This window comes from Lactuca virosa, chromosome 7 (assembly GCF_052849685.1).
Source record: "Lactuca virosa cultivar CGN04683 chromosome 7, Lactuca_virosa_CGN04683_v6, whole genome shotgun sequence".
Taxonomy (NCBI): domain Eukaryota; kingdom Viridiplantae; phylum Streptophyta; class Magnoliopsida; order Asterales; family Asteraceae; genus Lactuca; species Lactuca virosa.
In genome coordinates, this window is record NC_136432.1 from 71,510,052 (window position 1) to 71,582,140 (window position 72,089).

Below are 72,089 nucleotides of genomic sequence, written 5' to 3' on the forward strand. Positions count from 1 at the left end.
TTGACATTTGATGATAAATAAAAGTTGTTATTTATTTATGAGTAAGGTGTTACTATCTTGTGTTGATTGTTTACTATGTTTCAATTTTGCATGTTTTTACTTCCAGAATAATTATGTTATTATTCAAACCATCCACAGTCAGTCAAACTTTAGAAGTAAGTATTGATTTAAGACTGTCATGAATTTGGCTTGTATGATTTGTCTAAAAGTGCTTTGGACAATACAATGGTTGCTACAACATTCATGAGTACTCATAAGGGCTGAGTATTGGATCCAACCCACGCTCACTTGCATCACTTCATGGAATTTATCTCGAGTGATCGTGCGATGGTAATATCATATAAATCTTCAAACCTAGAGATATGAGTTGTTGACTATGAGTTGGTTATTCATTGATTGTACGAAAACGCATTGGTAACTCGATGTTATAAAACGTGCCTTTGTGAATAATTCAACAAGTAGTTAGTACAAGCATATCAGTCGAAGTTTATCTGTTCCTTCTAGAAATAGAAGCGATATCTGGGCCCCTCGATGATTTGGTTTTGACCTATGTACCGGGCCCGGTCAGAACCTAATTGATGTGTTCAATTTAGTTCTATGTCGAAACAAATCAGAGATCGAGAAACAAATGCTGGACAATAAGTAAGACCATGTTCCATGTGTTTGTCCGGCTGATATCATGAGAACAGAGGATTATATGATCACTTATCTTAAATGGCGTATCATCATCATCTCAGTTCCGAGAGACTTTGAAAGAGCTACGATTGCTAGTCGGATTTTGAAGTCATATTTGCAAATATAGTTATTAGACTTATCCAAGTGGGAGACTGTTGGATATAGTGTCTAAGTCCATAACTTTATTTGGTATGTACTTGACCCGACCCGGCATGGTCCATTTGGGTTGCATGGCATTGCAATACTTGGATAGACTAAATGAGAGAATAAGGCACTTATGATTATTAATATATTAGAAGTTCTAATATATTAATAATACTATTATTTAATTAGTATTGATCAAGTATTAATCTAGTATTAATTTGGTGATCAAAGTGAGACTAATTAAATATATAGGGTTGATTATGACAATCATCAATTCTTTTATGGTGGATTAATGATCCATGGTTTATGGGTTTGGTTATAACCATATGGAGCTCCATGGATAGTCCATGGGAGTTACAAACCCATGGGTCATGAGAAATCAAGAGTCATGACAATTAAGGGCATTCATGTGTAAACCCTAATTGTGACAACACTATAAAAGGAACCCTATGGCTAGCAAAATCGTGACCTAGTGGACCTAGTGTTACTAGAGAGGGCATAACCGATTTTGAGTGCTAGAAGTATTCTCTCAAGTTATTCCAAGTCTTGTGGTGTTGTGTGAAGCATTTGAGGCACAACATTTGGGGTGCTAGGCTCACAAAGTCTTGAAAGAATCCAAGCAACAACAAGGTATGTATTTCTACTAGTTTTATGTTCTATGTAATCCCCAAGCCATGCTAGTTAGGAAATAACCTTGAAAAGAAATTTGCATGTATATAGAGAAAACATAGATTCAAGGTTATTAGGGTTGCATGTACACTTAGGAAGTGTTAGAATGCTCAAAACCCATCAATCCCATGATACCGCAGCCCTCTACTCCTATGATTACGATCCCGTAACAAGTCTCCACCAATCCTTTAGCCCGGATCTCAGGAGGTTCAGAGCGCACCTGACCTTCTGGTCAGCAGGGCATGAACACGTGAGGAAACACCCCTCCACATCAGATATCCACCTCATGGCTATGATCGGGTCCTAGACTCCATCGAAAGTCGGGGGCTTTGTATTATCGAAGTCTCGATACTGAAAAACCCGTCCTGTCCCAACACCTGCAGCCGCTACGGCTGCGGAGGCTGCAACGGCAGCCGTCTCAGCAATGGATGCGGTGATCATCAAAGAACTCCATCATCGCGGTCTTGAGAGACCCAAACAGCTTCGGAATCTGACCCCAGATAATAGCAACCACCTCCTTACGAATTATATCCCTGACACGGTCCTTTGTCAATGCTGGCCCACCCTGACTGCCAGCTCCCAATCCCGACCCAGATTCGATCTCAAATCGTCTCGTAGTCACCATACTAAAAATACACCAGGAAGATATCAGATAATCCACATAAATAACGGGGAACCAAATCCCAACGAACCCCTAGGGGTTGTGATTTCCTTTCTACACATACGGGTCATGTGCTTTCAGTAGTGCAGGCCCATACTACCTTCCACACCTACCCGTGTTTGTCTCAAGGATCATCACAACACCCTAACAATACTCATAAGCATAAACGAACGCACAATCCTCACTCCTATAGGAAAAGCTAAACATCTCACTACTGGTCGACTGACCCTTCACGACTCATCCATGAAACTTCCACTAACCCTACAACACTCGTGTATGCTAGCCATACATAACACTAGACCCTATAGACACTCGAATATCTGATCCTACCCTAAGCCCTTCATCAAACAAGAACAGGAAATAAGGCCAAACCAAACTTTCTCAGGCTATAAGATCTTAGTTATATATAACCATGATGCATACACTAAGCAACTACAGTAATGATGTCGATTTCATAAAAGAAAAGGCCCTAGGCTATCAGGCATCATATAATCAGGCAATTCTATCATGCGATTCCTGAAGATCCCTAGCCTATTACTAGCATGATGTTCTAGCATATCATAATATCAAATAATAGCACGGTATTTTGGGGTCTACTTACTGGCTCCGGCTGATCGTATACATTGCATCCTCCTTTAGTATTTTGAAAACCATTTGAAAATCATTTTGAAAATATTTTCCTTAGTTTGAGACTGGATTCACACGAGTGTTCCTCCAACTCACTCAAACCAAGGCTCTGATACCAACTTGTAACATCCATAAAATTTGAAAATTTTAAAACTTTTAAATAACTCAAAAAACCATCATTCATTACAAATTGTTTTCAAAATAGTTCAATATCAGGGAAATCCCAGAAATCATAAAACAAATATGAAGAGGTGCATGATCACGCCTTCGCCTTCCCGCTTAGTGAGTTTTCCTCAAAATACCAATCATAATACCAAAACTAGAATAATATCAAAATCCACATGCATTCAGAGCCTTCAGCCTGACTGGAACCCCCCCACCGGCCTACAGTCTATTGGGTACGCTCACAGAACCTATAGCATGACTGGTACGCCACCTTGGGCCTTTAGCCTATCTAGAACGTTCTTTGGGCCTTCGGCCTGACCGGTATGTTCCACTGGACTTCAGTCTATCCGCGACGCCTTGGGTCTGTTGGGCTTCAGCACAAAGCAGGTCCGCCTCAACCCACCCACACATAACATGTCAACATATACATAACAATTAAACATATAACCAGACAATCATGTAAACAGACAGATCTTACAGATCACTAAGTATAGCATCATCCTATTATCAGGATAGAGATCTAACAGTTCACTACAATACTCACACATACAATAATCGAGATAACAATCCAAAGGGGCCGACCTTGGTGCCTTCGACCCGACAAGTATAGTGAGGAACACTCACCTCACAAGCAGTTGAACTGATAAGATCTAACTGTTGGATTTTATGTACTCTAACATCATATGGTACACATACAACCCTAATGCTTTGGATCTAAGTTTTATCTAGTTATACATGCAACAAAATTATCCAAAGCATGAAACCTATAACTAACATACGACATAGATATTTGAAACACAAAACTAATTAGAAGAATACCTCTTAGTTGTAGCATGTGGAATTTGGCCTTTCAAGAGCTTAGCACCTCAAGTGAGATGCCTCAAACAAGTCATAAACACCATGAACAAGTGGAGGATAATGAGAGAGAGGCTAGGACCACACTAAATCGGCTAGGATTCTACTTGGAACTGTTGGGGTGCCAATTTTGGAGCTAAGAGGTTACACTTATAGTGTGGAATTCCTAGAGTTTAAACTTGTAAACCCTAATCCACTCCCTTGGGCCTTTAATCCAATAATCCATATGATAAGCCCTTTGGACTAACTCTTAGTCTATTCTAATCAACATGGATCATTAGCCCAAACTATAAGTATCACTGATTTACTTAATCAGTCCCCGTTAATTTAATTAGTCTCTTTTGGTCACAAAATTAATTTCAAATTAATTTTTGATCAATACTAATTAAATAATATGATTTTTTCTCAATTAATATACTATACTTATAATATATTAATAAATCACAAATAACCTCTTTCTCAGTTATCCATCGTATCAGATTGTTCTGGTGAAGGCAACCCGAAATGGCTCATGCTACTCTCGGGTCAAGTACATACCAATTATAGTTATGGGCTTAGACACATAATCCAACAGTCTCTCACTTGGATAAGTCTAATAACTATTATTGCAAGTACGACTCCAAAACCCGACTAGGAATCGTAGCTCTCAAAAGCCGGTATTGAACTCTGATATTATCATAAACGAGTCCATTAGCTAAGGGATCATATATTCCTCCATTATAGATATCGTATGAGCTGAGACATGGATTATAATCATTCTCTCTGTCCATGTGTTGTTTCCCGATTTTCGATTTATGACGACTGACTAATTGAACAAATCAATTCAGTCCAGGCTTGACCAAAGGCTTAGGGTTGTCATGACTAAATCATCGAGGGGCCCACCCACGTTTCTACAATAAGATGATTTTGGGATTATACTCTGATAACTGTTTTATTATGAAATACTTTGAATGTTTTTGAGGAAAGATAATTGGTGTTTCAATTGAATTAAAAATGAAATGTTTACCTCTTAATTTTTGGGACGTTACAAGTTGGTATCAGAACCTTGGTTTGAGGGATTCGGGCATACTCTTGGGTGTGTCTGAACTCAAAATGAGGGTTTGATAAATTTTTCATACAATAAATGTTTTAGTAAAGGATTTTCTAATAAAAGAAAGTGGTGGTGCGTGCAATCAGCCGAGTTTAAGTAAGTGATTCCCAAAATACCCATACATGTTGATATGTTATATGATATGAATGTTTACATGCTAGGATAAGGCTAGGGATACTTTCAGGAATTGCATGATAGATTGGCCTGATATGTGATGCCTTGTAGCCTAGGAAACATTGGATGCTATGATAGATTGGGAATATGTACTGGTATCAGTAATTACTAAGTGTATGCTTTAAAAATTGTATATGGTTAGGATCATATAGACATAGAATGATTGATCGGGCCTTATTTCCTATTCCTCGTCTGGTTGTGGTCCTAGGGTAGAGTCTTTTATTCGACAGTCTATTTGATCTTTTATTGTGTATAATTTGCATGTACAAGGCAACCGGCAGTGAGAGTGGAAGTTCCTAGCATGAGTTGTAGTAAGAGAGTTGTGAAAATTCATTTTGTTTGTTTGTTCCATGACTCGGAGTGTTACTGCTCGAATGCTTCTTGCTTTGTGCTTTGTGGAACTCTTTAGTGATGTGGGTTAACTATTAAGTGAATATGATTGTATTTGTAAAATCCTGAAAATCACGCCATAAAAGTTTTTGTTTTTAGATTAATAAATCGTTATTACAAATCTTTCCCATAAAACCAAGGTAACCAAGATTCAACAAAACATCATCAAATAAGAGTAATTCACAGAATACGAAAACATGTGGTGTGTGCTTGATGTGCACAAAAGTACCCACTAATTTCATAATTTATAACCTAACTAACTTAACTAACTAAAATGCACCTAGGCAATGTACCTAGTCGAATTATAGAATAGTTGGGTAAGTCAGGTGTCGATCACAGGGAACGGTGTTAACTAATTAATCTACTTACTACTAAATTAACCTAATTATTAACAACTTAAAAGGGTTTTATCTGATTTTACAAGATCAGACGAACTTTACTCAAATTCAATCAATTACTAAAAACACTCATGTTTAGTTCGAATCTAATTCTTCCTTATGGTTAGTTAACAATTATGGATTATCAAGTTGGTCACCAAATAATATATTATTAGCAATTTAAGTACAAATTTACTAATATTTGACTAATTCATGTAAAACTATGCATGGTCACACACAATCAAACACAGAACCAGTTATAGATTATGGGTATGCTATGTAAGATTTATTATGCAAACATAATTATGGTCATAATTTATGTTCTCTAGCACAGCTAAATTTATTTACTTTAATTACTATCTAAGATTTTGGTCGATCCTAGCTCTAGCAATTTAGTGTTCACTAAATCACTAGGTTAACAAGTTCATGTAGTTTAATGTTCACTAACTACACAGAACATGAATTCAAGCAACTAAAGAAACAATTATTAACATGCTAGGTAGTAACAAATCGAACACAGGCAAATTACCAACTAACAATCCATGATAAATTAAACTAAACCATATGTCATACGCTTCATCTAGCTAAACAGGAGTAGCTGGATTCAGCTACTCATAGCAGCAATCAAACAAGTATAAGTCATATTCAAAGTAATAAACATGTCAAAGTACCAAACAATCGAATGAATTATGTACTCTCTCTTCCTTTGGTGTGAACTCTATTCCAGAACTTTTTCTCCTCTGAAAATCGTCTCCAAGTCTTCCTTCTATCAGCCAAAAAGTTCCCAATTCGTAATGGCCAAGAGTTTATATACTTTCTGGATTTCCCGGATTCACGTCGTGAGTCGATAAGTATCACGTCGTGAATATGACAATTTCGTGTTCGACAAGGATTCTTCCACCCGAATGCATATCTTCTAGAATTCTCCACTCACGTCGTGAGTACGTCATTTGCTGAATTTTCCATTCTTTTTTCCTTCAAGCCTCCAAAGTTCCATGTTTTGTCAATTTCAGTCCCTATCTTCGAAAATGCTTCTATTTGGCTGCAAAATATAATTTTAGCTTATAAGTACCATTATTCTATGCAAATAACCAAACTATTAGTAAAAATGTAAATAATTATCGCCTAAAAATATGTATAAATATGGCAATATCAAAATACCCCACACTTGTGCTTTGCTTGCCCTCAAGCAAATTTAACTATTTTTAAACTTAAACCTTCATCACCAACATCACATAGAACGATCCAACTCAAACTCAGCCATTATGCCAAGACCTCAACGCGTGCATTTGTGTCTAAAATTTTTCCTAAGTAAACCCCCTCAATTCTAAATACTCACAATCCTCATAAACACTCGCCCACTTCTTTTGAACAATGCTCATTTTATGCATCTCTCCGAATCCATCCGCATAAAATCTTTTTAACCTCAATGTATTTTTGTAAAGCTACCCACGCATACATAAACTAGAGAATTACAACTTTAAGATACCACAATGGAGCTCTTGAATTCTTCTTCCTTTGACATTTGATCTTCAATTTTGTACTTTGGATTCATCACCTTTTTGTGTGATTTTTGGTATCTTCAACTTTTAATTTTTCAGAATTTTTGATCTTTGATCTTCAAACTTTGATACTTCTATAGCTCCAAAAATTCTTCAACTTTTCAGTAATTTCTCTCTTTTTTCTTTTATAAATATCTCACTTTTTCCACTCAAAACCTACATGCTTAAGCAGGGGCGCTTAACTTCAACCTTTACTGGTTAAGGTTTAAGTTTTCCTGGATACATTTCAAGTACACGATGCTAAACATATTGCATCCCTCAAACTAAGCGAGGTTATGTTTTTGTCCCATGATTTCACTAGAATAAAGGATGCCACAAATGCACTATAACGTGTATCGGCTCAACTAAACATTTGAGCCCTCATCAGATCATCCCACACAACAGTAGCAACTTAAGTTCAAATTATTATTATTACTAGAAATTTTTATTTAGATTATTATTTCAAATCTATTTCTAACTTTTATTTTTAAATTTACTAAGTTCTAGCAATTTACTTTTAGCAATCTAAGCAATTACTTTTTCGACCTCCTACCCCACACTTATTACATACAATGCCCTCATTGTATGCATAAACTAAATAAAAGTAATAAAAAGGGAGAAAAAGGAACAGACTCCCCTGGGATAGTGGCGTGATCGAACTCCATAAGTGTGGACAAAATGCGCATCACGAATGTGGAACTTTTTTCGAAATATGAACTTGAATCTTGATCATTGCGAGATATAATAAGCGTCAATAAAATATGGAATCGAGACTCCAAACTTCAACAAAGGTGGTGTAAATCTCCAAGAAAGAAGAATAATGTGGGAAAGCATATGCCACATTAAATGGTAAAGAAACCGAGCCAAAGTAATCTTCATAACAATCCCAAGAAGAAAAGTGGTGACCCGTGTAGTAAAATGCATCAATGGGCTTCATCTTTGTGGAACAACATGATTCATGTCGTGAATTGTAAGAAGGACCACGACGTGAAATCGAGAAAACGTGGAAAGTAGAAACCCATGAAAACTTGACTCACGACGTGAATTTTAGGGAGTCACGACGTGAGTACTGGACATACAGAAAACTGTTCTGTCTTCACCTCTTAACTTCAAACAAATGTCTTAATTGATTAAGACGTTGCTAGTATATGATTTTATGACTCTTCCCTACACTTATCCTCTCTCTTGACTCACCCACACTTATTTAAAATTGTGGGTCTTGACTTGTGACTCTAAACTCTAACGATGCTCGTATACGCTCTCATCTAAACCGACCTCTCCCGAAACTCCATAAGCAAATCTGGAAAATTCCCACCACAGAAAATAAAGAAGTAACATAATAACTTAAATTGTCTTACAAACCAAATCAAGTTTAAAACTAAACAAATCCAAACCAAACGAAATTAAAAATAAAAACGAAATAAGATATCAATCATCATCTTCTTCATCGTGATGTGCTCCACTTGTGCCCGCTTCGTCTCCCCTTGACTGTTGATAGCTCCATGTAGGACAAATGGGGTATTGATTCCCCAAGTGTGGTGGTTGCTCAATACCGAAATGTCGAACCATATTCTCCATTGTACCACCAATCCAATTAGTACTCAAAGACAGCTGATCAAAATAACCGGCCATATCACCCCCAAAATGTGGTCCTCCAAAGGGTGCATTTTGATGCACCGGCTGCCCTCTCTCTCCTCTACCTCTCACATTCCTCCTCCGAGGCCTCGACTGTGGTTGCTGCTCAGTCTGTCCACCAGTGTGCTCATCACCATCACCTTCCTCATCAGTATGCACAATTCCCCAATGACATCCAAAATTCTGAACAACCCGCATTGTCTCCAAGTATCCCATGGTAAACTCGCTCTCCTCCTTGCAAGTCAAAGAACGGGTAATGCCGGGAACAATTAAGCCATAAGAATGGGCCAGTCGAGTGATGAAATGTCCCCCACAGATAGGGCTTCCGGGGCGGGAACTTGTAGCAGAATCCGCTAAGTAGCGGGCCAGAAAATAAGGAATGTTGCAACACACTCCCGGCTGCAAAATACACCACAAAAAGAATAAATTTTTCTTCATGACCTTATCCCCATGGCGTTTATGATTGATGGAGAAAGTGATAAATTGGTGTATCAAGCGATAAATGGGGGATCTTATGCTGCTTTCGGGTGACACTCCGGAATTAAATATTCCGGATGCAATGTTGTTCCACAATTCAATCCCCGAGGCCCCATTTTCATAGTATCGAGCCGCCTCCCTCAAAAACATAGTAAATCCTAGAGTCATAGCTTCCTGGGCCGTGTATAACCCCATCCTCCAGGAAAATTCAATCAAACTGCACTCACGATATTCACCCCCGAGTCTAAAAACTAAGGCTTGCAGGAATGTAGGGTCTTGGACATTCTCATGGAATGCCATCGTTGCAAAGAATTCCACACACAATTCCTTATACACCCTTTCTTGGATACCGAATAGATTAAGCCAGCCCTTGCAAGTGAACGAAAACCCATTTCCCAAAAATACTTTTGTGAGAAATGGAGACAGCCTATCAAAGATTCCGACCTCCCTCAACCTTGCCCAATTAATTGTAAGGGAAACAACAAATTCCCTGTTGTATAACCACCCTAGCCTGTTGTTGCAGCGTGTTAAAACATCCTGTGGCATGGTAGTTGGGAAAACGTAGAATGGGTGCAAACTCGACACCCCTATCGGAATTTATCTCCTGGGAGCCATTGCTGCAAAAATAAACAGAAAACAAGACCAACAAAAAATCCCAAAAGATTAATATTAAACAGAAAATGAAACTGTAATTGGCCAGGATTCACGTTGTGAATCCCTAAGCAGAGTGTAGAATCGGTCAAGGCAGAAATCAAATCGGGCCAACAATGTCAATGGGGTTTACTCCTAGGGCGATTTCAAACTTATTACAAACACATGCAACAAGAAATTCACAGATTTAGGGTATCGATTTTTATAATCAAGTGGAATGCAAACCCTAACCCCTAAATCTAGTAAATAAATTAACAATAAACAATGTAAAGATGATCAAATTACCTAGAATGGTGAATCACATAAGCACAAGAAGAAAATGGGAGGAATGTCGGCCGCAATTGCGAAGATGGGGACCAGAGGGAACACGTTCACTTCGTGGGAGATAAGGAAATGAACTAGGTCAAATGGGTTCTGTCTTTAAGTTGTGGTCCCGTGCTGTTCAAAATTCACGTCGTGAATTGCTACCTGTTCACGTCGTGAAGCCGATCTGGGCTATACAAATGGGCCATTCAATTTAAAGATTAAGTGGGCTGGACTACTATCAGGCTAATGAATTGGGTAATAAATCGGCCTAAAAAGGAATCCGTAAGTCATACTAGACTCACGTCGTGAACCATAATGATTCACGCCGTGAGTTCGTCTGTTTCTTAAAAATTAAAATTGTAGTAATTATTACCACTTAATTAAACTAACCCCACTCTAAATGTTTCATTATGCACAAAGTGAATTAAATGATACGACTGATTACTCAAAAACAAAAAAAGACTAAAAACTAAAAGAAAGAAAATGCAAACCAAGCTCGGGTTGCACCCGAGTAGCGCTTCTTTTTTGATGGAGTCGTGAGCCGGACTTCGTGCCTCCTACGTTGAATCTTCAGATGAGTTCATCACCAGCTGGATTTTCTGCTCTTTCCATCGCCTCTTATAAGCTTGAACTTGTCTAATGTACGCCTTCTTCGAGTTTTCCTTTTTAGCTTTCGCCTCGTCTATGTCAAGCTTTCTTTTGGTCCCTTTATTCTCCAAGTTCTCTTTATTCTTCAACTCCATAGGAATCTTTTCTTCCTTCACCATTGGACTTGTCTCCTTGGAATTTACCTCATCTTTGTCATCATCACTCGATATTTCATCACTTTCCTCACTTATCAAAGATGTTGGTTTTGTGTAGGCAATGACTTTAACGAAAAATGGAACGGATGCTCTTGGTTTAGTGCGTTTGACTTGATTAATTGTCTTGATTTCTTCCTCCATGAGTTTTTCTAATTCTTCAAGTTCATTATCTTCATCAATATTGAACACTTCACCTTTAACATCATATCCTTGAAATCCATCTTGTACTTCAAAATCTTCCTTATCATCACCAACCCTCAATGTAAGCTTAGATTCACGAACATCAACTAAAGCGCCAGCAGTATTTAGCAAAGGGTGACCAAGAATGATTGGGACATTAACATCCTCCTTTATATCCATAATCACAAAGTCGATTGGGAAAAAAAATTTCCCAATTTTAACAAGGATGTCTTCAACAATTCCCCTCGGGTGAGTCACCGAACGATTAGCCATGTGGATGGTCATTTTTGTTTCCTTCATTTTCTGAATATTTAGCTTTTGATAGAATGAATTGGGCATCAAATTTATGCTAGCCCCGGAATCGGCTAAAGCATAAGTCTTCAAATTGTTACCAAACTCACATGGAAGAGTGAGGCGTCCAGGATCTCCCATCTTCTTAGGTATCTCTCCCAATACAGCTCTTGAGCTTTGCTCACTACGAACGACCTTAGAATTTTTCTTTAGTTGCTGACGAGCGTTTACAAGATCTTGTAGAAACTTCGCGTATTCTGGAATTTTTGAAAGCGAATCGATAAACGGGGTATTAATAGGAATATCCTTTATTTGCTGAATAAACTCCAGATGTTCCCTTTCTAGTGGACTAAGATTAGCTCGGGACGGGAATGGCAAAGGCGGTTGATAAGCAGGAACGGATTTTGACTTTTTGTTCAGACCGGGCCCACGACGTGAGCATGGAGGACTCACGACGTGAGTCTGGTGTTTCAGCAATGTCTTCATTTTCGAGCTTCGGCTTCTTCGGCTTTGGATCGGGCTGCTTTGGTTCCACTTCTGGTGCCTCCAAAAACTCAGAGATTGCCTCTTCTTCAGTATCAATAGCCATAACATGAGGTTGAGCTTTCTTTTCGGGAAGTTGTGAAGATAATTTGTTATTCACCAAAGTAGTCAGTTGACCAACTTGGACTTCTAAACTATGAATCGATGCTTGATGATTTCTTAAGGAAACTTGTTGGTCAATCATCATTTTGTGCTGTTCTTTCATCATATTCATGTGTTCCTTTAGCACTGCATCGGTATCATCATGCCTTTTCTCGGATGCTTCCATAAATCGGGTCAAAATATTTTCCAAGTTTACTTTGTTTCGGCTGGTGGTTGCTCTTTTTGATAGAAGCCTCGGCTTGTCTGCTTAAATTTCTCTTCCTTTTGCTTCTTGTATTCATCATATGGAAGCCACTCTTTCTTTGGTTTTCTCCAATCCTCATCATACTTATCCCCACTCGAGTAGCAAACTTGAGCCCTTTTGTTCCCATACTTATCCAAGTTGCAATCTTTAGTCAAGTGTGGTCCATTGCATCGTTCACACCCAACTTTAATTGCATGAATTGATTGGTCCATTTGTGTCAATCTCCAGTCCATAGTATTAAGCATTGCCATCATAGCAGCCATTTCTTCAGAATGTGTACCCCCACTACCTTTTGCTCCATCTTGTCTTGGGTTGTGGTACTCACGAGAGTATCTTGCAAATTCTTCAACTAACTCCTTGACCTCCCTTGGATTCTTCTTTGTCAATGGCCCTTGAGAGTCAAGGAGTTGTCTTGTCATAACATTCACCCCATCGTAGAAAATAGACATCTCTTGCTGAACATTTAGATCATGTTGAGGACAATTCCTTAACAACCCCTTGTAGCGCTCCCAAGCTTCGTATAATGACTCCCCCGGTTGTTGCTCAAAGTTGGCTATTGCATTCTTAAGTTTAGTTATCTTGGAAGGTGGGCAAAACTGATCTAGAAATCGCTCACGCATTTGAGCCCAAGTAGTGATTGTACCCGGAGGAAGTGCTTTCAACCAGTCTTTTGCAGCTCCCTTAAGAGTAACGGGAAGCATCCTTAATAAGATGGTATCTCTATTCACATTCGGAACATTAGAATAATCCGCAATGTCATTAACTTCATCTAGGTGCTTAAAAGCATCCTCATGATCTTTTCCATAGAATGAAATATCCTTCAGTGCAGTAAGGATGTGGCCCTTCAACTCGAATGTGACAGTGGCAGGAATCGCGGGTTGTACCAAACCTGGACCAACATCATCTCTGATACGTTTCTTGTAAGCTCCCATGGACATCTCGTCAATATTTGCCATTTCGTTGCTTGGCTCGTCTTCTGGTTCGCTCGTATATAGTCCAAACTTGGCTTCAGATTCGTATTCTGATTCGTTTAGGTTAGGAGTTGGTTCTAGGTTTTCAACTTTGCTCTTGTCCTTTAAAGATGAACTTGATTCTCCCGTTTTCTTCCCCGACTTCTTTGAGAACACTGACTTGAGTTCTTGTAAGGGTGTCTTTTTTGGTGTTTGATCTTCTTTCACGTTCTTATCTTTCTTTTTGTGAAGGGCAGACTCTGGATCTTCAAGAGGTGGCACCAAAGGTGTGTTGAACCCTCTGGTCATGTACTTCTACAAGATAAACAAAATAAACAAAAACGTAAAACTGAACTAAGAAATACAAACTAAAAACTAAGAAAACGAGGATCACAAGATTCACGTCGTAAGCCTGTAACGCTCACGTCGTGAGTTATGTAATGCAGAAAAAAAATTGAAACTGAAAAAAATAACTCTTTGTAGGTTTTACCCCACAAAAAGGATCGATTAATTTAATGCAAATAAATTAGAAATTACTAAGCCGTTCCCCGGCAACGGTGCCAAAAACTTGATGTGCACAAAAGTACCCACTAGTTTTATAATTTATAACCTAACTAACTTAACTAACTAAAATTCACCTAGGCAGTGTACCTAGTCAAATTATAGAATAGTTGGGTAAGTCGGGTGTCGATCACAGGGAACGGTGTTAACTAATTAATCTACTTACTACTAAATTAACCTAATTATTAACAGCTTACAAGGGTTTTATCTGATTTTACAAGATCAGACGAACTTTACTCAAATTCAATCAATTAGTAAAAACACTCTTGTTTAGTTCGAATCCACTTCTTTCTTATGGTTAGTTAACAATTATGGATTATCAAGTTGGTCACCAAATATTATATTATTAGCATTTTAAGTCCAAATTTACTAATATTTGACTAATTCATGTAAAACTATGCATGGTCACACACAATCAAACACAGAACCAGTTATAGATTATGGGTATGCTATGTAAGATTTATTATGCAAACACAATTATGGTCATAATTTATGTTCTCTAGCACAGCTAAATTTATTTACTTTAATTACTATCTAAGATTTTGGTCGATCCTAGCTCTAGCAATTTAGTGTTCACTAAATCACTAGGTTAACAAGTTCATGCAGTTTAATGTTCACTAACTACACAGAACATTAATTCAAGCAACTAAAGAAACAATTATTAACATGCTAGGTAGTAACAAATCGAACACAAGCAAATTACCAACTAACAATCCATGATAAATTAAACTAAACCATATGTCATAAGCTTCATCTAGCTAAACAGGAGTAGCTGGATTCAGCTACTCATAGCAGCAATCAAACAAGTATAAGTCATATTCAAAGTAATAAACATGTCAAAGTACCAAACAATCGAATGAATTATGTACTCTCTCTTCATTTGGTTTGAAATCTATTCCAGAACGTTTTCTCCTCTGAAAATCGTCTCCAAGTCTTCCTTCTATCAGCCAAAAAGTTCCCAATTCGTAATGGCCAAGAGTTTATATACTTTCTTTATTTGTCGGATTCACGTCGTGAGTCGATAAGTATCACGTCGTAAATATGACAATTTCGTGTTCGACAAGGATTCTTCCACCCGGATGCATATCTTCTAGAATTCTCCACTCACGTCGTGAGTCATGAACTATTCACGTCGTGAGTATGCCATTTGCTGAATTTTCCATTCTTTTTTCCTTCAAGCCTCCAAAGTTCCATGTTTTGTCAATTTCAGTCCCTATCTTCGAAAATGCTTCTATTTGGCTGCAAAATATAATTTTAGCTTATAAGTACCATTATTCTATGCAAATAACCAAATTATTAGTAAACATGTAAATAATTATCGCCTAAAAATATGTATAAATATGGCAATATCAGTACTCTACAATCATCTCGAGCTCTTCCAACTGAAAACTGGAGTACCTAAAACATAAATTGAAAACCATAATGTAACACCCATAAAAATCATGCCAAATTTAAACTTTTTAAAATATTTCAAAACCAATAGCTATAACAAAACTTGTTTTCAAAATGGTTTAGTGTCAGAGTATCCCAAAATCAAATCATAAAAATATAAGGAGGTGCACGATCACGCCTTCGCCTTCCCGCGATCATCAGAAGTACCTGAAACAATAATCAATAAATGTAAGCTCAAAGGGTTAGTGAGTTACCCCCAAAACACCAACGCCATAAAACATATCAATAACATATAAGCAAACAACATGCATAATGAGCCTTCAACGTGACTAGACCGCCTCGCAGGCCTTCAACCTATCTGGACCGCTCTCCGAGCCTTCGACACGTCTGGACCGCCTCGTAGGGCCTACAGCCTATCCGGACAACTCGTCGGGCCTTCGGCCTGATTGGTCCGCCCTGCAGGGCCATTAGTCTATCCGGACCGCCCTGGGTATGTTGGCCTTCAACACAAAGCAGGACCGCCTCAACCCAACCCCCAATCAAACAATCATGTGCACATAAATATCATACGCTAGCATATATAACAGTCAAACCGATCTAACAAATCACTAATCATAGCAACATCCTATAACCAGGATACAAACCTAACCGATCACTAACATAGCATCATCCTATATACCAGGATACCGACCTAACCAGTTCACTAAGCATATCACCATCCTAACTACCATGATGTAAATCAATAAGCATATCATGCAATAACCCGGATACAAATCCGAAAAGGGCCGACATTGGTGCCTTAGACCCTGTTGATATAGTGAGGAGAACTCACGTCACAATGTTGATCGGAACTGAAATATCAAACTCCCACAACATGGATCCAAACACCAACCCCTACAACCACCAACAATCCACTCCCATAAATTCCAGATTTACTATAATTCCCTCGGAAGCCAAACTGGTCAACCCTGGGTCAAAGTCAAAGTCAATGGTCAACTTTCCTCATTATTCCATCCCCACGTTGTGACCTTCCTTGGCTCACGTTGTGAGAGTCAAATTGTCTTGGGTCAACACATCGAGTCAACTCAATTCACTCATTTCAGGGTTCCAGATCGGGGCAAAGCCGTGCTCACGTCGTGAGACCATACATCTCACGTCGTGATAACTGTCGTGGGACTTTCCAGGATACCCAATTTACTATAATTCCCTCGGAAGCCAAACTTGTCAACCCTTGGTCAAAGTCAAAGTCAATGGTCAACTTTCCTCGTTATTCCATCCTCACGTCGTGACCTTCCCTGGCTCACTTCGTGAGATTCAACTCGTCCTGGGTCGCCACAGCGAGTCGACTTAGTTCACTTATTTTAGGGTTTCAGATCGCGGCAAAGCCGTGCTCACGTCATGAGACCATACATCTCACGTCGTGAGAACTGTTTTGTGAGTATTAAGCTGTTAATCCTTTTTGATGAACGTTGGGACTTTCCAGGATACCATATCTAGCCTAAAGGATCATAAAAATCATATATTTTTAGTCATGCATGACCCATGCATGGCTTAAATGCTAGTTAGGTCAAAAGTTGGGTATAAGTATCAAGATTCAAACTTGGAGTCCAAAACTTGCACCAAAATCCAGATCCAAAGGTCCTACCATGGCAAATGACTTAATGGTCCATAAAGTTGCTAAATTTATGAACCTCAAGCATGATAACTCAAGATCCCATTCAAAGAAGGTAACCACAACCTAGATCTAGCAAGATTAGAAGAGAAAGGTGGAATCTTTGAGACTTATAGAGGCTTATGAGCTTAGAAATGACACTAGGAGGAGCTTATATCGTCTAAGGGAACCTCCACAAGAGCTTCTTCTTCTTATCCAAGGAAATCCACCACTATAACACACCAATACCACCAACAATGACTCAAGGGCTCAAGAAGGCCAAATCTAGGGTTTTTCAGTGATTTGGGAGTGAAAGAAGCTGAGGATGGACGGCCCTAGCCTCCTCATTCCGTTTTATACCCGATTTTTAGGGTTTAGGACCATCAGGCATGACTCACGTCATGAGATCTTATGTCTCACGTCGTGAGGTCCGAGAACATGGGTCAAATAGTCAAAGGGTCTTACTCACGACGTGACCACTATGGCTCACGTCGTGAGCCTCTTCAAATTGAAATTGAAATTAATATTTTTAATACCTCAGAATTCGGAGGTTACATCTCTTCCCCACTTGAACTAGACTTCGTCCTCGAAGTCTGTTGCGGTAAATAACTCAGGGTAATGCTCCCGCATCTCTGCCTCCGGCTCCCAAGTCCACTAGGATCCCCTCCGGTGCTGCCACCGTACCTTTACCAATTGTACTTCCTTGTTTTATAGAACCTTCACCTTCCTCTCAAGAACGGCCAATCGCCTCTGCACGTAATTCAGGCACTCATCGACCTGGATATCATCTAACGACACTACTGCCTCCTCATCCAGTATGCACTTTCGCAATTGCTAAATGTGAAAAGTGCTGTGAATCTGACTGAGCTCCTACGGGAGGTCCAGTCTATATACCACTTTGCCAACCCTGACAATGATCCTGAATGGCCCGATGAATCGGGGACCCAACTTCCCCCTTTTCCTGAAGCGGATCACACCCTTCCAGGGTGAGACCTTCAGTAATACCATGTCTCCCACCTGGAACTCCAGCTCAGATCAGTGTCTGTCGGCGTAACTCTTCTACCGACTCTGAGCGGTCTGTAACCGCTGTCCGATCTGCTGAATCTTCTTGGTAGTCTGTAGAACTACCTCTGTCCGTTCCATCACCCTGTGACCGATCTCACCCCAACAGACTGGGGTACGACATCTCCGTCCATACAACAGCTCATATGGAGGGCACCAACACTAGAATGGAAGCTGTTGTTGTACGAGAACTCTGCAAGGAGTAGGTAGGAGTCCCAGCTCCTACCGAAGTCAATAACATAGGCTCTTAGCATATCCTCAAGAGTCTGTATGATCCGCTCACTCTGGCCGTCTGTCTGTGGATGATAGGCTGTACTGAAGTGCAATCGCGTGCCTAGTGCCTCGTGGAACTTTTGCCAGAAACGGGAGGTGAACCACACATCGTGGTCTGAGACAATAGAGACCGGCACCCCATGGCAGGTGACGATCTCACAGATATACAAGTCGGCCAGCTTCTCGGCCGATGAACTCTCCCGTATCGCTAAAAAGTGGGCACTCTTGGTCAATCGATCCACGATGACCCAAATAGCATCGAAGCCCTTCGTCGTCCTCGACAGCTTGGTGATAAAGTCCATCGTGATCTGTTCCCACTTCCACATGGGGATCTCCAGGGGCTATAGCTGGCCGTGTGTCCTCTGGTGCTCGGCCTTGACCATCCTGCAGGTCAAGCACCTCTCCACGTACCAAGCGATTTCTCGCTTCATGCACACCCACCAATAACTCAATCGCAAATCCTGGTAGATCTTGGTGGACCCTGGGTGAATAGAGAAGCAAGACTTATGAGCCTCCTCCAGAACAATTTGTCTGACCCCACCAGGCATCGGAACCCAGACCCGACCGCAGCGGGTCAACAATCCCCGACTATGCTACACAAACCGGGTGTTCTTACCCCTAATCCTCTCAAGCTTCCATTTCTCATGAAGCATACCCTCTGCCCGAGCTTCCCTGATCAAGCTCACGAGTGGAGAATCTACGGATATCCTCATACATGTCACTGGTGTATAAGATCCAGCTGAATTGCGGCTCAGAGCGTCCGCAACCACGTTCGCTTTACCTGGGTGGTAAAGGATCTCACAGTCGTAGTCCTTAAGTATATCCAGCCACCTACGTTGTCTCATGTTCAGGTTTGGCTGATCCATGATGTGTCTCAAACTCTTGTGGTCCGTGTAAATGTTACAGCGGACCCCATAAAGATAATGTCTCCAAATATTGAGAGCGAACACCATCGCTCCCAACTCCAGATCTTGAGTAGGGTATCTCGTCTCATGCGGCTTCGACTGCCGTGATGCGTAGGCTATCACTCGTCCTCTCTACATGAGGACCACTCCTAGTCCTGTGATGGATGCATCACAGAATACCCAAAAATCCTCAACTCCTTCCGGGAGAGTCAAGACTGGAGCCTCGCATAGCCGCTGCCTGCGGGTCTCAAATGCCCTCTGTTGCTTAGGGCCCCACAAGAAATCCACCCCTTCCTCGTCAAATGAGTGAGGGGTACTTAAATCTTGGAGAAATCATGTATGAATCTCCGGTAGTACCCTGCCAATCCCAAGAAGCTCCTGATATCCGAGGGAGATTTCGGAACCTCCCACTGCATAACCGCCTTGATTTTGGCCGGATCGACCAAAATCCCCTCCTGGTTAATGAGGTGTCCAAGGAACTGAACCTCTCGTAACCAAAATTCGCACTTCGAGAACTTGTCATAAAGTCGTTCTCGTCTCAAAACTCCCAATAGCTCCCGTAGATGCTCCTCATGCTGCTCTCAGGTCTTGGAGTACACCAAGATATCGTCTATGAATACGATGACCAAGCGATCGAGCATCGATCAGCAGACCCGATTCTTCAGATCCATAAATACTGACGGCGTGTTAGTGAGCCCAAGCGGCATCACCACGAACTCGTAATGACCATGATGAGTCCAGAACGCGGTCTTCTCCACGTCCTCCTCTCTAACCCTGACCTGATGGTACCCGAACCTCAGATATATCTTGGAGAACCAAGATACTCACTGTAACTGATCGAAAAGGTCATCTATCCTTGGGAGTGGATAACAGTTTTTCACCGTCCTTCTTCCCGGCGAAGAGAATTGGCGCTCCCCACGGCGAGCTGTTCGGACGAATGAACTGCTTGCTCAGCAGTTCCTGCAGCTATGACGACAGCTCCTGCATCTCTGGTGGTGCCAACCGGTACGACGCCTTGGCGATAGGGGCCGCACCTGGCACTAGGTCGATCCTTAACTCGACCTGCCTCTCCGGAGGCACGCCGGGTAACTCCTCCGGGAACACATCGGCAAACTCCCTGAGCACTGGAACCTCGGATACTGAAACCTGATCCCTGACCCGCGTATCCACAAAATACGCTAGATTACCCGCACACCCGTGCTGAATGTACTGTCGAGCCCTAGCAACTGAAAAAAACCCTGATCCCAATCTGGTGCCCTCGCCATAGACAATCAGTTCTCCCCCACTTGGGGTTCGAACTACCACTCGCTGACCCTCGCAGCCAATCATGGCAGCAAAGCGACTAAGCCAGTCCATAACCACGATCACACTCACATCCCCTATGGGAATCGGAATCAAGTCTATTGAAAAAGATACCCCAAAGATCTCCAACACGCAACCCCGATAGACTGAAGAAGCGGAAACACCGTTTTTGTTGGCGATAGAGACTCACAACGGACACTCTAGCTCTCCTACTGGCAACTCGAACTCCCTACTGAATAACTGAGAAACAAACGACCAACTCGCCCACAAGTAAAATAATACCAAAGCAGGTAAGGAGTTCACTAAAACGTATCTAATCACAGGCACAAACATATAAGCATAAAACATATATAATCAGTAAGATAAGGGGTAGAAACATACCATCAACCACTTCTGGTGCTGCTTTGGCCTCCTCTGCTGTAAGCTGGAAGGCACGTCCCTCAGCCCTCGGGGGCGCTGCTCGACCCTGACTCCCATCAGTAATCCTCAGTGTAGCCAGCGATGGAGCCTGAACCGGCCTGCCAGCGAGCTGTGGACAGTTGGTCTTCACGTGACCAACCTGATGGCAGTGGTAACAGATCCTCATATCCTGAACCTGGGCTGTCTGGTGACAATCCTTCGCAAAATGCCCCTCCCTGCGGCATTTGCGGCATGTGCTGCTTAATCTCTAAACCCCCGAGTGACCCTTCTCGCACTTGCCACAAGTGCGGCCCTGCTGTCCCCCTGACCTGGAATCAGCGGTCTTAGACCGCTTTGGCGTCGACTGTAACTGTATCGGGGCCTGCCGCTGCTCCCTCAACTGCAACTTAATCTCTAACTCGCGCCGCCTAGCGGCCTCCTGTAACTCCAGAAGCGTGTCACAACGCTGGGTCGCTACTAACTAACGGATGTCAGTATTGAGCATGCTCAGATAACGTGTCATCTGAGCCTGCTCAAAAGCAAACTCCGGGCAGAACATCTCCCTCTCCGTGAACATACGGGTGATCTCAGTCACCGTCTTACCATCCTGTCTCAGCTCCAAGAACTCCTGAGCTAACAGTTCCCGCTCGACTCGCGGAATGTAGCGAGCGCGGAACATATCCCTGAACTACTCCCAAGTAACCGCAACTCTCTCATCATCAGTGTAAGATCCAATCATCAACCTCCACCAGTCCTTTGCCCCAGACCTCAGCAGGTTCAGGGCACATCTGACCTTCTGGTCAGTAGGACATGAACATGTGAAGAAACACCCATCCACGTCAGAAATCCACCTCATGGCTTTGATGTGGTCCTGAGTCCCATCAAAAGTAGGGCGCTTCGTGTTATCGAAGTCCCTATACTGAAAAGCCCGACCGACTCCTCCTCCTGTCGCTGTTATAGTTGATGTAGCTGTTGCGGCAGCTGTCTCAGCAAGGGCTACATAGCACTCGTCGAAATACTCAACCATGGTGGTCTTAATAGACCCAAACATCTCCGACAGTTGTGCCCGAAATAGAGTAGCAACCTCATCATGCAAGATCTCTCGAATCCTGGCGTCCAGCTCATCCGCCCTCATCTGACCAACAACCTCGGGCCCTGCCGGTCCCTCCTGACCACCATCTCCTGATCCTAATGTAGTCACAAAGCGTCTCGTAACCACCATACTGAAAATACACTAGGAAAATATCAGATATTACGTATAAATAACTGGGAACCAACTCCTAACTAAACCCTAAGGGTTGTGACTTCCTTGCTACGCGTATGGGTCCTGTTCTTTCAGTAGTACGGGCCCATACTACCTTCCACACCTACCCATATTTGTCTCAAGTATCATCACAACGCCCTAACAATATACATAAACATGGTGAGCGCTCAATCCTCACTCCTAGAGGGATGCTAGATATCTCATAACTGGCCTACCGGCCTCACACAACCCACCCATGAAACTTCCACCAACCTTGCAGCACTCGTGTATGCTAACCATACATAACGCTGGACCTTATAGACTTTTGAATACCTGATCGTACCCTAAGCCCTTCATTAAACAAGAACAGGAAATAAGGCCAAACCAAACATTCTCAGGCTATAAGATCATAATTATGTATGGCCGTGATGCATACACCAAGCAACTACAGTAATAATGTCAATTTCATATATAGAAAAACCCTAGGCTATCAGGCATCATATAATCAGGCAATTCTATCATGCAATTCCTGAAGATCCCTAGCCTAGTACTAGCATGTTGTTCTAACGTATCACATAAACCAAATAATCAGTAATGTATTTCGGGGTCTATCCGCGAGGTCCGGCTGATCGTACACTTGCATCCTACTTTATTATTTTGAAAACATTTTAAGAAAATCGTTTTAAAATCTTGTCCTCAGTTTGAGACTGGAGACACGCGGTTGTTACCTCCAATTCACTCAAACCAAGGTTCTGATACCAACTTGTAACAACCATAAAAATCATGCCAAATTTAAACTTTTTAAAATATTTCAAAACCAATAGTTATTACAAAACTTGTTTTCAAAATGGTTTAGTGTCAGAGTATCCCAGAATCAAATCATAAAAATATAATGAGGTGCACGATCACGCCTTCGCCTTCCAGCGATCATCATAAGTACCTGAAACAATAATCGATAAATGTAAGCTCAAAGGCTTAGTGAGTTACCCCCAAAATACCTCGTAGAGCCTACAGCCTATCCGGAACGCTCGACAGGCCTTCGACCTGATTGGATCGCCTCGCAGGGCCTTCAGTCTATCCGAACCGCCCTAGGTATGTTGGCCTTCAACACAAAGCAAGACCGCCTCAACCCAACCCCCAATCAAACAATCATGTGCACATAAATATCATACACTAGCATATATAACAGTCAAACTGATCTAACAGATCACTAATCATAGCAACATTCTATAACCAGGATACATACCTAACCGGTCACTAACTTAGCATCATCCTGTATACCAGGATACCGACCTAACCAGGTCACTAAGCATATCACCATCCTAACTACCAGGATGTAAATCAATAAGCATATCATGCAATAACCCGGATACAAATCCGCAAAGGGCCGACATTGGTGCATTAGACCCTGTTGATATAGGGTACAACCCTAAAAATTAGGGTTTTCATCCTGACCCTCATACGCCCAGCGTACGAGGTCTCGCACCCGACCTACTTCGCACTTACGCTACGCGTCCCTCTAGCCACGCCTCGTGTAACCTCTCTTGCCTTGGTATGCCCTGCGTACCACCTTGGTACGCCCCATGTACTAGGGTTTTCCCCAAACCCTAAATCATCCAAAGACCATAACTTTCTCGATACGACTCCGATTTCGACCATCCTTATATCCATGAAAAGCTATCGAGAAGCTTTACACTATTATCAAATCATACTTGCCATAAGATATCTCGAACGAACCTCCACTTTCCATCAAAGCCTAAACTGACAAATTACCGAAATTCCCTTTGATTCCAAAACACAAACCGAATACCCGAAACATCCGAATTATATTTTCCGAATCCAACTGGGTCCAAAACTCAATTCCTCAAGCATCCGAAGCCTGCTAATACCCAATCCCTAATCACCATCCCCAACATGGGAACAATTCGAGACAAGGCGTTACAACTCTCCCCTACTTAAATTAGATTTCGTCCTCGAAATCCCTCCATGCCATCTCTGGTATGCCCTACAATTTGAGCAACATGGCCACAACCCCGAGCATACTCCTGCCTTCCCAAGGGAATCGGAAATTATAGCTAGGCATGTAGCATTCATGTGTAGAAAGTGAAATTAGTTGTGTCAGGTTTGATGGTTTATTAGGTGCAGTTGGATCGGGTAGGCTGATAGAGCGATGATGGTAAGTGAGATAGGAAAACTCTTTTCAGATAAGATCCTCATTTAAAAGTCATGTGGTGCGGTTGTGTGAAGTTGTTAGTCTTAGAAAACAGTTGGAAATCTGGTATATCGGTCAATTGGTAGATAAGTTTGAGACCATGGAGGTCTCGACTGCATCTGGAGGGTAACTGGGGGCAACAAGATGAGCCCGAGGTGGTATTAGTGATCTGGGGACTTGTGTCTGGAGCCGCTTGTTATTCAGTGAATACTTTAAGTCACTTCTTGCATGGGTTAAATAATCTCAGAGTAATTGATTTGACGCTACTGCGCAACTCTCGTCTGAATTTAACCGTTGCAGGGATATGTCTTTTAGTCAAAGGATTATCTAAGCCTTCTGTCAAGTAAAAAGTTTTCAGCAACACTGAATGGTCAATGATTTTGTTCCCAATGGAACAACAAGATAATCAAGGACTGGAAGTGTTATGTTTAGTTTGGAATACGAAGTGGAGTTGATCTGTCAGTAATTCAGAGTGGGTGGTCTGTTAGGGAGTGAGACCGGGTCTTAGAATTTCAGATTTCAGGAAGATTGGTAATAATTATTCCATAGGGGTTAACTCTAGTATTGTAAAGATCCGTTCGTCCCAAGGAAGTCAGGGCCCTGCTAATGCCTGGTCCAGTTAAGAGTTGGCATGCTGTTGTATGTGTGAGCTGTTCTCTCAGTCCGTATCAGGGTTGTGATGGGTTGTTCAAGTATCTAGTGTGGTTGGGTGATAGTAAGGAGCAACTTCGAGGATGACATCTAATTTAAGTGTGGGAGAGTTGTAACACCATGTATCAAATCGTTTCATAATTCGGGGCTGTGACTCGAAGATCGGTTATCATAAGGCTTAGGTCCTTTGGGAAAGAGAGATTTGGATCTATTTGGGTGTTGGTAATGTAGGTTAGTTGAACCGGGAGTTCAAACTGTGACTTGGAGCCCAAGGGTATAACCGAAAAGTGGTGGTTTGGGCCTTTTATGAATTTTGGGTTTAAGTTCAGAAAGTTTTAAGACAAATGAGAGTTGATAGAATTATAGAGCGTCTTATTACCTTTCCGTGGATATAAAGAACGTTGAAATTGGACTTAGAACGAGGGAGTTATGGCTGATGGAAGTTAGGGGTGTTTTGGGACGTAGACTAGTATGCAGTGCGTAGTGGTGAAGTTGATCGTGGGTAACATTCGAGTATGCCGGGCATACTTAGGAGTACGTCGTGCGTACTTAGGAGTACGCAGGGCGTACTCAGGAGTACGTAGGGCGTACTCCAGCCAGCTTGAAACTCAAATTTTTAGGCATAAGCCCTATTTAAGCATCATTATGGCCTTTGGACATTTACTCTCATCAACCCCCACTATTCATTTCGTCCCATTAAACCCTAGACCATCCTTGGTGGATTCTTGAGCATTGAAGTGGTTTTTGTGGAATTTTAGTGTATATTCAAGAAGAAGGAACTTGGATACCAAGCATTTGTTGAGGTTGAGCTTCTAGATCCAGAGTCCTCATCAATTTTGGGAGCTATAGAAGGTATAAATTCCTTACCTTGATGATTCATTTGATAGTTAGAGTTTAGGGCTTGTTTATGAGCTTTATTTTGTCCCATGGGTTCTCTTTGTGTGTTTGGGTAACTCAAGGAGTTAGATATGTTAGATCTTAGTCCCTTTATTGTTGTAGATGCATAAAAATGTCATATTGATGGTTGATGTTAGTCCATGCATGAATTTGAGTCCTCAATATGAGCTTTGATGGATAAAAATGGATGTTGGGTTCCATTAAGACATGCAAAGGGTTAAAGTTGCCAACTTTATGTGTCAGAACCCTAAAATAGAAGAGATATGAAAGTTGGACTTAATGGTTGAACGGATTAAGCACTTATTGACTTAAAGTGGCAGCAACACAGTACACTGAGCATACCACAGAGTACGCAGCGCGTACTGGAGAATGATCGTGTATGTCATGCGTACAGTGCGTACGCCGAGCGTACACTTTGCTGGGCTTTGGACTTTTAGGCCTTAGTTAGGTTTTGACCCTTGGACTGTTGAACATTAGTGGGCCTCAGAATTTTATTAGTGGACCTTAAGTTGCATGAGTTGGGCCTTGGTGGTCATTATTTTGCTATTGGGCTAAGTTTGGATAGGCCCATTATGGGAAGGGTAAAATGGAATTTCATCCTAGGAGTTTGGGTTGGTTATTTTTTATAACCTAGTTTTGATTAGGGTTATTTGCTTGTGTTAGTTTGGGGATCTTCCAGTTCTGCACTCGAGCGTTTACTTATTTATCAGCAGACTGAGGTGAGTTTCTTCATTGTACTCGTAGGTCGAAGGCACCAATATGTTTGACTTTGTGAAGTTTTTTGATATGCTTACACATGCTTGTTATCTTCATGATTCATGCTTATATGCTTGTATGATTTATGTATTGAGCTATTTGGGCTCAGAGTCATTACGGACTTAGGGGTTAAGACGGACCAGACACAGCTACAAACTGTTATATAGAGTCATTATGGACTTGGGGTTGATACAGACCCGAGGGTTGATATGGACCCGACACATGCTGTTTTATCCGTATATGTATGTGGTACTTTAGGGAAGCTCACTAAGCTTTATGCTTCTAATTTTCAGTTTTTGTTTTAGGCATTTCCAGTTCGAGAGGGAAGGGCCCGACTTGATCGCAGTGCATCCACCCACATTTCCGCAATAAAATGATTTTGGGATGGTACTCTTATAAATATTTTATTATGAAATATTTTGAATGTTTTTGAGGAAAGATAATTGGTGTTTCATTTGAATTAAAAATGAAATTTTTACCTCTTAAGTTTTGGGATATTACAAGTACACCCTTCCAGGGTGATACCTTAAGCAAAACCATGTCACCGACCTGAAAGTCCAACTCAGATCGGCGCTTGGCGGCATAACTCTTCTGCCGACTCTGAGTTGTCTACAATCTTTGCCTAAAATTTTGGATGATCTTTGACGTCTTAAGGACTACCTCAGTACTTCCTAATACCATGTGACCAATATCTCCCCAACATACAGGGGTACGATACTTCCTCCCATAAAGAAGCTCGGAAGGCGGTGCACCGATACTGTAGTGATAGTTGCGTTTGTAAGAAAACTCAGCTAAGGGAATGTAGGAGTCGCAACTCCCACCGAAGTCTATGACACAGGCTCTCAACATGTCCTAAGTGTTTGAATGGTCCGCTCACTCTAACCGTCAATCTGTGGATGATAAACTATGCTAAGATGCAACCTCGTACCCAGTTCCTCATGGAACTTCTGCCAAAAACGAGATGTGAACCGAACATCTTGATCCGATACAATGGAAACTGAAATACTATGTTGAGCAACAATCTTGAATACATACAAATTGGCTAATTTATCGGCCGAAGAACTCTCTCGAATGGCTCCAAAGTGGGCATGCTTGGTGAGATGGTCCACAATAACCCATATCGCGTCGAAACCCTTAGCCGTCCGAGGAAACTTGATACAGAAATTCGTAGTGATATGTTCATATTTCCACATGGGAACCTCCAATGGCTGCAGATTTCCATGCGGCCTCTGGTGCTCGACGTTGACCATCCGACATGTGAAGCACCTCTCAACATACCATGCTATCTCTCTCTTCATGCACGACCACCAATAATTGAGCCTCAAATCCCGATACGTTTTGGTGGCCCCATGGTAAATTGAAAACCTGGACTTGTGCGCCTCCTCCAACACATTCTGCCTGACCCCACCAAAATCTGGCACCCAGACTCGTCCATATCAGGTCAATAATCCATGATTGTCAGTGACGAATCTATCAACCTCACCCCTGAGTCTCTCCTGCTTCCAATTCTCCTTCTTGGCTCCCACGGCCCGAGCCTCTGATATTGCCATATTTATACATAGTTTTAGGCAATATTGATCTACATTTTATTAAATATTTTGGTTAATTGCATAGAATTATGGTACTTATAAGGATAAATTGTTATGTGCAGCCAAATAGAAGTATTTTCAAAGAAAGGGACCAGAAGTGACAATACTTGGAACTTTGGGGGACTTGAAGAAAAGAAGAACGAAAAAACACCCAAAAGACGTGCTCACGACGTGAACAGTTGATGGTTCACGACGTGAGTAGAAAGAGTTAGAAGATAAGCATCCGGGTGAAGGAATCCTTGCCGAATACGATTATCTCGAGTTCACGACGTGAGACTTAAATTCTCACGACGTGAACGGTAAATTTGAAGATATTATAAATACCTTTGCCCATTACGATTTGGAGGACTTTTGGCTGAAGGAAGAGGTTCCAGGAGACGATCTACAGCAGAAGTAAGGCTCTGGAAAAAGGGTTTTCAACACCAAAAGAGTAAAAGTTCATAATTAAGTTATTTGTTTGATCCTTATGAACATGTTTTCTTATTTGAGTTGTGTTTATATGTTAGTTGCTACTATGAGCAGCTGAATCTAGCTACTCTTATCTAGCTAGATGAAGCTTCAAACTTATGAATAGCATAACTTTATATGGATTTATTTAGTTGGTGAATTGCTTGTGTTTGGTTTATTGTTACCTAGCATGCTTATGTTGTTGCTTTAATTGCTTAAACTCATGTTATGTGTAGCTTAGTGACCATTAACTGCATGAACTTGATAACCTAGTAATTTAGTGAACGTTTAATTACTAGAGCTAGGATCAACCAAAATCTTAGTTAGTAATTGAAGTGATTAACCTTGCTGTGCTAGAGAACATAGATTATGACCATAATTATGTTTGCATGATAAATCGTACATAGCATATTCATAACATAATTGATTATGTGTTTAATTGTGTGTGACCATACATAGCTTTACATGAATTAATTAACTATTGGTAAATTTAGACCTAAATTACTAATATAATAATAACCAACTTAATAATCCATAATTATTAGCTAGTTATAAGGACGAAGTGGATTCGAACTAGATAAGAATGTCTTTTAATTATTTATTGAATTTGAGTTAAGTTAGTCTGATCTTGCAAAATCAGATAAAAACCCTTTTTAGCTTGTTAATAATTAGATTAATTTAGTAGTAAATAGATTAATTAATAACACTGTTCCCTGTGATCGACATACTTACCTAAGCTATATTGTAATCTGACTAGGTACACTGCCTACAAGTGCATAGTTAGTCTAAGTTTGTTAGGTTATAAATATTAAAATTAGTGGGTACTTCCGTGCACATCAAGTTTTTGGCGTCGTTGCCGGGGAACGGCTTAGTTTGTTATTTATTTATTTGCTTTAGGTTAACCGATCCTTTTTGTGGGATAAAACCTGCAAAAAGTTAATTTTCCAGCAATGTTTGATTTTTTTCCCTCTGTTACAGGACTCACGACATGAGGATATAGTCTCACGACGTGAGAACTGTGATTTTTAGTTTTCTTTAGTTTTTAGTTTATTTTTCTATTTTAGTTCAGTTTTACGTTTTTATTTTGTTTAGTTTGCAGGAGTTCATGACCAGAGGCTCTAACACATCTTTGGTGCCACCACTTGAAGATCCGGAGTCAGCCCTTCACAAAAATAAGAACAAGAACGCGAAGGAAGATCAAACGCCAAAGAAGACACCCTTGCAAGAACTAAAACAGCATTTTCAAGGAAGTCGGGGAAGAAGACTAAGACGGTGGAATCGAGTTCAGCCTCAAAGGATAAGGGCAAAGTTGAAGAACTTGGTCCAATTCCTATTCCACACGAATCAGAATACGAATTCGACACAGAATTTGGACTTTATACGAGTGAACCCGAGAACGAGCCGAAGAAAGAGATGGCGAATATTGAAGAAATGTCTATGGGAGCTTATAGAAAAAGAATTCGAGAAGATGTCGGTCCAGGCTTAGTACAACCTGCCATTCCTGCCACTACCACATTCGAGCTGAAAGGACATATCCTTTCTGCACTAAAGGATATCCCATTCTATGGGAGAGATCATGAGGATGCGTTCAAGCACTTAGATGAAGTGAACGACATTGTTGATTACTTCAATGTCCCGAATGTTAACAGAGATACCATCTTGCTAAGGATGCTTCCCGTTACCTTTAAAGGAGCTGCAAAGGATTAGTTAAAAGCACTTCCACCTGGTACAATAACTACTTGGGCTCAAATGCGTGAGCAGTTTCTAGACCAATTCTGTCCACCATCCAAGATTGCTAAACTGAAGAAGGCAATAGCCAATTTTGAGCAAAACCCGGGGGAGTCACTTTACGAAGCTTGGGAGCGTTACAAGGGGTTGTTAAGGAATTGTCCTCAACATGACCTTAACATTCAACAAGAAGTGTCCATATTCTATGACGGGGTCAATGTGATGACAAGACAACTCCTTGATTCTCAAGGACCACTTACAAAGAAAAATCCAGGCGAAGTCAAGGAATTAGTTGAAGAATTTGCAAAACATTCTCGTGAATACCACAATCCAAGGAATGAAGGCATGAAAGGAAGTGGAGGTGCACAAACTGAAGAGATGGTTGCTGTGATGGCAATGCTTAACACTATGGATAGGAGATTGACCCAAATGGACCAATCAGTTCATGCAATTCGAGTTGGTTGCGAGAGATGTAGTGGCCCACACTTGACAAAGGATTCCAATATGGATGAATATGGAAACAAGAAAGCTCAAGTTTGCTATTCGAGTGGGGACAAGTATGATGAAGATTGGAGAAAACCAAAGAAAGAGTGGCTGCCTTACGAAGAATACAAGAAGCAAAAAGAAGAGAAATTTAGGCAAACTGGCCGAGGCTTGTACCAAAGAGAGCAACCACCAGTTGAGAAGAAATCAGAATTAGAGACCATGTTGATGAAATTCATGGAAGCTTCAGCAAAAAGACACGATGCTACTGAAATTGCAATGGAAGAACAAAGAACTATATTGAAGAATCATCACGAAATGATGATAGATCAGCAAGCATTAATAAAGAATCAGCAAGCCTCCATCAATAACCTTGAAGTACAACTTGGTCAACTTACCACTTTGGTTAATGAGAAGATGTTCCCGAAAAATCCTGAAAACAAAATCCAATCTCACGTAATGGCCATAGATATTGAAGAAGTGACGATTTCTGAGTTCCGAGAAGCCTTAGAAGTGGAACCACAACAGCCCGATCCAAAGCCAAAGAAGCCGAAGCTCGAAATTAAAGAATCTGCTGGAATACCCAGTTCACGTCGTGAGCCCGCCATGCTCACGACGTGGGCTCAGTCTGAACAAAAGAAATTCGTATCTGTTCCAGCTTATAAACCACCTTTGCCATTCCCGTCTAGAGCAAATCTCAGTCCGCTGGAGAGAGAACATCTGGAGTTTATCAAGCAATTGAAGGGTATTCCTATCAATACTCCTTTTATTGGTTCACTTGCAAAAGTTCCAAAATATGCTAAGTTCTTACAAGACTTGTTAGACACTCGTCATCAATTAAAGGAGAATTCTAAGGTGATTCTAAGTGAGCAAAGCTCAAAATCTGTGTTGGGAGAAGTACCTAAGAAGATGGGGGATCCTGGACGACTAACTCTCCCATGTGAGTTTGGGAATAATATGAAGGTTTATGCTTTAGCCGATTCTGGGGCTAGCATAATTTTGATGCCTTATTCGTTTTATCAAAAATTAAATATTCAGAAGTTGAAGGCTACAAAGATGACTATTCATATGGCGAACCATTCAGTGACATAGCCCCGGGGCATTGTGGAAGATATTCTCGTGAAAATTGGGAAATTCGTTTTTCCAATAGACTGTGGTTTTAGATATGAAAGAAGATCCCAATGTTCCAATTATTCTTGTTCGCCCGTTACTTAACATTGCTGGAGCTCTGGTAGATATACACGAATCCAAGCTCACCTTGAGAGTTGGGGATGAGAAGGAAATTTTTGGAATAGAAGATGGTTTCCAATGGAATCATGCTCGAGAAGAGGTTTTCAACATTGATAAAGAAAATGAACTTGAAGAATTAGAGAAGCTCATGGAAGAAGAAATCAAAACAATTCAACAAGTTAAAAGAACAAAACCGAGAGCATCTGTTCCATTTTTAGTTGAAGTCATTGCCTACACGAATCCAGCTTCTTGGGTGAGCAATGAAGATGATGAGATGACGAGTGATGAAGAGGAGGTTACATCAAAAATAACAAGTCCAGTGGTAAAGGAAGAAAAGGATACTATGGAGTGTAAGTATGAAGACAAGATAGAGACTAAAGGGACCAAACGCAAGCTTGATGGAGACGAGGTCAAAGCTAAAAAGGAAAATTCGAAAAAGGCGTATAAAAGACGTGTTCAAGCTTAAAAGAGGTGTTTCAAGGAGAAAAAGATCCTGGTGGTGAACTCTTCAGATGATTCAACGTAGGAGGCACGGAGTCCAGCTCAAGACTCCTCAAAAAGAAGCGCTTCTCGGGAGGCAACCCGAATCTGGTTTGCATTTTATTTCTTTTTCTTTTTAGTTTTTAGCATATTCTTAGTTCTTAGGAAGTCGATCATGTCATCCGAATTATTATCTACATAATAAATTACCAAGTAAGGATTCATTAAAATCAAGTGGTAAAACTTATTGAATATCTTACAAAATTAAATTTGGAGAAATTAATAAATCAGACGTACTTCACGACGTGAACCATTTCGGATTCACGACCTAAATTCTGATGGAATACGGGCATGAATATTTTAGGATAACTATATTTTTAAGCCTGCCCACTTTCAGTAATAACCCAATATATTCCTTAGCCCACTATCTATTTAAATGGCCCAATTTTAGAAGTCCAGACAAAACTCACGACGTGAATCATTACGGATTCACGATGTGAGTTGTAAATTATTCGGGACCATAGATTAAAGGATAAAGGATCACTTTGACCTACCATTTGTTTATTCCTCACGAAGTGAAAACGACAGCTGGTCCCCTCCGTCCGATTTTGAACGACAACCCCTCTATTTTCCTTTTTGCTTACGTAATACTTCCATCTAAGGTAATGATTCTTAAGTACTAAGTTTAATTCTTCTCTAATAGTTGAAATTAGGTTTAGGGTTTGTTAGTTAGTTGAATTGTATAAAATATGCCCTAGAATTCATGAATTAGCCTTGGAATGTAGATGATTTATGGTCAAAAATAACATAGGAGTAAACCCCCAGCATAGCATTGGCCGATTTGTACAGGAACAGAACAAAATTTGACATCGATGACGAACTCACGACGTGAATTCTTAGGAATTCACGACGTGAATTCTGGGCTGAACAGTTTTCTGTTTCTTTTATTTCTAAACTGGTGGGTTGTTTCTTTTGGCTCTGTTTGTTACTTGTTTTTGTAGAAATGGGTCCTAGAAGGGAGGCACCTCTTGGAGTTGCGGGTTTACACCCGTTTTACAATTTTCCCACAACAATGTCCCTCCACATCTTGACCCGATGGAACAACAAATTAGGGTGGCTCTACAACCGAGAGATTGCAGTTGCTCCTACAATCAATTGGACGCGGTTGAGGGAAGTCGGGCTCGTGGAAAGGCTGTCCCCGTTTTTGACAAAAATATTTATTGGAGATGGATACTCGTTCACTTGCTCAGGTTGGCTCAACCTATTTCGGATCCAAGAGCGGGTGTATAAGGAATTTTGTGTTGAGTTTTTCTCAATAGTGACATTCCAGGAGACTATCCAAGACCCACATTGGCCGCAAGCTTTGGTATTCAGTTAGGGGTGAGTATCGGGAGTGCAGCCTCGTTGAATTCGCTTGGAGGGTTGGACTATATGATCGACGAGCGGCAATGACTCCTGAATTTGGTATGTTCTTGAGCGAGGCAGCTAGAGGATACACGGAGGGTGTCACTGGATATGCTTCCTGGCATAATATTGCATCCGGGATTTTTAATTCCGGAGTATCTCCCGAGAGTAGTATTCGGTCCCCTATCCACCGCTTACTCTACCGTTTCATCACATTCTCCATCAATCATAGGAGGCATGGAGATAAAGTAACAAAGAAAAATCTATTCTTCTTATGGTGTATCTTGCAGCCCGGAGTGTGTTGCAACATTCCGTATTTTTTGGCACGTTTTCTGGCCGGGTCTGCAGCTAGTTCTCGCCCGGGGAGCCACATTTGTGGAGGGCAATTTATTACGCGTTTGGCCCGCTCATATCATTTGCTTGTCCCTGATATTACTCGTTCCATGACTTGTGTGGATGAGCATGAGTTTGGCATGGGGTATTTGGAGACCATGCGGGTTGTCAGAAACTTTGGGTCGCATTGGGGAATGGTACCTTCAGATGATGAGGGTAATGAGGGTGATGAGCAGCCTGATACACAACCAGAACAACAACCATAGCCACGACCTAGGAGAAGGAACGTGAGAGGAAGAGGAGAGAGAGGACAGCCAATGCATCCACCCGCACCCATGGTAGGAGCACCTTTTGGTAATGATATGGCTGGGTATTTTGACCAGTTATCTTTGAGTGTCAACTGGATTGGGGGTACCATGGAGAACGTGGTTCAACACCTTGGGGTGGAGCAGCCGCCTCATTTGGGGTATCATTACCCAATTTGCCCGAGGTGGACGGAGTATCGAGGACATGGAGGAGATGGGGCGGGCACTAGTGGAGCAAACGAGGAGGATGAAGATGATTGATCCATTAGTTTTATTTTGTTTATTTTAGACTTGTTTGGTTTGTTTTTATTTTGTTTTTAAATTTGTTTGGATTGTAAGACTTTAAGATATTATGTTACTTTGCTCTTCTTTGGTTGTTAACTTTCAGTTTGCTAAGGAGTCTTGGGGAAGGAGTAAGGTCAAGTCAAGAGTCGTGTTCGTTTAAGCGAGTGTCGTTCAAGTTTAGAAGTTGACAGTCGAAACCCACAATTGGAAATAAGTGTGGGGTGAGTCGAGAGAGAGGTTGTAGTTAGAAGAGTCGTCAAAATACACTGAATTTAGAAGGGTCTTAATTCGTTAAGATGTTGAGTGGAGTATATGCATTTACAAGGAAGAAGGCAGTTTTCATTCTAGTTTACCCAGGATTCACGTCGTGACCCTATATTTCTCACGTCGTGAACAAGGCTTCAAGGAAAATCAGAAAGCGCGCTTCAGCGACTTCACGTCGTGAGCCTGTCTTATTCACGTCGTGAGTTGTGAATTTCCACCATATTCATTTCGTTCTGTTCTTCTTCATTACACGGAATTATTACCATTCCTTATGACACTTTTGTGACGATTCGATGGGCTGTTTTCTCTAATATCCAATGTGGCGTATGCTTTCCCACATTGTCTACATGATTTGGAGGCTTGCACCATTCTTTTTGAAGATTGAAGTTTTGATTGATGGCTGGTTTCGCAAGTTCAAGTCCAAGTTCTTATTTTAAAGAGGTCCATATTCGAAATGCACGTTTTTCCACACTTTTGGAGTTTCCATCACGCCACTATCCCAGGGGAGTCTGTTCCTTTTTCTCCTTTCTCTTAATTTTTATATTATTTTAAGCATACAATGAGGGCATTGTATGACATAAGTGTGGGGTAGGGGGTAGAAGTAGAAAAAGTAAATTGCTAGATAATTTGGTAAATTTTGAAATTTTTAATAATTGAATCTAGTAATAATGATTTGAACTGTAGTTGCTAGTGTTATATGGGATGATCCGATAAGAGCTCAAATGTTTAGTTGAGCCAATACACGTTATAGTACATTTGTGGCCTCCCTTATTTTAGTGAAATCATGGAACAAAAACATAACCCTGCTTAGTTTGAGGGATGCAATATGTTTAGCAGCCTAAACTTGAAATGTATCCAGGAAAGCTATGTCTTAACCAATAAAGGTTGAAGTAAAGCGCCCCTGCTTCAGCATGTAGGTTTTTGAGTGATATAAAAAAGTAAGATACATATAAGAAAAGAGAGAGAAATTACCAAAAAAGTGAAAAATTGAAGAATTTTTGGAGCACAAAAGTATCAAAGTAAGAGGATCAAAGATCGAAAATTCTGAAGTTTCAAAAGTTGAAGATGCCAAAAATCATGAAAGAAGTGAATTCAAAGAAATTAAAGATCAAACATCAAAGAAATGAAGAATTCAAGAGCTCCAAGTTGTGGTATCTTCTAAAAAGTTGTAATTCTTTAGTTTATGTATGCTTGGGTAGCTTTACAAAAATACTTTGAGGTTAAGTAGGATTTCTGGGGATGGATTCGGAGGGTTGCATAAAATGAGCATTGTTCGAAAGAAGTGGGCGAGTGTTTATGAAGATTGTGAGTATTTAAAGTATGGGGGTTACTTAGGAAAAATTTTAGACACAAATGCATGCGTTGAGGTCTTGGCATAATGGCTGAGCTGGAATTGGATTGTTCTATGTAATGCTAGTGATGAAGGTTTAAGTTTAAATAAGTAGATTTTCTTGAGGGCAAGCAAAGCCTAAGTGTGGGGTATTTTGATATTGCCATATTTATACATAGTTTTAGGCAATATTGATCTACATTTTATTAAATATTTTGGTTAATTGCACAGAATTATGGTACTTATAAGGATAACTTGTTATGTGCAGCCAAATAGAAGTATTTTCAAAGAAAGGGACCAGAAGTGACAATACTTGGAACTTTGGGGGACTTGAAGAAAAGAAGAACGAAAAAACACCCAAAAGACGTGCTCACGACGTGAACAGTTGATGGTTCACGATGTGAGTAGAAAGAGTTAGAAGATAAGCATCCGGGTGAAGGAATCCTTGTCGAATACGATTATCTCGAGTTCACGACGTGAGACTTAAATTCTCACGACGTGAACGGTAAATTTGAAGATATTATAAATACCTTTGCCCATTACGATTTGGAGGACTTTTGGCAGAAGGAAGAGGTTCCAGGAGACGATCTACAGCAGAAGTAAGGCTCTGGAAAAAGGGTTTTTGAACACCAAAATAGTAAAAGTTCATAATTAAGTTATTTGTTTGATCCTTATGAACATGTTTTCTTATTTGAGTTGTGTTTATATGTTAGTTGCTACTATGAGCAGCTGAATCTAGCTACTCTTATCTAGCTAGATGAAGCTTCAAACTTATGAATAGCATAACTTTATATGGATTTATTTAGTTGGTGAATTGCTTGTGTTTGATTTATTGTTACCTAGTATGCTTATGTTGTTGCTTTAATTGCTTAAACTCATGTTATGTGTAGCTTAGTGACCATTAACTGCATGAACTTGATAACCTAGTAATTTAGTGAACATTGAATTACTAGAGCTAGGATCAACCAAAATCTTAGTTAGTAATTGAAGTAATTAACCTTGCTATGCTAGAGAACATAGATTATGACCATAATTATGTTTGCATGATAAATCGTACATAGCATATTCATAACATAATTGATTCTGTGTTTAATTGTGTGTGACAATACATAACTTTACATGAATTAATTAACTATTGGTAAATTTAGACCTAAATTATTAATATAATAATAACCAACTTAATAATCCATAATTATTAGCTAGTTATAAGGACGAAGTGGATTCGAACTAGATAAGAGTGTCTTTTAATTATTTATTGAATTTGAGTTAAGTTAGTCTGATCTTGCAAAATCAGATAAAAACCCTTTTTAGCTTGTTAATAATTAGATTAATTTAGTAGTAAATAGATTAATTAATAACACCGTTCCCTGTGATCGACACCCGACTTACCTAAGCTATACTGTAATCTGACTAGGTACACTGCCTACAAGTGTATAGTTAGTATAAGTTTGTTAGGTTATAAATATTAAAATTAGTGGGTACTTCCGTGCACATCAGCCTCCCTAATCAGATCAAGAAGCGGAGAATCAACCGATATCCTCATATACAGACTCTCAATAGAGGAACTATCTGTCTTGCGGCTCAAAGCGTCAGCGAACACGTTCGCTTTCTTGTGGTGATACATAATCTCGTAGTCATAATCCTTGACCACGTCAAGCCACCTACGTTGCCTCATGTTCAGATTCGACTAATCCATGAGATATCTCAAACTTTTGTGATCCGTGTAAATAGTACACCGGACCCCATACAAATAATGCCGCCAAATCTTGAGAGAAAACACCACTGCTCCCAACTCCAGGTCATGATTCAGATAATGGACTTCATGCGGCTTCAGCTGCTGAGAAGCATAAGCAATAACCCTCCCATGTTGCATAAGCACCACTCATATACCGATGATGGATGCATCACAAAATACCACAAAGTCCTCAACACCCTCAAAGAGGGTCAACACTGGTGCCTCACATAACTCCTGCCTCAGTGTCTCTAATGCAACATCCTGCTCAGGCACCCAATGGAAATCCATGCCCTTCCTCATCAGACGAGTGAGGGGTACTTCAATCCTAGAGAAGTCCTGAATAAATCTCCGATAATACCCTGCTAACAAGAAACTCCTGATCCCCGCAGGAGACTTCGGGACCTCCCACTGCATAACCGCCTCGATTTTGGCCCGATCGACCAAAATCCCATCCTGATTAACGAGGTGCCCCAAGAACTGGATATCTTGTAACCAAAACTCTGTCACACCCCTAAACCAAGGATGGAGGAAACGTCCGGGGGTGGAGGACTTCATGTATAGTATCACAACAACGAGTATAATAGTGCTCAAAGTAAATACAACCAATCATAAATATAATTGAAAAAGTTACACCAAGGCATATGTTTACATGATTCAAATCAATTACATTAGGATGACAAAATGAACTGTTTGACGATTTATTGTCCCATCCTCAAAACGTTGTTGATTTCCTGTTTCACTGAATTCCTGAGAATACAAGTAGTTTTGAAAAAGTGTCAACAATTAAGTTGGTGAGTTCATAAGCTTTTGATAGTAAGAGTTGAAAACCGATCTTTGTAATGAGTTGTATGTTACCAAGAAAAATCCAATATTTTCCTTATAAAAGTTATGTGGTCCTAAATACCAGGACCGAGAATGAACAAGTATTTTTCATACTTAAAGATATAAAAGTGGTTTTAAATCGGCATAAAACCCTTTTTAAGTTGAGAAAAATCCCGTAATGGATGATGTGTAGTCTTAAATACCAAGGCTGAAAGTGTACAGTAATATCCGTACTTATTGATAATAAAAGTGATTTTAAATCGACATAAAACCCCTTTTGATTTATAAAAATTCCCGTAAACTTTATGTGTTGTTAACTCCCTATGTGAGTCGCTATAACCATACTGTGACTGAATGAACCTGCCACGACGTTTCTCAGGCGCCGAAAACTGTTATGACATTTGTCACCCGTAGACCTGCAGGTCCCACTGTAGCTAGCAGCAAGGTGTGGGGTGTCAAACCCAATATAGATCTATACACAACTATCACGTTCTCCCTACAAGAGACTCTGGTTATAACTACCAGGAATTTTAACCCGTACTCTAGGAGTACTGAGAAGAATGTCTCACAATTTAAGTTAACAAGTTTACGTGTGGTGTGCGTGAGCGTAAAACCTTTTTCTGTGGGAATAAAACCTTCCAAAATGTGTTTGTTGTGTTGATGGAAACATAAACCATACCTATTATAGTTTATCAAAACAAGGGTAGTAGTAGTAATGTATGTAAACTATACTTAACATAGTTTATCTAAATGTTTGTATGTAATGGATGTACTTTGATTATAATAATTTGTTATTTCTATGCTTTATCTAGCAAAATCCATTTGTTAACTGTTGTATGTCCTTATACTAAGACAAAATGTCATATAATGCAATAACATATAATCACATAAAGATATACACCTTGCTCAACATGTTACAAGGTGTAATGAAATTGATAGCATTTTTCTGTTGTTAACAATTTCTATTACTGTTCTTAGAAAATTTGTAGAAAAATCATCAAAGGTCCAAATCAGAATCCGTAAATTCTGAGAGTTTGGGAAATGAGTCTAGTTTGTTGATAAATTTTATTATGATTTTTAATGACCTCCAACTTGTGTGAAAAAGTCCATAATCACAGACTGGTCCGGATTGATGTTTGAAATGATAGGTAGTTTTGTAAAAATCGCCATAAATTGTAGAAAAATCTTATGGAGATGTGCAAGTAGCCATTTTAAAGCTAAGAACTTGAACTACTTGCAACTTGTACAGTTTTGAAAACAAAAATGTTTAAGTTGACCAAAACAGTCCGTGAATGGAGTCCAACTTTTTTGATGAAAGCTGTTAGAAGAATTTAGTTGTGTTCTTGGTGTTTTAAATTGTATTCCCCCCCTTAAAACATAAGAAAACGTGAAAATATAGGGGTATGAACTCACCTTGAGTGATTTCAGTAGATGGATGATGAAGAAAAGAAGTGTTCAACTCAAGAACACTTAGATGATGCTTGAAGATTTTCGAGAATCTAACATCAAAGTGATGGAGTTTGTGTAAGCAATCGATGATTGGAGTAGAATGAAGTGTAATAATCACAAGGAGGATGAATTATACTTACCAAGAGTAGAATAAAACTTGATGATCAGCCTTGGAGTCTCGAAATAGAGAGAAAAAGTTTGAGAGAAAAGTTGTGTTTGATTTTTTTTTTTTGTGAAATGAGAGCAAGTGAGTGAAAATGAGGAGAGAGGTTGATTTGTTCCAGCTCTTAGAACGTGGGAGGGGCTGATGATTGATGGAAAAGTACAAGGAAGTGACTAGGGATGGTGGGGAGGAGTGGTTGGTCATAGAGTGGGTGTGGGTGGTTGCTTGTGTCATAAACTAAAGGAAAGTCAACACTCCACCTCTTCTACTTCACCCACTAAATCTTGGATAAGATTTATCCCCAAAAACGTGGGAAATTAGTAGATATGGGTCTCTAAATGTTAAAATAAAGTTTCGGGTGAAAATCCCGCGTTAAAACGATGAAAAACGAAGCTAAAATGAAGTCGTAGTCGAAAACCGGAAAGAAATGGGCTTCCAGCGAGACCTCTCGGTCCTGGGCCGGAGGTTCGGTCCTCCTGATGCTGGGTCCGAAGGGAAGTGGAGCGAAAGGTACCAGAAGCGAAAGCGAACTTCGGTTTCGGTCCTTGCGAGGTTCGGTCCGAGAGGATCTTCGGGTTCGGTCCTTGCGAGGTTCGGTCCGAGAGGCAGGTTCGGTTCTCAGCAGGCTTCGGTCCGAGAAGGTTCGGTTCCAAGAGGTTTCGGGTCCTAAGAGGAGTTTCGGTTCCTAAGAGGAGTTTCGGCTCCTTAAGTCCGTTTTTCGCGTAGACTTCCGTGTTTGGGCTGTTTTTGCCAATTTCGAGGGTCAGGATGCCCCCGAGTGATTATAAAAAGTTGAGAGAGATTTTGAGAGAGATTTCACATTCTTGGAGAGATTTGGGAGAGATTTGACATTCTTGGAGAGATTTCTCATACAGAGAGAGATTTGGGAGAGATTTGACATTCTTGGAGAGATTTCTCATACAGAGAGAGATTTGGGAGAGATTTCACCTTCTTGGAGAGATTTGGGAGAGATTTAACATTCTTGGAGAGATTTGGGAGAGATTTGACATTCTTAGAGAGATTTCTCATACAGAGAGAGATTTGGGAGAGATTTCACCTTCTTGGAGAGATTTCTCTTACTGAGAGAGATTTGGGAGAGATTTCTTTTGTGACATTTTTGAGTGTTTGGCTTCGCAACGCAAGGTTCTTACACTATGTTAAGCCTTGTTCTAGTGTCGTACATACTCCCGATGAGTGTGCAATGGTGTGTTATCGTTTTGGTTCAATGTTTAGCATTATTAAGGCTACGAAAATTCGAACACACGAATTTTCCAAATGATGTTTTCTCATTAAAATAGTGCATTGAATAGTAATTACCTAACGTAAACCCTAATATACAAGGGTTAATTTAGTTGATCGGTTTGACTTGTTGACTTTGACTTGACCATAATTTGACGGTTGTCACATCATCCCCCCGTTAGGAGGAATTTCGTCCCGAAATTAGCTTTTTGAATGGGACTTCAAGAATTTGGGAAGAGATGTGGATATTTTTGTTTCATCTGATCCTCGCGTTCCCAGGTGAATTCGCGTCCTCGTTTAGCGTTCCAGCGGACCTTCACAATGGGAATACGACTTTGCTTTGTTCTTTTTATCTCTAGATCCATGATTTCTACCGGTTCTTCCACAAGGTGGAGACTCTCGTTGATTTTAATATCGTCGAGTGGTATCACGAGGGTCTCGTCGGATAGGCATTTCTTTAAGTTTGATACGCGGAAGGTAGGATGCACATGATTTAGTTCTTGTGGTAATCAGAGTTTGTATGCCACTGGGCCAATCCTGGCAAGGATTTCGAATGGTCTGATGTACCTTGGGTTTAGTTTCCCACGTTTACCGAAACGTATCATTCCTTTCCAAGGGGAAACTTTCAGTAGTACTCGATCACCGACCTGGAATTCCAAGGGTTTGCGTCGCTTATCCGCGTAACTCTTTTGCCGATCTCGGGATGCTTTCAGTCTTTCCCGAATTTGAATGATCTTTTCTGTGGTTTCTCTTATTATCTCCGGGCCAGTGAGGGTGCTATTAGGGACTTGTCCCTTAGCTAGTTGCGTGTCACCCACTTCAGCCCAGCACAGAGGTGACCTGCACTTACGGCCATAGAGGGCTTCAAATGGTGCAACCTTGATGCTAGTGTGATAACTGTTATTATAGGAGAATTCGACAAGTGGTAAATGGGTATCCCATGCTTTACCAAAGTCTATCACACAGTCTCTCAACATGTCTTCCAATGTCTGGATGGTTCTCTCGCTTTGCCCGTTGGTTTGTGGATGGTAGGCCGTACTCATGTCAAGCCTAGTTCCCAGAGATTTCTGTAAGGACTGCCAGAACCGCGAGGTGAATCTACTATCTCGGTCAGAGATAATGGATATTGGTACACCATGCAGTTGCACAATCTCTTTGATGTACGTCCCGGTTAACTTCTCCATCTTGTCTGTTTCCTTTGGTAGAAGGTGCTCGGATTTGGTCAATCTATCAACCTCGGAGCGCTGCAATAGGGCCTGCTGTAGTGTTTCTCGTTTGATTAGATCGGTAGGGAGCATACGGGTTTGGTTTATACGACTAGACTTATTCGGATGATAGGGCGTTCACTTGCACTCCTGGGTAACCTTGTCCCGAAGTTTGCGGTAGGACTCGTACCTGGTCCATCTATCATTAACTTGCGCATATAGGTCGTATGTATTTAAGGTTGGCAAGGCAGTTGGATGGGTGACTCTGCCCCAAGTCCACAACCAGGCAAGGAACAGGAAATAGGGTGGAATCACACATCCACTTTCCGTAGAATCTTAGTTATACATTATCCTCGCCGATACATGTAGTAGTGGTAGACTAACTGTATTCGTCCCAAGCTTCTGTGCTTGAACTTTATTTGCTGCTTGAAGGGTCTCTTGGATATACTTGCGGTAAGGTTTCGAAAGGTATGATACTCCTCTGGTGAGTGTTTTGGGGTTTTCACAGCGAGAGATGACCTGGAGGTCCGCGCTGGATGTGTTTATGGGAGACGAAGGTTTCGATGTTCAGTGGGTTGGGTGAAGGGTCCTTTCGTAGCCGTTAAATCGGGAAGATGAGGGCTACACCAATCGAAATTGAATGGTGACAATAACATCTTTTTAGGTAAAACATGTGTTAAGCTGTATTTGTAAGAAACGCTGATTAGGGTGATATAGTATCTCGTGTTTCCTTTCGGTGTGCTCCGTTTTGTTCGATGTTATTTTTACTGCAGATGATTCGTACTAAAGCAACTAGCACTGGTAGTGAGTGGGTTTTGATAGCTGGTAATGATACTTTATATCATGATTTCTGACAGGTCACTCTATTATCGAGCGGTATATGCACGTCGTATGAAATTTGATATTGGTGAAATCGTCGAGTGGGTGGCTCCACCCTAATCCCACTACTAGACATGGAACAGGAGTCAGGATGGAATTATTGGTTTCAAGTCTTTAGTATTTTGATTATAATTAACCCCGATGTATGTACAATGTCATCACAGCTTACAGGTAATGATCCTAAGGTCATATATGAGTGTCTTTGGTTTGATTTGAACGAGAGAGTATTTTAACTACTTTTAGAATGACAGTGATTTTAGCAATCATACCAAATTCATTACAAACATATGGTACTTAAACGTTTTGTCGTCGGGAACATTACAAAAGTCCTAGTAAGATTCTTTGTTACCCTTGCTGGTTCGTCTGTCACACTCCTCCGGCTCCCCCGTCATTCCTCTCAGTTGGACAGTCTCTCTTGAAGTGTCCCGTTTCGCCACATAGGAAGCATACTAGACTTACCTTGGTATTGGTGGTTGAAGTGATGTGCTGAGTTGGGGCCTTGCAGAAACGGACGATATGTCCTTTCCTGTTGCAGTTGTTACAGTGTAAAATCCGGCAAGCTCCTATGTGATGGTAGCCATACTGGTTACACCTTGGAAGTGATCCCTCATATGGTATGGCCGGTGTTTGGGTGACAGACCTTGTGGCTAGTGCCGAGGCGTGTGTCGCGACTGCTGTTGTAATTGTAGGGGTGGCCATGGGTTGTTGTCTTTTATCGAGTCTTTGGGATTGGTTGCGCTCCTTTTTGTTCCAAAACTTTCGCTTCTTGTTCGTAAGTTTGTGGCCTGAGGCATATTCGTTGGTAGACGCCCGCTGGTGTTCTTGATTGTTAATGCGGTTAGTATTTCTGACACCATCTTCGTGCCTGCTGGCGTAGTTAGCATTGAGCTGCGCCATGACGGCTGGCACGGCTGCCGTGACTGCAGCTTGAAAAGTTACAGAGTCTATCTGCAGGGTTGGCGTCTTGCTAGTTGGTTGGTTGCCTCTTGGTGCAGACATAGCTCTGTTTCACGATGAAAAATGACTTCGTAAGTGGGGATAATTATCTCAAGTGCATTCTTACGATTTATATTCACATATATAAATTTTTGCACATTGCTGTACTTTTCTTAGTGTTTCTGCTAACGTTCCTGAGATGGGGTTATGGTAGTGGGTAAAAGTAGGTTTCATTCTGGCGTTAAGCTTTACTCATCTAGGGATCATGTTTGTCCAAACACACTTAGCTGAGGAGTTTTGATGGGATCCGGTGCATTAGTGCTGGTATGATCGCACCCTATAGGTCTACGAAGAAAGCACCTTTCCACAAAAAATGTTTAAAGGTGAGACGATAATGAGTTTTTAGAATGGCTAAGTTTATCTTAGTTCATTTTGTAACGTATTTCGGTTGTTTTATGGTGTTCTGAAAACATTTCATAACGAGAACCTATTTATGATAAACTCATGTATTTTAGTAGTTCTGTATCCAAGTGAAATCTTGAAATTTGATCCAACCTTTGAAAGAGAATTGGGAATGATCCCGGAGCTAAATTACCCTAGTCCAACAACTTGACTAGAGTGGGTTTCAGATAGTCTCCTATGATAGTATGATGGAAGTATTTGAACAAAGAGTGACACAGAATTTAGCCGACTGACAATGTCATTGATGTTTAAGATGTAACAAGCTTGGGAAAATTGACCTTGTAGATGGTCTTACATCACATCCGGAGTAGGAAAGTTTTGGCCTCCTAAGGGCCTAACTAAAAGTACCTACAGTACAAGATAGTTTCATAGAGAATGCCACATAGGACGTAGATAGGAAAAACGATTCCTTTTTAACAGGGAAAGAAAGTAAGGCATCTACTACTGGCGACGGTCATCCCTCTGGTGAACCCTCAGTTCAGCCAGTTGCCGCTCCATATCAAGCATGTGCCTTTCGTACACCCTCTGGCGTACTCGAAGTTCTATGACTTCGGCTCGTGTTTCAGCCAGTGCTTGCAGCAGGGTTTCATGGTATCTCTCAGATTTTTCACGAGTGTGCTCAAGGCGATTGGTGCGGATTGTATGCATTCTTGCATTTGCATCAACCTCTGCGATACGATGGAGAGCTGTTTTGTCCTGAATCTCGTTTCGGGCAACTCTACGGACCAGAATTGGAAGAATTATGTCTGCTGAGCTTCCTTCGCTTATGTTGTAGAAGCTTCGGTCTCCATTAAACGGCATAGGTTGGTCTTGATCTTCGCTCCAGGTTTCCAAGCTCTCTACCCAAGGAGGCGTCGGGCCTTCAAAAGCCGGACGAGGGTTAGGATTCGGAACAAGATCCATCGGGGGCAGGTTCTCCACTTCAGGTTCGGAGTCAGAATCATCAGCAAAGCCTTCAGCTTGGTGACCATCCACAGGGATTGGGTGATCATTCTCTGGCTCCTCTCCGAGCCATCCAACATTGCCATGGTTAGGGTAGTACGGGTCGTCGTGGGGATGGAATCCAGCCATGATATCTTCGCGAGAGAAGGGAATATAAGAAATAACTAAGTAGACGTACTAATTAGATAATTATAATATGATCTTTATCAGATACTTCAATACTTGTTTAGTGCATACTAGTTATATGTATTCGGGACATGATAGACCTTCGAATAAGCGACCCTAACTCTAAGTCCACAACCCAACGAGGAACAGGAAGTAAAGCAAAGATCCACAGATTCTAAGTCTATGACGTCCTGGATACATATAATTTTAATGTATCCACTAAGCAATTATTGACCTATTGATAAAAATCTATTTAGTTCTCAGATAAGTAATTATAGTAACACCAAATACCCCTATGGTATTTCATTGTGGTAGTGTTGGTAAGTTTTTAGACTTGTTGCCACATCACAACCATTCTTGGGCATATGCTAATCACTCCTCGGACCAGCATAGTTGATCAGGCTATGCCATTCCCAGGAATGACCATACATCCCCAAGCTTATTTGTGATATTCAACAATCGTAATACTTTTGTTCTTGTCATTGTGACACTGATTTTAGTATGAATGCAGACACGTATACTTTATATAAGAAACTTTTTATTTCTAAAAGTATAGTTATTTGAAAATGTTAAATCAGAGACCTTAGTCCCAATGCATTTATAGTTTGTATATCTTATGTGGTTCGATATACTTAGTTCACTATAAACAATGCTCTGATACCAATCTGTCACACCCCTAAACCAAGGATGGAGGAAACGTCCGGGGGTGGAGGACTTCATGTATAGTATCACAACAACGAGTATAATAGTGCTCAAAGTAAATACAACCAATCATAAATATAATTGAAAAAGTTACACCAAGGCATATGTTTACATGATTCAAATCAATTACATTAGGATGACAAAATGAACTGTTTGACGATTTATTGTCCCATCCTCAAAACGCTGTTGATTTCCTGTTTCACTGAATTCCTGAGAATACAAGTAGTTTTGAAAAAGTGTCAACAATTAAGTTGGTGAGTTCATAAGCTTTTGATAGTAAGAGTTGAAAACCGATCTTTGTAATGAGTTGTATGTTACCAAGAAAAATCCAATATTTTCCTTATAAAAGTTATGTGGTCCTAAATACCAGGACCGAGAATGAACAAGTATTTTTCATACTTAAAGATATAAAAGTGGTTTTAAATCGGCATAAAACCCTTTTTAAGTTGAGAAAAATCCCGTAATGGATGATGTGTAGTCTTAAATACCAAGGCTGAAAGTGTACAGTAATATCCGTACTTATTGATAATAAAAGTGATTTTAAATCGACATAAAACCCCTTTTGATTTATAAAAATTCCCGTAAACTTTATGTGTTGTTAACTCCCTATGTGAGTCGCTATAACCATACTGTGACTGAATGAACCTGCCACGACGTTTCTCAGGCGCCGAAAACTGTTATGACATTTGTCACCCGTAGACCTGCAGGTCCCACTGTAGCTAGCAGCAAGGTGTGGGGTGTCAAACCCAATATAGATCTATACACAACTATCACGTTCTCCCTACAAGAGACTCTGGTTATAACTACCAGGAATTTTAACCCGTACTCTAGGAGTACTGAGAAGAATGTCTCACAATTTAAGTTAACAAGTTTACGTGTGGTGTGCGTGAGCGTAAAACCTTTTTCTGTGGGAATAAAACCTTCCAAAATGTGTTTGTTGTGTTGATGGAAACATAAACCATACCTATTATAGTTTATCAAAACAAGGGTAGTAGTAGTAATGTATGTAAACTATACTTAACATAGTTTATCTAAATGTTTGTATGTAATGGATGTACTTTGATTATAATAATTTGTTATTTCTATGCTTTATCTAGCAAAATCCATTTGTTAACTGTTGTATGTCCTTATACTAAGACAAAATGTCATATAATGCAATAACATATAATCACATAAAGATATACACCTTGCTCAACATGTTACAAGGTGTAATGAAATTGATAGCATTTTTCTGTTGTTAACAATTTCTATTACTGTTCTTAGAAAATTTGTAGAAAAATCATCAAAGGTCCAAATCAGAATCCGTAAATTCTGAGAGTTTGGGAAATGAGTCTAGTTTGTTGATAAATTTTATTATGATTTTTAATGACCTCCAACTTGTGTGAAAAAGTCCATAATCACAGACTGGTCCGGATTGATGTTTGAAATGATAGGCAGTTTTGTAAAAATCGCCATAAATTGTAGAAATATCTTATGGAGATGTGCAAGTAGCCATTTTAAAACTAAGAACTTGAACTACTTGCAACTTGTACAGTTTTGAAAACAAAAATGTTTAAGTTGACCAAAACAGTCCGTGAATGGAGTCCAACTTTTCTGATGAAAGTTGTTAGAAGAATTTAGATGTGTTCTTGGTGTTTTAACTTGTATTCCCCCCCCCCCTTAAAACATAAGAAAACGTGAAAATATAGGGGTATGAACTCACCTTGAGTGATTTCAGTACATGGATGATGAAGAAAAGAAGTGTTCAACTCAAGAACACTTAGATGATGCTTGAAGATTTTCGAGAATCTAACATCAAAGTGATGGAGTTTGTGTAAGCAATCGATGATTGGAGTAGAATGAAGTGTAATAATCACAAGGAGGATGAATTATACTTACCAAGAGTAGAATAAAGCTTGATGATCAGCCTTGGAGTCTCGAAATAGAGAGAAAAAGTTTGAGAGAAAAGTTGTGTTTGATTTTTTTTTTTGTGAAATGAGAGCAAGTGAGTGAAAATGAGGAGAGAGGTTGATTTGTTCCAGCTCTTAGAACGTGGGAGGGGCTGATGATTGATGGAAAAGTACAAGGAAGTGACTAGGGATGGTGGGGAGGAGTGGTTGGTCATAGAGTGGGTGTGGGTGGTTGCTTGTGTCATAAACTAAAGGAAAGTCAACACTCCACCTCTTGTACTTCACCCACTAAATCTTGGATAAGATTTATCCCCAAAAAACATGGGAAATTAGTAGATATGGGTCCCTAAATGTTAAAATAAAGTTTCGGGTGAAAATCCCGCGTTAAAACGATGAAAAACGAAGCTAAAATGAAGTCGTAGTCGAAAACCGGAAAGAAATGGGCTTCCAGCGAGACCTCTCGGTCCTAGGCCGGAGGTTCGGTCCTCCTGATGCTGGGTCCGAAGGGAAGTGGAGCGAAAGGTACCAGAAGGGAAAGCGAACTTTGGTTTCGGTCCTTGCGAGGTTCGGTCCGAGAGGACCTTCGGGTTCGGTCCTTGCGAGGTTCGGTCCGAGAGGCAGGTTCGGTTCTCAGCAGGCTTCGGTCCGAGAAGGTTCGGTTCCAAGAGGTTTCGGGTCCTAAGAGGAGTTTCGGTTCCTAAGAGGAGTTTTGGCTCCTTAAGTCTGTTTTTCGCGTAGACTTCCGTTTTTGGGCTGTTTTTGCCAATTTCGAGGGTCGGGATGCCCCCGAGTGATTATAAAAAGTTGAGAGAGATTTTGAGAGAGATTTCACATTCTTGGAGAGATTTGGGAGAGATTTGACATTCTTAGAGAGATTTCTCATACAGAGAGAGATTTGGGAGAGATTTCACCTTCTTGGAGAGATTTCTCCTACTGAGAGAGATTTGGGAAAGATTTAACATTCTTGGAGAGATTTGACATTCTTGGAGAGATTTCTCATACAGAGAGAGATTTGGGAGAGATTTCACCTTCTTGGAGAGATTTCTCTTACTGAGAGAGATTTGGGAGAGATTTCTTTTGTGACCTTTTTGAGTGTTTGGCTTCGCAACGCAAGGTTCTTACACTCTGTTAAGCCTTGTTCTAGTGTCGTACACACTCCCGATGAGTGTGCAATGGTGTGTTATCGTTTTGGTTCAATGTTTAGCATTATTAAGGCTACGAAAATTCGAACACACGAATTTTCCAAATGATATTTTCTCATTAAAATAGTGCATTGAATAGTAATTACCTAACGTGAACCCTAATATACAAGGGTTAATTTAGTTGATCGGTTTGACTTGTTGACTTTGACTAGACCAGAATTTGACGGTTGTCACAAACTCACACTTAGAGAACTTAGCATATAGTCGTTCTCGCCTTAAGACTCCAATAAGCTCTCGAAGGTGCTCCTCATGCTGCTCCCTAGTCTTGTAATACACCAAGATATCATCAATGAACACAATAACTGATAGATCAAACATCGGACTTCACACCCAATTCATCAAATCCATACACACTTCAGATGCATTGGTGAGCCCAAATGGCATCACCACGAACTCGTAATGACCATAACGAGTTCGAAACACTGTCTTCTCCACGTCCTCCTCTCTAACCCTCACCTGATGATACCCGAACCTCAAATCGATCTTGGAGAACCAAGATGCACCCTGCAACTTTTCAAATAGATCATCAATCTGCAGGAGGGGATAATAGTTCTTCACTGTCAACTTGTTCATGTAACGACGTAAATTTTCAAAACAATTTTTCATTTTTCAAACAACATGATTATCATTTAAACATTCTCAAATCTCATGTTCAACAATTGTCATCAAATAAAACATATCCCAAGATCACAAATAAAATCCTCGGTATGTGTGTACGGATCATGTCGGCGCCTTCCCGCGATCGTCACTAGTACCTGAAACACATAACACATAACACTGTAAGCGTAAATGCTTAGTGAGTTCCCCAAAATACCACATACAACACATATTAGCCACTCGAGGCTATAACTCTGTATGACCCTCTGGTCAAAGTGTCTCAGTGGGACCCTCCAGTCCCATAACTCTGTGGACCCTCTAGCCCTAACTCTGTGGACCTTTCGGACCTAACTCTTTAACTCTGAATCATACATAGCACAGAATCACATAGATATCACATCATATAATAGCATACAACATACTCTGTCACATACTCTAATTACCACTCTAGGTAAAGTATAGTGAGAAGACTCACCTCGGGTAACTCGGTAAATCTCGAACTCGGAAATACTGATCTAGCCTCCGCCTAATCACATAAAATAATTACTCTAATCAATACGACTCTCAAAGGCTAGGTTATTCCCTCTTTGAGTTCTGTCAGGAGGGTAAAAGACCATTTTACCCCTCCAATGGCTCAAAAGTCCAAACATTGACTGGACCCTAAAAGTCAACGGTCAACTTTGACCAGACTCGTCGAGTGCACATAGGTGACTCGGCGAGTCCAAGCGTGTCCTCTGGGTCTATCTAAACCTCACTTGACTCGCCGAGCGAACCTTCCACTCTACGAGTCACCACTGGTCATGAATCGCGGGTCAACCCGACTCGACTCGTCGAGTCCCCTTATGGACTCGGCGAGTTCCTTCCATGGCAACACTCAAACGACCTTCTGAGGTCAGATCTGCTTCACCAACTAGTAGATCTAACCTTCTAGCACTCAAAAATCACGTAAAGGTTCGAACTTTAGGCCCATGCATCACACTATCATCTCTATATGCCAAAATAACCCTTAATATAATAACCTAGGCCCCAAAACTCATAAAGGATTGCATAAAGCTGAAGAATAGGGACTTTCTGGACCTCTCAATGTCCAGGTCTGATAATATTGTCAAAAGGGGACATCACACACACCATATCTCTTACCAAAGTGAAGAGATGAAACCCTAGATTCATGAAATCTATTACTCAAATGAAGATAGACATGAATCCTTACCTCCCACAACAGCTCTGAACGAAATGATGGAAGATTTGAGTCCCACAAGTCAGCCTAGCTCGAAATCCTTCCTTTCCTTTGCTAAAACACACCAAAGAATGATGAATTAGCCCTCCTCTTGCACTACAAGCTTTCTCTCTGCTCTCTAGGGTTTCTTAGGGGTGCAGTGGCCACAAATGAAGGCCATAAAGGCCTTTAAATAGGGCACAGGCCCCAAGATTTAGGGTTTCTGCCGCCAGCACAGACTCGTCGAGTCACCTAGCCGACTCGTCGAGTCCATTCATTAATCCAGTCAGCGAATCGCGATCCTACTCGACGAGTCTAGGCGCCAACTTGTCGAGTCCCTCTCTTTAACTCAAAATAAAAGGTTAAAATACCTGGAAATCCGGATGTTATAGGAAAACTCAGCCAATGGCAGATACGTGTCCTAACTCCCTCCGAAGTCCAACACACATGGTCGGAGCATGTCCTCGAGCGTCTGAATCGTTCGCTCGCTCTGACCGTCCGTCTGTGGGTGGTAAGCGGTACTGAAATGAAGCCTCGTACTCAACTCCTCATGGAACTTCTTCCAGAACCTGGAAGTGAAACGTACATCTCGATCTGACACGATCGAGATTGGCACTCCATGCCGCGATACCACCTCCGTCACATACAACTCTGCCAGCCTCTCTGCAGAAGAGCTCTCACTGATAGCAAGAAAATGAGCGCTCTTTGTTAGTCGGTCGACGATCACCCAAATTGCATCGACACCCCTCGCGGTCCTCGGCAATTTGGTGATAAAATCCATAGAAACCTGTTCCCACTTCCACTGGGGAATCTCAAGTAGCTGCAACTTGCCATGTGGACGCTGGTGCTCGGCCTTAACCCTGCGACAGGTCAAGCACCTCTCAACGAACCACGCTACATCCCTCTTCATACAGGGCCACCAATATTCTCTTTTCAGGTCCAAATACATCTTAGTGGCCCCGGGATGGATCGAGAACCTCGACCTATGCGCCTCCTCCATCAGTATGGTACGTGCCCCGCCCACGAATGGCACCCAAATCCGACCCTGAAAGGTCATAAGCCCTCTGCTATCGGTAACGAACTCCGATACATGTCCGATCACCCGCTCTCTCTTGCGGTTCTCCAGTCTCACAGCCTCTGCTTGGGCCCCTCGAATGGTATCCAACACCGGAGTCATCACCGTCAACCTCATACAAACGTCTCGTATCGGGGTACTCTCCGCCCTACGGCTCAGGGCATCGGCCACCACATTAGCCTTGCCCGGGTGGTACATGATCTCACAATCATAATCCTTTACCACATCCAACCATCTCCTCTGGCGCATATTTAGGTTGGGCTGATCCATCAAATACTTCAAGCTCTTGTGGTCCGTGTATATGGTACACCGAACCCCATACAAATAGTGACGCCAGATCTTGAGGGCGAACACCACGGCCCCCAACTCCAAATCGTGGGTGGGATATCTCACCTCGTGAGGCTTTAGCTGCCTCGATGCGTACGCTATCACATGCCCTCTCTGCATAAGCACCGCACCCAAACCTGATATCGATGCGTCACAATACACCACAAAATCCTCCATCCCGTCCGGAAGGGCTAATACTGGGGCCTCGCATAATCTCTGGCGAAGAGTCTCAAATGAGGCCTGCTGCTCTGGACCCCATCTGAAAGTCACGCCCTTCCGGGTCAAACTGGTGAGAGGAACGGCAATCTTGGAGAAATCCCTGATAAATCTCCGATGATAGCCGGCCAACCCCAGAAAACTCCTGATCTCGGTGGGGGATCTCGGCACCTCCCAATTCATCACCGCCTCAATCTTGGTCGGGTCGACCAATATCCTGCTCTGATTAACGAGATGCCCCAAAAACTGGACCTCTCGTAACCAGAAATCACACTTGGAGAATTTGGCATAAAGCCTCTCCGATCTCAAAACACCGAGAATCTCTCTCAAATGCTCCTCATGCTGCTCTCTGGATCTCGAATACACCAATATATCATCGATGAACACGATCACCGAACGATCCAACATCGGCCTGCACACCCGGTTCATGAGATCCATGAACGCTGCAGGTGCATTGGTGAGCCCAAAAGGCATCACCACGAACTCGTAATGCCCATAACGAGTCCTGAACGTCGTCTTCTGGATATCCTCGTCCCACACCCTCATCTGATGATATCCAGATCTCAAATCAATCTTGGAGAACCAAGACCCTCCCTGCAACTGATCGAACAGATCATCGATCCTTGGTAAGGAATAACGGTTCTTGACCGTCAACTTGTTCAACTCCCGGTAATCAATGCACATCCGGTGTGAACCATCCTTTTTCTTGACAAAAAGGATCGGCGCTCCCCACGGTGAGCTACTCGGTCGAATAAACCCCTTCCCCAGCAGCTCCTGAAGCTGTGAGGATAACTCCTGCATCTCTGGCGGCGCAAGGCAATAGGGTGCCTTGGCAATAGGCGCCGCTCCCGAGACCAAATCGATGTGAAACTCCACCTGCCTCTCAGGAGGCACACCCGACAACTCCTCGGGGAAAACGTCCGGGAACTCTCGCACTATCGGTACATCATCAACCGAACTCGGCCTCTCCGCGGCCACTCGAGTGTCCATCACATAGGCTACAAACCCACTACAGCCCTGCTGTAGACTCTGTCTCGCTCTAGCAGCCGAACAAAATGCTGACCCAGAACGGGGACCCTCGCCGTACACCGTAAGTACTCCCCCACTAGGGTCTCGTATGGTCACCAGCTGTCGCTCATAGTTGATAACCGCTCCAAACATGCTCAACCAGTCCATGCCTACTATAACACATACATCCCCCATCACAATCGGGACCAGATCTATCGGAAACTCAACGCCGAAGATCTCGAGTACACATCCTCGAATCACCTCAGTAGCATATACCGCTCGCTCGTCAACTATGGAAACTCGTAGAGGTCGACTCAACGCCTCTCGACCGATACCGATGTGCTGACTAAAGGCTAACGACACAAAAGATCGACTCGCACCCGAGTCAAATAACACCAAAGCAGGTACAGAACTCACAAGAAAAGTACCTACGCACATCATAATATAAGCACAATATCTCAAACTCAAAATAAATAGATGAAAGAATACATACCAGCCACAACATCGGGCGCTGCGCGTACCTCCTCCGCTGTCAACTGGAAGACTCTCCCATGAGCATTTGGCGCCTCGGCCTTCACTGGCCGACTCTCAGTAGCTCGTACGGCAGTAGGGCCAGACCCCTGCGGTGCTCCCTGTGCCGACCCCCGCAGCTGTGGACATTCGGCCTTCCGATGGCCGGTCTGATTGCAGTGGAAGCACACCGCAAATCCCTTGGGGCAATCCTTAGCCATATGCCCCTCCTTGCCACACTTGTAGCAAGACCCTGCTCGACAAATCCCCTCGTAGCTCTTGCCGCACTTGCCACAAGTGCGGCCCTTCTGGTTCCCTGATCTCGAATCGGCGGGCTTTGCCCTCTTGGCTGCCGGCTGGGACTGTGCCGGTCGCCGATCCCTCCCTTGAGACTCTGCCTCCTCCCTGGCCTGAGTCTCGAGCTCAATCTCCCTCTTCCTAGCATTTGCCTGAAGCTCGGCAAATGTCCGGTACGTCGAGTTCGCCACGAACTCGCGAATATCTCTCCTCAGAATACTCAGATATCGACTCATGCGTGCCTGCTCCGTAGACACATGCTCAGGGCAAACCATCGCCCTCTCGTGAAACATCCTGGTGATCGTAGTAACAGACTCAATACCCTGCTTGAGGGTCAAGAACTCCTGGGCCAACCGTTCCCTTTCCAATGGGGGAACGTAGTCGTCTCGGAACATAGCGGTGAACCTCTCCCAGGTCACCGCAACAAGCTCTGCAGAAGTGAAATGCGCTGTCACGAACTTCCGCCAGTCCTTCGCTCCCAAGCGAAGCTGGTTCAGCGCGAACCGTACTCTCAGATGCTCCAGACATGAACATGTGTAGAAGCACCCCTCAATGTCAGAGATCCATCTCATCGTGGCTATCGGATCCTAAGTCCCATCAAACTCTGGTGGCTTCGTGTTGCTGAACTCTCGGAACAGCAACGAGTCACCCCCTGCGGCCTGGCAGCAGCAACGGCTGCGGTGGACGCAGCAACAGCAGCATCAGTAAGAGCGGCGTACCACTCATCAAAAGTCTCGATCAGTGTGGTCTTGATAGACCCAAACATCTCCGGAATCTCATCCCGGATGGCCGCAACCACCTCCTCATGAATCAACCTGCGGATCTCCTCATCACTAACACCGATTCTCTCAGGTGTGTGGCGTGTCCCAACCATGATGTCTCTCTGAAATACAACATAAAAATATCAGAGACCCGCTCGAGCATACTCGCACTCGATAACTCAACCTTACTTGCTCTTCGGTACCCTAAGGATTCTTACTTGGACTGCGCACTGATCCGGTGTTTCCAGTAGTACGGGCCCTTATACTACCATCCACACCGCATCGGTATTCACCCCAAGTCCTCCTCCTAGGATCCCAGATCACAAGTACTCGAACCTTGCTACGCATAGGCTACTCTCTAGCAGACCTCTCATCCGCTCCTCGCTGCTACCTATTCACTCTCAAGCATCTCATAGCAGTAGAAATCTCCTAGGCTAAGGCATCACAAATCAGGCCATTCTAGTCCTAATATGAGTACCTAGCCTACTCCAGCATGCATAACATATCATAACGTATCTCATAACACATAATGTAAGGGTATTCTGTGAAATCACCGTTCGGGCGCTGGCTGACCGTACACACTGCTCTGTTCTGCTCGTCTCAAAACCTTTTACTCTTTTTAGAAAAATTGTTTTATTGCGAAAAATTTCTCAAATCCTCAGTTTGAGTTCAGATACGCCCGAAGGTGCGTCTGAATCCCTCAAACCAAGGCTCTGATATCACTTGTAACGACATAAATTTTCAAAACAATTTTTCATTTTTCAAACAACATGATTATCATTTAAACATTCTTAAATCTCATGTTCAACAATTGTCATCAAATAAAACATATCCCAAGATCACAAATAAAATCCTCGGTCTGTGTGTACGGATCATGCCGGCGCCTTCCCGCGATCGTCACTAGTACCTGAAACAAATAACACATAACACTGTAAGCATAAATGCTTAGTGAGTTCCCCAAAATACCACATACAACACATATTAGCCACTCGAGGCTATAACTCTGTATGACCCTCTGGTCAAAGTGTCTCAGTGGGACCCTCCAGTCCCATAACTCTGTGGACCCTCTGGCCCTAACTCTATGGACCTTCCGGTCCTAACTCTGTAACTCTGAATCATACATAGCACAAAATCACATAGATATCACATCATATAATAGCATACAACATACTCTGTCACATACTCTAATTACCACTCTAGGTAAAGTATAGTGAGAAGACTCACCTCGGGTAACTCAGTAAATCTCGAACTCGGAAATACTGATCTAGCCTCCGCCTAATCACATAAAATAATTACTCTAATCAATACGACTCTCAAAGGCTAGGCTATTCCCTCTCTAAGTTCTCTCAGGAGGGTAAAAGACCATTTTACCCCTCAAATGGCTCAAAAGTCCAAACATTGACTGGACCCTAAAAGTCAACGAAAGTCAACGGTCAACTTTGACCAGACTCGTCGAGTGCACATATGTGACTCGGCGAGTCCAAGCGTGTCCTCTGGGTCTATCTAAACCTCACTCGACTCGCCGAGCGAACCTTCCACTCTACGAGTCACCACTGGTCATGAATCGCGGGTCAACCCGACTCGACTCGTCGAGTCCCCTTATGGACTCGGCGATTTCCTTCCATGGCAACACTCAAAGGACCTTCTGAGGTCAGATCTGCTTCACCAACTAGTAGATCTAACCTTCTAGCACTCAACAATCACGTAAAGGTTCGAACTTTAGGCCCATGCATCACACTATCATCTCTATATGCCAAAATAACCCTTAATATAATAACCTAGGCCCCAAAACTCATAAAGGATTGCATAAAACTGAAGAATAGGGACTCTCTGGACCTCTCAAGGTCCAAGTCTGATAATATTATCACAAGGGGACATCACACACACCATATCTCTTACCAAAGTGAAGAGATGAAACCCTAGATTCATGAAATCTATTACTCAAATGAAGATAGACATGAATCCTTACCTCCCACAGCCGCTCTGAACGAAATGATGGAAGATTTGAGTCCCACAAGTCAGCCTAGCTCGAAATCCTTCCTTCCCTTTGCTAAAACACACCAAAGAATGATGAATTAGCCCTCCTCTTGCACTACAAGCTTTCTCTCTGCTCTCTAGGGTTTCTCAGGGGTGCAGTGGCCGCAAATGAAGGCCATAAAGGCCTTTAAATAGGGCACAGTCCCCAAGATTTAGGGTTTCTGCCGCTAGCACAGACTCGTCGAGTCACCTAGCCGACTCGTCGAGTCCATTCATTAATCCAGTCAGCGAATCGCGATCCTACTGGACGAGTCTAGGCGCCAACTCGTCGAGTCCCTCTCTTTAACTCAAAATAAAAGGTTAAAATACCTGAAATCCGGATGTTACAGTTCAACTCCCGGTAATCAATGCACATCCGGTGCGAACCATTCTTCTTCTTAACAAACAATATCAGGGCTCCCCACAGAGAACTGATCGGTCTAATGAACTACTTTCCTAACAGATCCTGAAGCTGAGAGGACAACTCCTGCATCTCAGGCGGTATCAATCATTATGGTGCCTTGGAAATTGGAGTCGCACCTGGAACCAAATCAATCCTGAACTCAAACTTTCTCTCAGGAGGCACACTAGGTAACTCCTCTAGAAATACATTAACATACTCCCTGACGACCGGCACATCTAAAACTGAAGTCTGGTCCCCGACCCGAGTATCAATCATATACGCAAGATAACCCATACAACCATGCTGAATATACTGCCGAGCCCTGGCAGCAGAGCAAAAAGCTGACCCGATCCTGGTACCCTTCCCGTAGATAACCAGTTCTATCGCACTTGGGATTCAAACCATCACCCACTGACCCTCGCTGTCTATCATAACACCAAACTTGTTTAGCCAATCCATCCCCACTATCACACACACATCCTCAATGGGGATCAGAATCAAATCGAGTGGACAAGGTACCCCAAAAATCTCCAAAACCCAACCCTGATTAACCCTGGATGCAGATTCCCCGTGTTCGTTGGCAATAGAAACCCGCAATAGACACTCTAACTCCCCAATAGGCATATCAAACCCCCTGTCGAACGTCTGAGATACAAAAGATGAACTCACACCTGAGCAAAAAAGAACAAGAGCAGACAAAGAGTTCACTAAGAAGGTACCTAACATAATCATAAACATAAGCATATCATAAAATAACTCGACAGAACATAAATAGAAACATACCAGTAATGACGTCTGGCACCGCCTTGGCCTCCTCGGCAGTGAGCTAGAAAGCACCACCTAGAGCCCTCGAGGGATTTGCCCTACCTTGGCGCCCATCAGTGATCCTCAGAGTGGCTGGCACTGGGGCCTGCGTCGACTTGGGGGCGAGCAATGGATAATTGAACTTCACACGGCCAACCTGATCACAATGGTAGCAAATCCTGGCACTCGGTACTAGGGCCGGTTGATAACAATCCATCGCAAAGTGCCCCTCCTTGCAACATTTGTGGCATCCAGTAGATGAGCGGCAAGAACCCTCATGAACCATGTTGCACTTCACACAAGTGTGACCCCTCTGTCCTGTAGACCTCGAATCAGCGGGCTTGAACTGCTTTTCTGCAAGTTGCGACTACACAGGGGCCTGCCTCAGCTCCTTTAACTGGAGCTCCATCTCAATCTCCCGCCTCCTCGCGGCCTCCTGTAACTCAGTGAGTGAACCATGTCGCTGAGTAGACACAAACTGATGGATATTCGCCTTGAGCATGCTCAAGTATCAGGTCATCTAATCTTACTTATTAGCAACAAACTCAGAACAGAAAAGAGCCCTCTCGGTAAATATCTTGGTGATCTCAGTCACCACCTCCGTGCCCTGCCTCAAATCTAGATACACCTAAGCCAGCCTCTCCCTCTCCACCAAAGGGACATATCTCTAGCGAAACATCTCAACAAACTGCTCCCAAGTAACAGCAACCCTCTGCTCAGGAGTGTACGAGCCAGTAACCAACCTCCACCAATCCTTCGCGCCTGAATGAAGAAGGTTTTGGGCGCACTTGCCCTTCTGGTCAGCAGGGCAAGAACATGTGAAGAAACAACCCATCCACATCAGATAACCATCTCATCACAACAATCAGATCCTAAACTCCATCAAATACTGGGGGCTTCATATTCTCGAAGTCACGATATTGGAAGGCTCTCCCCCCACGAATCCCCGCAGCAGCGACAACATCAATAAGAACAGCGTATCTCTTGTCAAAAAGCTCGATCATGGTGGTTTTGATACACCTAAACGTCTCTGTCATAGATCTTCGGGCAGCAGCATCCACCTCAGTGGCGATGACCTCCCGAATCTGGTCATCTGTCATCGTCGACCCATCCTGTCCGCTCACTCCAGATCCTGAACCTGATCCTCACGTAAACACCATACTGAGAATAAACCAGAACATGTCAGAATTCCGGAATCTATATAATCACAACCATTCCAAACAGACTAACCCTTGTGATTTGTGACCTCCTTGTGATGCGTACGGGTCCTGTGCTTTCAGTAGTACGGGCCCATACTACCCTCCACACCTACCCGTATTAGTCTCAACGATCATCACGACCGCCCAACAGATAACACAATTAGGATATGCATACATCCTATCCTCACCATCTCAAGGGTGGCAAAACATTCTCCTCTAACTGGCTACTCACGCAAATACTCACCCATGAAACTTCCACCAACCCTGTAGCACTCGCGTATGCTAATCATACATAACAATGGATCCTATGGAAAGTTGAATATTTGATTCTACCCTAAGCCCACAACCAAACAAGGAACATGAAATAAGACCAAACCAAACATTCTCAGGCTATAAAATCTTAGTGATCTACGACTATGATGCATACACTAAGCCACTACAGTAATGATGTCAATTCCATACGAGAAATAACCCTAGGCTATCAGGCATCGTGTATCAGGAAATTCTATCATGCGATTCCTAAAGATCCCTAGCCTATCATTAGCATGATGTTCGACCATAAATATCATATCAAATAAAAGTGTGGTAACTTGGGGTATACTTTCTAGCTCCGGCTGATCGTACACATCACATGCTTCCTTTGTTATTTTTGAAAACAATTTTGAAAATCATTTTTAAAACTTTTGCAGTTCCTTAGTTTGAGTCTGGATTCACACGAATGTTCCTCCAATTCGCTCAAACCAAGGCTCTGATACCAAGTTGTGACATCTCAAAAATCACAACAAATTTAAACTTTTTCAGAAACAACCCATTTACTTAAAAAATGTTTACATAACCTTTGTTTCCAAAAACATTATTCAAAATCAGAGTCTCCCAAGATCCAACAACATAAAACCAAGGATGTGTACGGTCACACCTTCGCCTTGCCACGGTCCTCAGAAGTTCCTGAAACAAAACTAAAACTGTAAGCTAATGATTAGTGAGTTCCCCCAAAGTACCACCACATAAACATGACAAGCAACAACATGCATACAGAGCCTTCAGCATGACTGTACACACCACATAACCCTGTAAAACTAAAGTTGATTTAAGGTCCACATTCCTGATCCCAAGCTAACAATCAAACAACAACATGACAAGAGACCATCCTATGTCCCTACCCAATCCTTTTATTATATATATTTTTTCAAAAACGTTTTGTGAAAACTCTCGGATCCTAGTTTAAGACTGGATTCACACAAGTGTTCCTCCAATTCGCTCAAACCAGGGCTCAAATACCAACTTGTAACGTCCCAAATATCACAACCAAAAAATTTCTTTTTTTTAAGGTAAAACATCCCAATTATAAAACCATTTTAAGTAAAACCATTTCTTCCAATTTGTAATTATTGAAAATTAGAGTAATATAAGAAAGAGGAATCTTCATGCTACTGATGAGTGTGTACGGTCCTGCCTTCGCCTTCCCACGATAACCGACGATACCTGAAACAATAAACAACTAGGTAAGCACAAATCTTAGTGAGTTTCCCCCCAAAATACCACATACGATAATCTTAAAATCGTGTATAGCGGCCCAGAATTATCATATTGCAATACCCATGCCCAATCAGTCCTCAGACTGGAATGCCAACATGCAACAGGTCCAATCAGCCATCGGGCTGGAATACCCAGGGTTCGTTGGCCTACTGCCTCAACCTAACTGCTCTTCCTGAGCCTCCACGCGTACGACTTATATCCGACATGCACCGAGTATCTTGGCCTATAACACAAAGCAGGACCACCTCAACCCACTACCACCATATGTCGAAATACAAACAAACAAGGATCAAGTAGGCACATAATACATGCAAACAACCATCGTACAACTCACTACCGCCTACTAGTCCTCATGCAACATACCGTCTTTCTACCAGCTAACCTCCATGAAGTGCGTAAGCATATGTAACCAGAGGTAAGATAGCCACCCGAATAGATGATCCTAATCTAGAGACAACCAAACAAGGAATAGGAAAGAAAGCCTAGATTAAGAGTTCTCAGGCTATCCTACATGACCAGATACAACCCCTAGGGCTCTCCACCAACAGATAACCAACAAGTACAGGGAGTCATATAGATCTACAGATCACTTCCGCATAGAAATATCCTATATACCAGGATACAGATCTAACAGATCACTACAACATAACAACATCCTAATTCCTATATAATAGGATATAGATCTAACAGATCACTACAACATAGCACCATCTTATATACCAGGATACATATCTAAATGATCACTACTAGCAACATCCTATATACCAGGATACATAACCAACGATGCATAACCATATGTACTTAGAGGTGAGATAGATACCCGAACAAATGATCCTACTCTATAGCCACAACCAATCAAGGAACATGCAAGAGAGCCTAGATAAAGAGTCCTCAGTCTATCCTACGTGACTACATACAGTCCCTATGACACCCCTCTACTATATGATAACAAAAACTAGTGGGACGACATTGGTGCCTTTGACCCACAGTACAATGAGGCAAAACTCACCTTAATCGAAGAACTCGAAAACACTGAGACGTGATCCCTTTCCACATTGCTTGCTCCCACGATCCTTCTATCACCAAATCATGGAAGAATCTAAATCAACAACCCAAAACCTTCAAGTTTAACCCAAGGTCAAACTGGTCAAAAAGTCAATGGTGAACTGTCAATGAAAGTCAACAATTAACAGCCCCTCATGGCATGACCATCTATGGCTCACAGCATGACCATAACCTCATGTTGTGAGATTAGTCTGAATTCTATATTGATCCAAAAACTTCTTAATCCATTAAGCCACTATTCCATCTTTTCCAGGAGGCGTCCTAATACTTCAAGGATCATAAAAATCAACACTTTAAGGTCTTGTATGTCCAATACAAGACTTAAGCTCAAACTAGGGCATTCATGAAGAAAAAGGAGATCATGTAAGTCCCCAATCTGCTTGTGTATCAATCAGATCCATTTGATGGTGTGAAATCCCAATCAAACAGATGATGCCAGAAGAAGAAGATTTGAATCATTGATGTATTCAATGAGTAGAATGAAGCTCCATACACATAGTTCACACACACACTTGCACCTTCTCTCTTTTATCTCTCTAGAACACCTTAGAATACACACACTTAAGCTCCTCTCAACCATCCACCACTCCTCACCCCTAACACCTATATTTATACTTGGGGAACATGGGCCGTAAATGGGTTTACGACTGTAAACCTGTTTACGGCCGTAAACACCCACCTGGCCGTAAACATACATACAGCCGTAAACACTAAGCTGTTTACGGTCCAAGACACAAAAATACATTTTCCTAGAAAAGCAAAGTATAAACCATAATTTATACCCAACAATCTCCCCTTGGTTTATAGCTTTCTTTTCTAATTTCCCCAACAAACTCCCCCTAAAAAGTAGTTGGCTTTTCTTGTCAATCTTCATTGGGAGCCTGGCTTCAGCGTTAATCTTCGATTTCTTCACAGCTTCAAGATGAACTTGATGAATCTTCAAGAAATGACTTCATCTTGAGCAGTTGGGATTTTCTGCAGAATTTGACATTGAACGCACATTGGGTGAGGAGGCTTCTTGATAAGATTCTTGAAAGGTAGCGCTTTCAGTTTGAGAATCTTCAGAGAGAACATCAGAGAGAAACAATCTTCTGGATCACTTCAGCAGGTACAAGATAGCAGCAAATTGATTGAGGAGGCTTCAATGCAATCTGTCACATAATCTTCAAGTACAGCTTGACCTTGCTTCTGGGGTTGAAGGATAGAATGTTAAAAGAATAATCTTCATTTCTTGCTCCTTCGAATGAGAATTCTTCGATGCTCACGGATGAAGCCTTGGCTCAGAAATCTCGATATAGTCTCCATGAGTCTCATCTACACCTGAATTCACTTTTCAAGACAAAAGAAAACTAAAAGAAAATTTAGCACACTAAACGGAAACAAAATTATTTTTGAATTTTTGATTTTTCTGAACAAGAAATAAAACAGAAATAACACTATTTTTGGAATTTTTAATTTTCTGATTTTTGTTTGGTTTTTGAATTTTTTTTTAATTCTCCCCCTAAATTTGTGCATAGAGGAAAACTATGAACAAATTTAACAAAAACAAAAATATTTGGTATCAAAGTTGTGAGACAGTCTGAACTTGTTTATCAGAACCTTCACCTTCATGAATAGATCTGGTCAATTGTCGGTATTGTGGTCCACTTAAACACGAAGGATATCGACAAACTTTTCTAAGTAAACCATTTAGCTGACGACGACCATAGGTATTGTTGTCCACTTAAATTAAGCAGCGAGATCTATAGGCAACCTCTAAATGGTTCAATTTTAGTTGCACTAGAACGTGTTCCCCACTTCCCGATATACCCTGGTTATCAAGAACTTCCTAAGGCCGCCTTACTTTAGGTGAGTAAACAATTATTAAGGAGGAAGTCGGATTTAGAAATAGGTGCATATGTTGTGTCCCAGGTCGGATATATTTCAATCACGCAGAGGGGACAACATATGGCTAACTAGGATAGAGAGATTGAGAGGTAGAACGTTGAATATGTTGTGTCCCAGGTCGGATCTTCCAATCACGCAGAGGGGACAGCATATGGTTAACAGATATAGATAGATAAGAAGATGAGTAGAAATAGAGTTGCATATGTTGCATTCCAGGTCGGATCTTCTGATGACGCATATGAGGTAACATATGACTGATAGAAAGAAAGCAAGAAAATAATTTCCTACAGACCCACTTTATCAGAACCCCCAGTCGCCCTATCATAACCAGAATTAAGGACATAAGTTCGTACATCAAGGAAAAGTTGAACCACTGTTCTAGATGCGTATTAATTTAGTGTATCCTGTAGGTTCCCATGTTTATCTCACTGCTTAATCTACCCGAGCGTCGTATGGTCAGTCCAAACAATCCTAACTAAATCCACACTGTCAAATCCTTCGTGCCTACCAGCACATTGATCACAGAGTCTAGACAATTCAGATTTAGTCCTTTACATATGATTTAGACTGCCCGTTATCACATTCTTGATATCACTTACCAAACAATACCTGCTAAAGAAAAACTATAAAAGATTGTCTTTAAAACGAATCAGATTAAGATAAACTCAGGAGTATAGAGAACAAAACGCAAACCGTAATTCACCGATTGAATTTGCATCCAGAAGGTCTGAGAACAGCACGCATAATCTCAGAACAGATCCGAAAATTCTTCATGTCATTAAGCACTAACCCCATGTGATCCCTTCCTTTCTTCCCTTCCCGTAAAGGACATATTCTCTCACTTAAAGTTCTGAGTGTTGCACAGTTGAGAGATGTCCCCTATCATATGCCTGGAACAGCCACTATCAACAAAACCGAAATCTTATGATATGCCTCCATAGCTGCTCCGACATAGAGCGGGATCAATTGTTCTTTAGAACCCAGTCCATTTTGAAACAGGGTCGACCTTTGTCATCTACGCAAGATACATTCTCCCACGACTCGGCATGGTCCATTTGGGTTGCATGGCATCAGAACATTTTGATAGACCGTTTATGAGGAAAAGACATTTTGTGACATATTAATATATTATAAGTTCTAATATATTAATATGAAATCATGTTATTTAATTAGTATTGATCAAGAATTAATTTGGACTTAATTTAGTGATCAAAAAGAGACTAATTAAATATATGGGGATTGATTGTGTAAATCATTCATTCTTATATATGTGGGCTTATGATCCAAGATTCCTTTATGTTGGGTTTAACCCATGTGGTGATCCATGGATACTCGATGGAGGTTAAAACCCATGGAGCATAAGGAATGGGTAAAGTCATGAGTTACATGGTGTAACCCTAATAGCCACACTATATAAGAACCCCTTTAGTTCAAGAAATTGGCACTAGTGATACATATTTTGAGGGCTAGCCGATTTGAACATGTATGTCTTCTTCTCATGGTTATTCCAAGAGTTCATGATGTTGTGTGAACCATTTGAGGTGTCACACTTGGGGCACTAGGCTCTCAAGCTTCATGGAGTCAAGCAACAACAACAAGGTATGTATTCTATCTATTTTAGTATCCTAGTATCAATGTTTTGGTATGCTAGTTAGGATAATACCTTGGATAATCATATTTGCATGTATAATAGAGAAAACATAGATCCAAGGTATTTAGGGTTGCATGTACACTTAGGAGTGTTAGAATGCTCAAAACCCATCAGTGGTATCAGAGCCTAGGCTTGTTTTCAATTATACTTGATGCAAATTGCTGAAAAATGCTGAAAAAGTCGAATTTCGGGCATTCTGGGCACTGGACTCGCCGAGTCCACTGATGAACTCGCCGAGTCCATGAAGAAAATCATCCTACTCGGCGAGTAGGTTGATACACTCGACGAGTAGGAGCCCCAGACAACATATTTTCGAGTTTTTTGGCTAGAAATGGACTAGAAACATTACCCTAAGATGTTTTTGAACTTATAAACTTGTTTTTGATGTGGTAATGTTCATACTAATCCAATTTCAAAGATAATTGTCAATAGATTCATGTTTTGTATTAGTTTAGTGATTAGGCTAATTACATGGAAAAGTTTGATTTGAATTATCTTGTTCTTATGAGTTGCTTAGATTAATAGAAAAGTTAATTGATTATGTGTTTTAAATCCATTTTAATCTAAGAGTTGATTCTAAAATGTGTCTTTGTAACTTGTCCTCAAGTTATATGAAAAGTCACATTTAAGTTTCATAAAACTAATAAAAGTTGGCAATGGTTACAAAAATGAAGAGTCTTGTCCTCAAGTTATGGAGGTTCAAGAGTCACTTCATTAAGTAATAAAATGTGTAACCTTAATTAATTCCATAAGTTACAAAATAAAGAAAAGTTACATTCTTTTATTAGTTTAAAGTCTTCCATAACTTGTCCTCAAGTTATGGAACTTGAAGAGTTTTTTAATTAAAACTAATTTAAACACATAAGTTATGGAATTCATTTGTTTTGAATAGTTTCAAAACTTGCCCTCAAGTTTTGGAATTTGAAAAGTTTCACTTATGAATACTTTAATTCCAAGTTAGCCCTTAGAATTTTAAAAGTTAAAATTCAAACCCTTATACTATTATTATAATTTTAATTATATAGATATGTATAAGATAAAGTCAATCTTACCGTTAGTAGGCCTCATTCACGAAGCCGGTCTATAAGGGGGGTATAAGGTTACTGCCTATAAAATGGCAGTTTAATGGGTGTCCACTCTCACCCACCGCTTCCTTGACTGGTGGAGGGTCGTTAGCCGAACGGGTAGGAAAGGACTATAATTCTCCCTTCATTAAAAGTATTAATGATAAATACTAAGTAACTAAACACTTATACATTCCCAATCTTAGTTACTTAGGAAAATGTGAAAAGGTGCTAACCCATGAAATTACACTTTGTACCTTACCAAGTCATTAGTGGAGCGTGTGTGGTTAACCGGCACACTAATAAGGACTAGTAAGAGTGGCAAAGGGTAACTTGACTTTATTATAGATCGGTGGAGCGTGTGTGGTTAACCGGCACATCGATTAGGTGATAAAGTTAAGGGTACCAAGTCAATTTGCATGGTTATTCACACCTTGTTTGTGATCCTCGGCATCCAAGTCACAAACTTGAGAGGGCACAATCGAGATTCAAACATGCCATTGAAAGTTCAATGTATCTTAAAAGATCTAGGAGTTTCAAATCCAATTAAAACTTAATTATATTTCGTTTTTCATGGTGGAAATTGGTAAATCGTCATTTACCTACCTTCAACTATTTTATAACTTGGATTACGGCATCCCTCTTCCAGTTATAAATAGGTTGTTGGGTCCTAGCCTTAATATTTCATATTGGGTGTTATATTAAGGACTTTAAATCAACTCTCTTGAATATCTCCCAAAAGATGATCTTCCCAAATCTCTTGAAACAAGCTTTCCTAAATGAAGATGATGTCCCATGGAAATCATACTTCTTTCACGTCCTCCAGTTATTCTCCCTAACCCACAAGTTCCTGAAAATTTTAAGGTCATTCAAGCCCTATTGGCAAGCAAAGGTCTATATGTGATCACATCTTGGAGATGTTGTCAGATATTGACAAGCCGGGAGAGTTTGGTGTCAAAGTCTTGAGAAAGTTGGTGACTCAACTATTTTTTAAGTCACATAGTGAGTGCCTTTGGGACTCCTATGAAACAGACTATGACAAGACCCTTAATGATCTTATCTATTTGCTAAGATCAACTTCCTAAAACTTTATGGACTTTGACAAAATTCATATGGATAGGAACTCATACACCATAAAATCTAAGTGTCATAAGGTTTCTCTCCGATTCATGAAAATGATGGTGAGGAAACACTTTCACTAAGTAGATTTTAGCTAGATAGCAATTGTGATATTTGCATTCTCAAAGTCGTTAGTGGAGCGTGTGTGGTTAACCATCACACTAACATGGACTTGTGAGAACTGGTAAAGGTCTAAACAATCGAGACTATGATTACGGCATCCTTTTTCATAGTTCTTAAAATTGTTTAGACACACCTGTGAGCTATCTAAGATAAGGTGTATGATATTGATAAAGTTTTATCAAAGCAATCTAGTATCAGAAATCTGAACTTTGGTAAGAAAGTCAATAAAGTGTTGATTTCTAGAAGTCCAGCTGATTTCTGATTACATGTCAAAGCTAGTGGGAGCATGAGTGTTATGCTAATAATCATCATGTTAGTGGGAGCATGATAATTATGATAAAGATTGCAAGTTAGCAATGTTAATTATAGAAAACAAAAGTTTCAATTCGTGAGGCTGCAGGGGTTGAAAAAGTTGTTTTGCTATAATTAAGGGAGAGGAAATTATACTTCATTTCAATTCTAAAAGCTTAGATTGAGGTTTTAAGTCGTATTTAGTCAAGGATATATATATGAATTTCATGTTAGAATGACTCAACATAAGGAAATTCTATATATGGGTCCATTATTTGCGTTCTAAAATTCAGATTATGAAATTATACTTCATTTCAATTCTAAAAGCTTAGATTGAGGTTTTAAGTCGTATTTAGTCAAGGATATATATATATGAATTTCATGTTGGAATGACTCAACATAAGGAAATTCTATATATGGGTCCATTATTTGCGTTCTAAAATTCGATTATGATTACGGCATCCCTTTTCATAATCTGAATTATGAGAACTTGGCAAATAGAAATGGAAATGTTATAGCAAAAGACTGGTTTAGTCTTTATGTGAGACATCATGACTCGTGTCCCATATGCTTCGGATATAGGATCGATTACATGTGCTATATTTATCCTTTCTAAAATTTTCCAAATGTCTGGGGCATTAAGAAGGGAAAAGGACTAGAACTGGATATGACTAAAAGGATTAAGCAATTGTCGAGGACAATCTAAGGTTTACCAAAGATTGGTTGCTCAATGACAGTTGGAAGTATAGTGTTAATTCTGGAAGGACCATATTGACATAATCTGTAAGGAGGCAACTCTTGTTCAGAAGTGATAGTCAAAATGGAATATGGAAATGTTTCAAAGTTGGAAATTATTCAATCTGTGTAAGATTAGGAAACTTAATGCAAGAAGGATGTTTCCAAGGAGTTGATCTCCTTGGAATGCTCTGTAATGGTTGTTGTCAAGTCTTTCTGACTCTGTGCATAATCATTACAGGAGGATCAATGCATATAAGTTTAGAATCTAACAGATTTCAGTAAATGGCATGAATTTGGAATTCTTGCATTTGCAGTAAGGATTTGGGACTGTGAAAGAGGATCATTGGAGTTATGTTCAATTGATCTAATTCACAAAGTGAAGATCATAGACAAACATAGTATGCATACTTGGTGTATGGCATGACTAGTGTTTAGAAAACATAGTGTACATGCTTGGAGCATGGGACAACTATTGTTTTAAATTCAAGAATAAAGTTGATAGCTGAAACAGTATACAATGAATAATGTGTAATCATATGGTGATAAATAAAAGGTGTTTTATTTATGTTCATAGGTTTTGATACCATATTAGATTCTATTATTATTGTGTTTCATTTTGCATGTTTTGACTTCCAGAATAACTAGGTCGTTCTTCCTGATTGACTAAGTTATTCGAACTATCCACAGTCGGTCATATGTTGGAAGTAGATATGAATCAAGACTGTCAAGGGTTGGCTTGTGAGCACGAAAACGCACGAAAACGCATTCGGTAACTCTGTGTTATAAAACGTGCCTTTGTGTATGATTCAACAAGTAGTAGAACAAGCCATATGAGTCGAAGTTTATCCATTCCTTTTACCTTCGGGATAAAAGCGATATCTGTGGGCCCCTCGATGATTTGATGATGACAAATGGAAGTGCTCGGCCGAGCCAGGACTGATTTGATTTGTTCAATTAGTCAGTCGTCATAAATCGGAAATCGGGAAACAACAAATGGACAGAGAGAATGATTATAATCCATGTCTCAGTCCATATGATATCTAGAATGGAGGAATATATGATCCCTTATCTAATGGACAAGTCATTGACAAAGGTCAGAGTTCATCTACAAGGTCAGAGTTCGACAGCGGCTTTTGAGAGCTACGATTGCCAGTTGGTTCCTGAAGTCATACACAATAATAGTTTTAGACTTATCCAAGTGGGAGACTGTTGGATTAGTGTCTAAGTCCATAACTATAATTGGTATGTACTTGACCCGACTCGGCATGGTCCATTTGGGTTGCATGGCATCAGAACATTTTGATAGACCGTTTATGAGGAAAAGACATTTTGTGACATATTAATATATTATAAGTTCTAATATATTAATATGAAATCATGTTATTTAATTAGTATTGATCAAGAATTAATTTGGACTTAATTTAGTGATCAAAAAGAGACTAATTAAATATATGGGGATTGATTGTGTAAATCATTCATTCTTATATATGTGGGCTTATGATCCAAGATTCCTTTATGTTGGGTTTAACCCATGTGGTGATCCATGGATACTCGATGGAGGTTAAAACCCATGGAGCATAAGGAATGGGTAAAGTCATGAGTTACATGGTGTAACCCTAATAGCCACACTATATAAGAACCCCTTTAGTTCAAGAAATTGGCAC

General features: G+C 41.1%; 1 protein-coding gene and 2 non-coding genes across 3 annotated transcripts; 2 read left to right on the forward strand and 1 right to left on the reverse strand.

Moving 5' to 3' along the window:
• The first annotated feature begins 13,065 nt into the window (after nt 1-13,065).
• On the forward strand, nt 13,066-13,172 carry LOC145127982 (small nucleolar RNA R71). The gene has a single exon (XR_013716585.1). It is a non-coding gene; the product is annotated as a small nucleolar RNA R71 (small nucleolar RNA).
• A 17,467-nt stretch (nt 13,173-30,639) lies between these two features.
• LOC145126764 (uncharacterized) lies at nt 30,640-32,797 on the forward strand. The gene is made up of 4 exons (XM_079062067.1): nt 30,640-31,175; nt 31,257-32,064; nt 32,252-32,402; nt 32,550-32,797. The coding sequence occupies exons 1-4, from the start codon at nt 30,640-30,642 to the stop codon at nt 32,795-32,797; spliced, it is 1,743 nt and encodes a 580-aa protein (XP_078918193.1).
• On the reverse strand, nt 30,688-30,794 carry LOC145128002 (small nucleolar RNA R71). Its single transcript, XR_013716605.1, has one exon. It is a non-coding gene; the product is annotated as a small nucleolar RNA R71 (small nucleolar RNA).
• Nucleotides 32,798-72,089: the final 39,292 nt, after the last annotated feature.

Excerpts from the sequence above, each read along its gene's own strand:
- LOC145126764 (XM_079062067.1), top strand. The coding sequence starts at position 30,640 with ATGCGTGAGCAGTTTCTAGACCAATTCTGTCCACCATCCAAGATTGCT. Across the intron at positions 31,176-31,256 it reads TGCTATTCGAGTGGGGACAA|GCAAACTGGCCGAGGCTTGT; the intron begins GTATGATGAAGA and ends AGAGAAATTTAG. Across the intron at positions 32,403-32,549 it reads AATTTTTGGAATAGAAGATG|TTGAAGTCATTGCCTACACG; the intron begins GTTTCCAATGGA and ends TTCCATTTTTAG.